The 64,593-nt window shown below is 41.4% G+C and overlaps 1 long non-coding RNA gene across 1 annotated transcript; it reads right to left on the minus strand.

The window, feature by feature from the left end:
* Positions 1–51,830: 51,830 nt before the first annotated feature.
* On the minus strand, positions 51,831–54,079 carry LOC136863109 (uncharacterized). Its single transcript, XR_010859146.2, has 3 exons — positions 53,948–54,079; positions 53,761–53,849; positions 51,831–53,243 (listed from the first exon to the last, which is right to left on the minus strand). It is a non-coding gene; the product is annotated as an uncharacterized lncRNA (long non-coding RNA).
* Positions 54,080–64,593: the final 10,514 nt, after the last annotated feature.

Genomic DNA, 64,593 nt, shown 5'->3' on the forward strand with positions numbered 1-64,593 from the left:
AAGAACAGGGAGATGGTCTCTGCCAATGCTGGAAAGGAGTGTTATATTGACGAAATGTCAGAGAGTTAAGGGTGGTGACTGCATCAGGTGTGGTCTGGGAGGAGGGGCATGTTGGGCCAGAGAGTGGGATAACGGAGGAATCGATGTCGCTGAGGAGAGAGTGCAGGCTGTGTTTTCTCGACCGGATCTGTCTGTGAGATTTTGGTCGGCAAGAAGAATGTAGTGCGGAAATGATCTGCTGTGGTGGGTGAGGTAATCTAGTGGGATGGGTCAGTTGTAACGCGTGTAATTTGCAGGGAGATGTAGGATACGGGCGCGAAAGTAGATTGTGGCTACCATGGATCCTGGAAAGTTAACTGGTTGGGGGGAGGTGGAGATGAGTGGTAAGGGAACCTAATATAGCTATTGCTGATCTCCGTCTTCCATATGATCGATGGAGGATGTATCCAGGAGTATGAGCTGGTGTTCTGGGGCGGAAGATAGTTTCGTTGAGTAGGATGGTCTGGAATAGGTGCTGTTGGATGAAAGTCAGGAGGTGGAGACGCTTGGTGGAAAAGGACTGGATATTAAGGAATAGAATGGAGATGGGAGAGGAGCAATTCACACGTTCGGGTCGACAATGCATCAAGTGTCTCCAAACGGGTAAATTGAAAATGGGTGTTTAGGACTGAGTGGATGTTGACAGCAGTCTGATTGGCCACTGCTTGAAGGCGAGAGAGGAATAAGGGTCGGTGATATGGGAATCAGTTGAAGAGGGTAAGGGTGGTAAAGCGAATAGTATTCTTCGAGGGCAGGAGAAAACTGTGAGCTTGTGAGATGGTAGGTAGGTCCACGGTTCCGTCGGGAGCGATTAGTTCGGGTCGGTTGTCAGGGGGAGGACGGGTCTTATAGATACGGGAGTATGTGGTATGTGATTCGCCACACGTGTTGCAGTGACGGGTTTGTGTGGTGATGGGGCAATTTGGGATAGAATGTTGCTGCGAACAGTGTCGACAGATACGTGTTGGTGCTTTGCAGTGTGACGTTGTACTGTAGACGCCGTGCACAGCGTAGGGGTTGTGGAGGGGGCCATTGAGGGCTGTCGAAATATTGAAACACTTCTGGACAGAATTCTATCAAGATCTTCGGTGGTGGGGACCAGCACCCGCGCCATGAAGGTCGGCCTGGTCGCTTTCTTAATTCGGAAAACTCTCCTGACGGGAACGCCCATGGCGTTCATTTCCGCCAGGAACTTCTAGTCTGGGAAATCCGGGTCGACCCCCGTGATGACACAGCTGAAGAGACTGTGCCAGGGCGGAGGTGGAGGAGTGTTTTGTTTGGACTGTGAAAGAATTTTAAATGGTGAAGTGGAGCCCAGTTGATGGCACCAACTGAGATTGAAGGACGGCTGGCGACTTTGATGACGTATTCATGGTTGGTAGGCCTAATGTCTGCGATGTCTTCACGGCGAAAATTAAAGCGGAGAAGAGTTCGGAAGATCTTGCTGCGATGAACGGAAGTCAGGGGATGGCTTCCGAAGGAGAAAAGTAAAATGGTTAGCTTCGGCTGTTTTCTTTCAGGAAGCGGGGATTGGCGATAGGACGATGATTGCCGGAGAAGGGGGAAATTGGATGTTGGATGATGCATTTATTGTAGGAGTGTTGGTTGTTTCCTTGAGTAGGTGTTCTGTGAAGGCGGAGGCGTCGTTGAATCGATGGCGACGACTTTAGGTGGTATTGGTTCCTATGGTGCAGTGAGATGCCTTTTAACACTCCTAGATGGTTCTCGTTGCGACGTTGGCATTATTAATAACTGACGTCCATATGTACAGGTTGATGAAGTAGGATGCACTTCGGGGCACATGGAGCCCGTGGCAGGTCTTCTGAGAGTGTCTCAAGTGGAGATGTTGACAGTACGGCAGTGGTTGCTGTTGAGATGATAGCGATTGTGGTGGTGGCGATAGAGCTGTTGGCAATGGTATCCATTATGATAGATGTCTGTTCTAGAAGGCAGAAAAGTCTCTTGGGGTGAAAAACCCTGGTGCTTTAGGTGAAACCCAGAGATGGAGGAATCACCGAACCCACACTGATGTAACGGATACTGACGCCATGATGAATCCAGACCTCTTTAGGAAATAGTTCTAGTAATATAAATCCTCGACGTCGATGGAACGTCCTCAGGTGAAACCTCGAATTACTATGTCCACCTGGCGAGAGCACGTTTTGAAGCAGCCATGAACTCCCGTGACTGCTTTTGGTGTAGCGCAATCCGCTGGACGGTGAAAGACGTACGCAACTGTAAGCTATCCTGTGATAAGCACAATGCAGTGCTTACGTACTACAGGAGAATTGCATCTCTAATTGCTATATAATTATGCCCTCCGGAGCTAGCATGACCAAAATATGGCTTCCGATTGACATAGTTAAATAAAATTCAGGAAACTCAATCGTAAAATATTACGAGTATTTCGCCTCAATACGGCGTTGGCTAGTCAGTTGGATACCGCAACTCCCCAAGACACTGGCCAACTAGCACGGCGGTACCGACACCACCTAAGAGCTAGGAAAGTTCTTCATTCCCCTCGCCTTCGGGGAAGAGCGGGCCAACTAGAAGATGATGCCTTCTCTGTGGCCAGGAGATTCGGGGGTTTTGGAAATATGATGGAGTCGGGAGGTGGCACTGGGGTGGTCTGATTCGGCGAAGGAGATGGAGGGGTGTTTCCACCTCTTGGCTAAGTGCTTCATTGTTCTTAATATTTTTAGAGTTGCTTGCAATGGTGGTTAGTTTAGTGAGTTTTTACTGCCCTAATTACATAGACAGAGTTTTACAGTGTTATTTCGATTGACAGAGTTTAATTACAGTGCTAATTATATTGACCGAGAAATCTTTTTTTGCAGTTTACATATACAATGGTTAGGTTATTGGTAGTACAATTTTTTCCATTGTTCTCACATTCCCTCCCACTGCTGTAATGTCACAGCGTCAAATATATACATTGGGTGGTTTACATTTTCGTTATAGATAGTTACTGTATCAAATTAAAACTTTAATGATAGTATTTACAACATTATTACAGTGATAGGTTTGAGATAATCATTTATAATGCTCTTACAATGACACAGCTGAGGTGCAATATTCTTTACAATGATGGCGTTGAGATAATATATATATAGTGTTGTTATGGTGACAGTGTTTACATACTATTTACAATGATGGAGCTAAGAAACAATATTATTCTTACAATGATGGAGTTGAGTTATTGTATACACTGGAGCTATTGGGATAATTTACAAAACTCATTCCAAGTTGGTATGTTTTATGAACAGTGGCTATGACTGAGTTGTTACGTTTTGTTTACAGTTGTTGAGACCACTTAGTTACATAAAATCTTTCATTTCCCACCCTGAAAGGCAAGGCGGGGCACCTAGCATGTTACGCCTACTCTCTGGCCAGGAGAGTTGGGGGGTTGCAGAGAGGTGAGGGATATGGGAGAAGGGTGATGGATGTGTTGGAATATGTGGTTGGGATGATCAGGCTCCTGGCAAGCGTTTTAATATTTTTGGTAGTATATACATAATTAGTTATGTTGATAAGTAGGAACATAAATGTGTCCCTTGATAGCATTATAAGAGAAACTTGAAAAACAAAATTTTAAATCGCTCTCTTCATAATAGCTTGGTAAACGTGCCTTAGAATAACCATTTTTCACTTTTTAAGTTTTTTGTTCTGTCTTTTCTGTTTTTTAAAGAAACATATATTACAGAACAAAAGCAAACACTAAGTGATGGCTGAATGGTCTTACATTTGTGCTTCAATTAAAAAGATTAAAAATTCTGTTAATAAGTGTGATGAAAATTAAAACGTACAATATTTACTTATATACATTTTGTTAAAGTAACCAAATGGATCCATTATCTTCCAACATTGATGGTTAACTGATCCGTGAGATAACCAAAATTACCTGTTAGTGTCCAAAGTGATAGCATTGATTGGAATCAAGTTTTTTATATGATAACTGTGGCTTACTATGTCTAAATCTATGAATACAGACAAGGGTGACTACATACATATTTACAATAATCTTTGTTCTAATACTACCTGCTGTACATATATATGCTAGCATTTATAGATGTAGTTCGTCGATAGGGTGACAATGGTCACAAGTTTCAGATACATGAATATGTTGTTTCTCAATGCAGATTATATGGTAAAGTCTAATCGGGGGTTCAAATGTGATTGACATCTATTTCTAAGGTTATTGTTCTTAATGGTTGACTGAGGGCTGAATAATCATGATGAACGGCGAAGAACTAAATGGTGTTGTGATGCGACTTTCGGCAGCGTTTATATTAGGCTGCGGCTAGACTACCGGAGATGAGAGTAGGGGATGGGAATGGAGTAGGGTGTGGGGGAGGTTACCCAGATTTATTTCTTCCATAGTGGCGGAAGGTCGGCCTCTGGGTTGGATGAGGCTGTGGTAATATTGGAGCAGGGATAAGGAATGTCAAGGGGTCTTAAAGGGTAGTGACCAGAGTGGAGATGTGATGGGGATTTGGGGAGGCGTCAAGGCTTTTTCTAGGAACCTTTGGAACAGGAGGGAGACGTGGGTGTCCACTTAGGGGAATGGGAATATGTCATAAAGGTCTTTAGTATGATAGAGAGTTGGGAGACGGAGAGCAAAGCGAACCAGGCGAAGTTCCATGGATAGGGAAGGGTGGTAGAGGTTGGGACGGGAACGGGAAACACCTTCCTAGGCAGGGTGACCGTAAGTGACAGCGGGTCTAAGAAATGTTTTATAGGTAAGGAGGAGTAGTTTTGTGTTGAGACCCCAGCTGATGCCGGCCAGACGGCGGAGAAGATGGGATCTGCGGGGTAGTATTGCCCGCATCATGCCGGGCTCAGCTCGGCCGGTGAGCGAAATTCTCAATGGTAAACCGTTCGCTAATCGGCTGGGCAGAAAGTTTTAAAGGCAGGGATAGATTAAGGACTAGCGACAAATAAAGGGACGTTAAAATAGGTTTTATACATTTATTAAAACTACCACTCTTCCAATTAACAACAAAATTTTACAAAATCTAGGTAATGTTCACGTTAATTCTTCTCTTCGTGCTTTCATCTACAAGGAATCTTGGTCAAATTAAAGGTCAGCAGATATTAGTGTCTGCAACGATAATAATGAATATTAGTTTATTTTTAACTTGATTATAAAATAAAAATCATATTTGAGACTACTTCCACAGATAATGACGTTTAAATTATTTGAAACTCAAAAATATTCCTTCTGGATCTCGTCTAATTCTACTAGAAAATGATCATTTTTCTCTCTTATTAAAAATACTGAAAAATTTTTAATTCATGGACTTTCATTTTATCAATTAACTCCTTTTTATAATTATTTACAGACTAATATCTCCATAATTAATTTATATTTAACGTCATGTCAATCTGAACGTTACTCATTTTACACGATAAATGACTGTGCAATAATTAAAAATTTGTTCTCCTGACAGCGACCCACTGACATAGCTTTTACTTATGCATATTCTTTTAGTAGATAAGATCCTAATTCACCTTAAAATGCATTAAAATCTACTAAAGGTTCATATTCCGTCAAATAACGAACACGCAAATATGATATAATTCGGCCAAAAATTGACGCGCACAGTGGAGAACATCATCACAAAAACAGTCACGAAAATTCACAAAACACAGAATATGATCAAATTACACATCACACATTCACACACAGGTACACGACAATATTATAAAATATTTACACGAACACTAACCCTTTGATTATTAATTTTTAGATTTAATCTAAATCAGGGAAATTATTCTCAAGATGACGATATCATGAAAGGTTTCATGTGTCGACTTGGGATGTGATAGAGTTGAGGTTATCACTTTTATGCAGAAATTAACTATACAACGATGTTCAAGGGAATATTCTGAACAGAAATCATCCGAAATCATCAAGTAAAAATACCTATAGCACTGGTCAAAACATTAGAATACGCGCTTACGGTACATGAGTTGCGGCATTTATTTTCATTCTCCTACTATATCGTGGCTCTCAATTAATCTGCGCTCAAGCTTGAAGAAATTACGTCCAACAACATATTTTCTTCCCAAAATGACTCTAATGGATGCATAGATTATTACTCAAAATATAATGTCCATCTACAAGTCACATTCAATACAATAGCGCAGTAAAATATACACAATTTCATCAACTGCTCCGACAGGAGGCTGCCATGTTCCAGGCCTACTTTATACAAGTGAGCACACATTAATTCCATTCAAGAATAAACAGTATTAAACCCATGACCATATTCAAGTTTTAGCCCGTAATTAGATTTATTTATTTTTATTTATTATTATTATTAATATTATTGACAGCGCATGGTCTCGCTTGCAAAGGCTATCATGCGATAATATTTAAATGACTCTAATGAAATTCAAGTCCACAGAAACGTCGTAAAATCGTAGAATGAAATTTGACACAATGAAAATACTGAAATACTGTCCTAATTTGTTCCAATTAAATTATTAAATGTTTCAAAATCATTCAAGATTAACGTGGAGGTCATTTTAATTTTATTTCTCCTGCCGCACTGAATTTTAGGACAGTCGAGATCTCTCGATGACATTCATAGAGATATCTAACTAATGGAATTAAACACACATCCATTCATGAACACAAACTACCCCCCACCAAGGAAAGAAGAATGAAAAGTCAAACTACAGCAACACTAATAGAAGTAATCTAAATGAATAAGTAAACGCTATGTGCACAAAAATTATACAGAAAGACAGAAAGATATAAATTCTTAAGGGGTACTCATGTGGCTGACGACGGCTGGTTTCTGGTTGATGACCTAGTACGTGGTCTCCTCACCCTCCATCGAACTGAGTCTCGTCCATGTCCGATGCCTTACATAATTAGTGGTTCATTGAGGAGGTGAAAGTGCACAGGAAACAGCAGGACTCATCTTGGGAAACGATAAACATCTTGAAGCGAACTCGAACCAGCGACCTTCCTTCCTCTGAGTTCTCTTCGTGGAAAAGCTGAAACTAATAAAAAGTCTTAGCAAAAGTCCAGGACACACGCCCGATGTTTAATAAGGTGGAGTAAGACACTTATCTTTTGAAAGTCATGAATTAATCGTAGATAAATATTTATAATGTCTGAATTGCAGTATGCGAAGTTCTTTGTGCCTTATCTAGTATAAAATCTCCCAGTGAAGCAAAAGACGTCTAGTCTCGACCGTAGCTGCGTTCAGAGTAATGCTCAGATAAAGCGTTCAGAAGTAGAAACCCCAGAATAAAATTTCCTTTGGAATTACCAGTAATTCACTGTCTTAAGACGGGGGTGTGCCTCTTAATTACGCCTGATTGGTTGACCCATTGCATTCCTGTGAAGGTTGTTGTTTTTATTGGCCGCCATAATTTCACGTCAGACGACCTTGGTATTATTGATCGCCAACACTCACACTTCTCGTCTGGTCACGTGGTACACACAGCTGCTATGAAGGACACCTAACAGGAATTCCAGCCTGCTTCCTTGCTCCCTCGGCTCGGTGGAAAAACCGGTCCGCAAGTGGCTTGTTCATGCTGGCTCTGAAGTGTAGCAATTCACCCTCCTGGCTGTCGAAATAATGTTCCAACTCACTGTTGTAATAAATCATTCTCCCTTAATAAATATTACCACTTTTGAAGGGGACATCTTCTCCCTTGGTTAAATACTGGTTTTATCAGACGATGGAATCAATATTACAGGAAATCTCTAGTTAACATCTTCCCTGAAAAATTTAAGTAGTAATCATGTGTCACACTGTTCCAACCATGTTCTTGAATTCTATTCCGGCACGTAGCCTCCTGTTATAAGCTTCAAATGCAGCACCAAGCAGTCGAAGTTGGTCCATTATTCTGCTTTGCATATCACGGCATTCTTCACAGATCTCATCTTGTAAATCAACTTGGGTTGAGGCATGGTGGTATGTTGGATCTTCACTTACCTCCCGCGGTATTTCTCCTTCCATTACGACGTTAATTTGGCCTACTGTAGCACGAGTAGAATGGTACAGTATATTGTGTTAACGTAAATATGGAGCTACGTAATACAATTTTGTCTACCCATTGGTTAACTAATTATGTTATTTTCTATCTTCTGCGTGTGTTAAGATTATATACATAGGCCCACCGATAAGTCATGCATAAAGTGCATTCTATGTACAGTATAGTTTGATGATACTGCGTTGTATATTCTGGTATATAAAACCATGAAACCTGGAATATGGTAGTGTTATTTTTTAAATTTAAATGTGGGCTAACTTTACAATGAACACACACGTTATTCAAGACAATTACTATACTACTTTGTTACAGAGGTATCCGTGGAGCAGAAAGAGGTGAAAGAAGGTGCTGGGGTGAATGGGTCTATCTACAATACTCAAATTAATTTAAAATTTCAACTGAAGTTTGTATTTCTTTAAAACAACAAACTTAACAATTTTTCACTTAGTGAAAATAACAATGATATCTCAGGTACAATGCCAAGTAAGGGTGGAACACCCCAGAATATGGAATTTAACAATTTTGGGCTTCAAGCCCTCGATTTACAAGATCCGATCTACAAGATAAAGTTTACAAAATTTACAATTCAAAATGAGGAATAATTTAGTCAAAGGCAGAAATCCCCCTATTCAAGAGCACTTGATCCAAAATTTACAATTTTCAGCCTTCCACAGGCACCTAACACTATAACAAAACTTTGAAAAGAGCTTACATGCTCTCGATTCCTTACAGCCCACTCAAAGCAACATTACATCAAAATTTTACACTCTCTGGCCTCACAAGGCACGAATTAAGAATGGAAATAGTTCTACATAGGGGTATCTAGTACCCAACCTACCGGGCCTTTGCAGAAAAGAACAGGTTAAGTAAATGCCCCGAACACAAACTGAATGGAGGCGTACACTGCGCTCCCAGATAATGAAATATTAAAAACCTACAGGGCTCTCGGCCGATGAAACTGGGGCTAGTCCCAAGCTATTGAGGTGGCTCGCATGGAAATAACTTTAATATATTACAGGAAATAAAACAGTTACGAAATCGTAGTCACCTCAAACCAAGATGAAGGAGAAATCGAGAGGGTAACTCACTTAAAGGCTTTATGAAATTTTACATGAAAAAGAAGACGTTTACATTAAAACGGTTACATAGTTAAAAATTCGGAACTTCCCCTCGGATAGGTATGCGGAAACAGCAATAAAGATAGAATTTATGTGCCCATTACCTGGCTGATGTCCCGCCTCCTGCCTTAACACACACACACTCAAAAAGAAGACGATAAATAGACAAGGAAACTCGAAAAGCCGCAACTTATATACCCTCAGGGAAGGTTCGAGAGAATTCAGGACTAATCCGGACACACCCCCTTGTTTTTATTGGCTGAACCCAAAAGTTACACTCAAAACCGAACAAGAACCCTTTGATAGACTGAAAATTAATTGCAGAAAATTTTCATTGGCCAGATTCAAAACTGGCGGAATGAGACAGAAGTGTTGCAAACCTAGAATTACTTAAAAAAGCAAATGAAAGTTGAGAAAACATATAAACACAAAATTTCTTTCAATAACACTTCCTTTACCTTGCACCAGTGTGCATGACTAGTTTTTTGGTAGTGACATCTGTGGAAAAACGTCCAAACTTCTTGATGTAAACAAACACACAGCAAATAAAACCAGTCAGTTTTGGCAACTTCAGAATAACACAGTTACTTAATACTTCAGTGGTGACATCTCCTAATTCAAGTCTCAACTTTATGTAGTAGCAATTTCACATTTTGTTTGATAGACGAGTTTATTGAGGAACTCATTTTGAATATGAAGAGTTGAGGTGTACCTCCCGATAGAGACCTCCCGCCCCCAAATGTCCTTCCTTGGAGTGACGCAGAAGAAATTTGAAAAAACATTTCCAGTTGAAAAAAATGATCTAAATCTTTTTCCGAAAGTTAGTTTGCTGAAAATTTTGACCAACCCATACTGAAGCCTTCTTGTGATTGCAGAAGTTAATTACATGGTGATTACTTTTGACAGCAAGACCTGCCGCCGCTGCCGATACCCAGTTGAGGTCTCCCGGAACCCCCAAGTACCCTCAGATACACCTAACCCGCTACTATGAGGGGGGTAGTCGTGGTGATGGTCGCCGCAGATTAGATGTACATGTGCAGTCCCGAGATGTGTTGGGGGCAGGGTTACCGCACTTCAGCCTTTGCCGGAAAGATAGACTACAGCGCGCCGTTCAGAAGGAGGCCTCACTATAGTGGAGTGGGCCCAGTCCCCGCTCAGGTATCTCTCGCCAGATGTGGATATACGGCCGGCGACCAATGGGGGGATACTGAAACAATACTTTCTGGGCGACAGAATTTGTGTTGCTTGAGATTGGAGAGTACGATCTTTATTTGTGTGAGGCAGAGGGGTGGGCGGCGCGGATGGTGAGTGTGTCTCAACAATGCGTGGATGCAGGAGACAGGGGTAATCAGAGGGGAAGATCGTACACATCAGATAATACACTAATTTATATGCAAAACTGGGCAGAAAGCCGCGACTTTACAAAATAAAGGAACATAAACTTCGACTCCTGCCAAATTTTAATGGCTAAAGTAAGCACCAATAAAATTACACAGGTTTCACCTGAGAGAGGTTAATCCTAAAGATTCTCTCTGTGACTAGATTACTGACTAATGAAGTAACCGGCGTTAAGAAATCAAGAATTACGCACGACCTATGGAATCTGGGGGCAAGCTTGCCCGCAGGAACAAAATTGTTTACCATGACCTGATCTCTGACTTTTAAATTGGTGGGCCTCCGTCCACGATCATAACTTTCCATAACATTTTCATGGGAACCTTAAGATTATGCTTAAAGTAAATACAAAATTTTAATATTCCACCTTCTCAATACTAAAAAATCATTTGATGTTTTACAAAAACATTACAATGATATTAATAGGTACTAGTTTCGGTCCACTGTGGACCATCATCAGCCCAGCCAAATTACAACAGTAATAGACATAGTGATAAAATAAAGTAAAATAATGTGGAGAAATGAGAGAGGATCTAGAAGGATGGGATGGTAGTGGAATGACAGACAAAATTGAAAAACCGTATATGCGAATTATGATAAAAGTAACAGAAGTGTTCACATTGACAAGTAAAATTTTTGTGAAGTCACGTAAAAACTCTTGATGAGATAGTCTTTGGTTGACAGTTACTCCTGTGTTGCACAATTAAAATTTATAACTAAGTATATGCTTCTAGGAAGTTCTAGATGTGAGTTCCACTTTAGCGTAGAGGGAAGAGTTGTCCGATGAGACCAGCATAAGATTAAAAGTTGACAAAGTTGGACATGTTCTATGGTGGAATGAAAAGTTTGCTGTGTTAAACAGAAGTAGTCTCAGCTCAATCGGAACCCCAATGAACCTGGGGAAAGAAGTTAGTATTAACGCGAGTAATCAAATAGAGAACGAGCGAGGCACCGGAAAATATAAACGATGACTCACCTTGCGCTGCGTGGAACAAACTTGCTGTATTGAATGCAACTTACGGAGTGAGCTTAGCGCGGAGTAGATCAGCGGGAGAGGGGGTAGGTGAATGCGGAGGGGAGGAATGACGTAAGTGGTGGAGGGTGGGAGGGATGGGATAGCTTCAAGGCGGGGTGGACGGGAGAGGAAATGATGGTATTTGTATTGGCGGGGGACACATAATTGACTTGAAGAAAGACTTTTGAACGACCGATTTGTTTTTTCTGTAGTAAGTAATGAAAAGTTCAAATAAAATATTGGGTTTCTCAGTTATTTCGTTAAGGTTGTAGTTGGCATTAAAGTATTGATCCAAATGAATGTAAAAGTTTTCAGTTATATTGAGTAGAGGTCCTTTCTTAGCTATTTTGAGAATGTTCATGTCTGTTTCGATATTCGTGAATTTGTGGTTATAGTCGACCCTGTGTTGGCCGATAGCTGAGAATTTGTTATATCTGACTGCATTGAAATGTTCCAAATATCTAATGTTGAAGCTCCTGCCAGTTTTCCCCACATAAGAAATATTAGAACATGTATTACATTTAATCCTGTAGACGCCTGATTTTGTGTACCTATTTATTTTATTAATATGTGATGTGTTATGTAAGATTTGTGTGTTGTCGTTGTTGGTTTTAAAGGCTATTTTCATACCTTTTTTCTTTAAAACATTGGTGATCTTGTGAATTCCATTGACGTAAGTGAAAATGGAAAAAGAGTCATGTTTAGGTGGTTCTTTTTTAAGTGTGGTCTTGGGGCGAAATTTATGTTTGTTATATTTGGTGATATTTTCTATGAAATGGCTATTGAAGCCATTGAATCTGGCAATGTAGCGGATAGTATTCAATTCGGTATGAAGATCTTTTTTATTCATAGGAACGTTGAATGCTCTATGTACAAGACTGTTATAGGTTGCTTTTTTGTGGGGGAGGGGGTGAGCTGAATCTTGTCGGATTGTGACGGCCGATTGAGTGGGCTTTCTGTAGATCTTGTAGGTTAAAGATTCCTGTTGTATAGTGATGGTAAGATCCAGAAAATTGATTTTTTTATCTACTTCCGACTCCAATGTTAATTTAATATGAAGATCGATGTTATGAAGTGTTTGAAGTGTGGTGTGAGCATCTTCCAAATTCTCGTTAATAACTACTAGGACATCGTCGACATACCTAGCCCAAAGGAGGATATTGTCGAATTTATTGTTGATTTTAGTATTCTCGAGAAAGTCCAAATAGATTTCTGCGAGAATGCCTGATGCAGGTGAACCCATTGCCAGACCGTTTTGTTGATAGATGGTACCATTAAACGTAAAAAAGTTGTTGTTTACGACTAATTTGAACAATGTAATGAAATCTTGAATTTCCAATTTACTCAAATGACTGTTTTTGTGTAAGTTACTTTTGATGATGGGAATTAATTTAGAAATTGGAATTCTTGGATACATGTTTACGATATCAAAGAAGTGAAGTGAGTAGTGAGGTTGCATGTTAAATTTATTAAGTTTGTCTATTAATTCAAAGGCATTTCCAACCGACTTATTGGATGAAAAACGGTAATTTTTGCTTAGAAACTTTTGAATAAATTGTGCAGTTTTATACAAAGGGCTCGGTCTAGAATTGATGATTGGACGAATGGGAGCACCTGCCTTATGAATTTTTGGAAGAGCTCTAGCCGTAGGAAGCCCAGGGTTCATACTTATAAGCTTATACTTATATACTTACTCGCGTTAATACTAACTTCTTTCCCCAGGTTCATTGGGGTTCCGATTGAACTGAGACTACTTCTGTTTAAAACAGCAAGCTTTTCATTCCACCATAGAACATGTCCAACTTTGTCAACTTTTAATCTTATGCTGGTCTCATCGGACAACTCTTCCCTCTACGCTAAAGTGGAACTCACATCTAGAACTTTCTAGAAGCATATACTTAGTTATAAATTTTAATTGTGCAACACAGGAGTAACTGTCAACCAAAGACTATCTCATCAAGAGTTTTTACGTGACTTCACAAAGATTTTACTTGTCAATGTGAACACTTCTGTTACTTTTATCATAATTCGCGTATACGTTTTTTTTACTTTTGTCTATCATTCCACTACCATCCCATCCTTCTAGATCCTCTCTCATTTCTCCACATTATTTTACTTTATTTTATCACTATGTCTTTTACTGTTGTAATTTGGCTGGGCTGATGATGGTCCACAGTGGACTGAAACTAGTACCTATTAACATCATTGTAATGTTTTTGTAAAACATCAAATGATTTTTTAGTATTGAGAAGGTGGAATATTAAAATTTTGTATTTACTTTAAGCATAGTCTTAACTCAATACGGAACCTAACAATGAAGTTTATTACTTTGAAACCTTATGATCATGTTTAGTTTTGTCTATAGTAATACTGTATATCATTAAGTGACCACATGTTAGAGAGCGGATGTTGGGAACAAATTTAAACATAAGAGAAGCTGGAGTGAACTTATAGGACTCATGAACCGCCGAATTTAAAGCAAAGGCCAACCAATGCAGGGACGTATCCCACCTGGAATGATCTTCATGATGAAACGCAATTAGAGAAGATCTAAGATTACGATTGACCCCCTCAGCCAGAGATGGTTGTGGGTAATAAGCTGAGTAGTTACATGTGATATAGACAGGTCAAAACAGAATTTACGGAATAGGTGGGATGTGAATGCCTTAGCATTATCGGAAACTATATATTGACAGGGGCCAAAAGAAGCAAATATGGTGTTCAAACAATAAATAGTGGACTGAGCGGCTGCCAGCTTAGTCGGAAATAACCAAGAAAATGTAGTGAAACCATCTACACATACTAGAATGAATTTATTTGCGTTCCCCTTTGATTGTGGAAAAGGTCCGACGTAGTATATATATAGACGTTCCATGGGGCGAGACACTTGATGAGATGACAACAGACCTAGCTTAATGGACATGGTGGGCTAACTAAGCAAGCAAGATTTACAAGCTTTTACCAATTCTCAAATTTCTCCGTCCATCCCTTTCCATTTGAACAATTCTCGGATCTTTTCCCGAGTTTTGAAGATGCCTAAATGCCCCCTAATGGGGTCTCATGATAGTACTTGAAGATCATAGGCACAAGCACAGTTGGAACCACTAATTTAATTTTTGATCATGCCTCGACGGGCAACACAAAACTCCGTTTCTCAATACATAAGGGATGACATGTTCCCCAGAAGCAAGGGTTTCCACAATAGGAGCCAGCACTGGATCGTTACGTTGATATTTTTCAATATCCCGAAACAACATGGGGGCATCGGTTAGAATGGCATTAATGCCCGAAGAAATGGGCGTAGGAAGAGAAGAACTACCTTCCTGTTCGGGGATCTCCACATCGTGAGAAAACACACGGGTTAGTCAATCCGCAACTACATTTTCAGATCGTCGAATATGCCTCACATCATATTGGAAGGACGAAATCCTGATGGCCCAGCGGGCTATCCGACCAGTACGAGCGGCCTAGCTAATACCCAACTTAAGGCTTGGTTATCTGTTTCTAGGTCGAATTTGACATGTTCCAGATAGAGTCGGAACTTCTCTAGTGCAAACAAAACTGCCAAACCTTCAAGTTCATAGCTGGAATATTTGGCCTCTTGAGCCGGTACAGTCCTAGAAGCATAGGCGATGGGTCGCCTTCCGAGTTCCGTTTCCTGAAGCAGGACAGCAGCAACCGCTGATGACGAGGCGTCTGTTTCCACAATGAATTTCTTCGAAAAATCAGGTATTGATAGAACAGGGGCTTTACAAAGAGCTAATTTCAGATCTTCGAAAGCCCCTTGTTGACACGGCTCCACTCGAATTTGACACCTTTCCTACGCAGTAAGTTCAAGGGCGACGCTCTGTTAGCGAAGTTAGAAATACATTTCCTGAAGAAATTCACCATGCCTATAGACCTGGCAATACCTTTGATGTCCTTAGGCGGTTTGAAATCACGGATGGCCTGTGTTCTAGAATGATCAATGGAAACACCATCGGGCGATACAATGTGCCCTAGGAATAACATGGAAGGTTTAGCAAAGGCTATCTTGGATAATTTAACAGTCAACCCAGCTTTATGAAGGCGATTGAGTACCTCCTTTAGATAATCTAGGTGGTCTTCAAATGTCTCAGAAAATTCAATGACATCATCAAGATAGTGATACAAGTATTAAAATTTGATGTCGGAGAAGACCCTATCTAGCAGTCTGGTGAGAACAGCTGCCCCCGTGGGGAGCACGAAAGGTACGCGGTTGTACTCATACAAGATCCAATCCGTAGCAAAAGCAGTTAGATGTTTCGATTCCTCAGCTAGAAGGATCTGATTGTACGCCTGATTAAGGTCTAGGATTGTAAAGAACTTGGCTTTCCGAAACCATGGAAAACAAGAGTGAAGATCGGGAAGGGGCACTGATTGTAACACCACCTTACGATTCAAAGCCCTGTAGTCAATCACAGGCCTGAAGCCACCTTGACCGAGCTCGATAGCTGCAGTCCCTTAAGTGCGGCCACTATCCAGTATTCGGGAGATAGTGGGTTCGAACCCCACTGTCGGCAGCCCTGAAGATGATTTTCCGTGGTTTTCCATTTTCACACCAGGCAAATGCTGGGGCTGTACCTTAATTAAGGCCATGGCCGATTCCTTCCAACTCCTAGCCCTTCCCTGTCCCATCTTCGCCATAAGACCTATCTATGTCGGTGCGACGTAAAGCAAGTAGCAAAAAAAGAAGAAGCCACCTTGAGGTTTCGATACCACAAAAATGGGCGAAGAATACGCCGACTTGGTCGAATAATACCATATTTTAGCATTTGAACGATGATCTCCTTAAGAGCCTTCGTTTTAGGTGGGGACAGCCTATAAGGCGGAAATCTAACTGGAATCGAATCCGTAACCTCAATCTTGTATTCGATAAGGTCAGTAACGCCAAGAGCAGCAGAATATACACCAGAAAACGACTGACACAGTTTACGAATCCTTTCAGCCTGCTCTTCAGGTAGATGTCTAAGGTCTAACAACATCTCATCCTGGGTAGGCGAAACAGATGAACATGACACAGAGTTATATTTTAGCAAAGGAATTTTGCAATTACTAGTAAATTTGAAGGTGCACGTCTTGCTCTGAATGCCGAGCAGCAGACCAGTAGAAGACATGAAATCAGCCCCCAATATTACAGGGTAAGGCAAGTGTTCAGCCAAAAACAATTATATTTCCCAGGTGAATTTCGAAATACGAATTTGGCAATGATGAAACCCAAAATTTCTAATGGAAAAGAGTTATCCGAAACGCATTGGACTGAAGACGAACAATAATCAGAAAACTTACAAAAAGTCTTTAATTTAGAATACCATTCATCCGAAATTACAGAACACACGCTCCCTGAGTCTAATACAGCAGTGACAGGTTCACTATTCACTTCAATTTTGAGAAATGGTACGAGTGCGGGTGTCTCCGCCGCAATTCTGAGGCATTCTTTAGGGCCTTCAAACGATAAATTAGAAGAACCCTTACCGGAGCTTTCGCGGGGTCTACCAGGGGCTGAGCCTTGGGAAGATAAACATGCCGACCTAGCCGATGACACTAGTCACTTTCTATTATTAGAGTTCGCGGAGGTTGCACGAGAAGTTGAGCACGAGGGGGTGCTATTGGCATTAGGGAAGCTCTTGGTTAGGTGAGTAAACGGGCCACATTTGAAACAACCTCGTGATGACCCTGCTCCATTATTTGTCCCACTCGATTTTACCAATGGGCACTTGTTACGCAGATGTTTTTTTGACCCACAAGCATAGCATTTGCGGGTGGTGACAGTTCGGCAAGGTGGAGGCCGAAAACTACTAGAAGATGGAGGGGGCTCCTTTGTAACTCTTAAGGTGTCGGCATATCTCACTCCTTCAGCTGAGACAGCCATAGCCTCTAATTCTGCCAAGGTTTGGGGACGAGACGCGAAACATAAATAAGACCTATAAGGTGGAGAGATACCTTCCACAATAGTTTACACTATTTGGTCTTCCGAAAAGTGGAGTGCCAACACCCGGGTGTAGAATTTGATGTCTTGGATAAAATAAACAAGTTTCTCATCCAATCGCTGTACTCTAAAATAGAACTTCTGGATCAAAGATGACATTGCTCTAGCCGGAATGAAATATGCCAAAAGGTGAGCGTGGAAGTCTTCTATGGATGAGCGATCAGCAATGGCCTTAAATATTTTGTCCGAGAGGACTCCTACTGAATATGGATACATGACTTGAAGAATTTGAGAATGAGAGAGGGAAAAGACTAAAGCATGATCTTGAGAAATGAAATGACATCATTAGTGTTTACTGAAAATTTAGAAATTCCCCTAAGCAACATAGCCAACGGATGAGGCAAACTACTGAAACCGGGTGACATAATTGGTGACGGCATAGAGGGTTGAGAGGTCTCTAACAGAGCATTGTTCAAAAATAAAGGGGGGAATTTGTTTAGGGTGACCAGACTCAGTATCCAATGGGGCAGAAGTTTGTTGAGTTGCCACGGATTTTCTACTTTCTGCTACTTTGGAAGAATCCTCCTCACTTGCAATGTTTATCACAGAGGCTTGGTCGGTTTTGTGAGCAGCTGCCCCAGTCAACAATTATTGATTAACTCTATTAGACATTTCTGATAGATAGTCAACTAAATTACTAGACTCCTTAGCATGATCTCCTTTCAACATTAGAGACAATAGGTCCCTAGCCCTATTATAGAAATGGAACAATATAGCCTGTACACTTTTTAAGCTGGTTAGCAGATGGATCGCTTACTTCAAAAAAACTCACTACAGATGCGAATTCGGTGGTGTTGTCAGTGATGGTGGATACAGCCTCATCAATTTCCTTTTCCCCAAAAATTTGTATACAAATTGGCAAATCTAATGACTCATTAAGTTTGGGAGTATCTGCTACAACCGAGCCTCCAGATTAGAAATTTTTGATGAGTAACTCGTAAATCAATTCCTCCTTGCGTAAGTATCCGTGAGCGAAGACTTGAGACATGTAGACAGAAAGTTAATAATTTGGAAAAATTCACAGAAACCGAGAAAATTCTTAGAGTTCGGTGCGGATTCGATTTTAGCCGTCAAAAGGGGCTTAATTTAGACCCATTCAACCACGCTCTGCTACCACTTGTTACGGAGGTATCCGTGGAGCAGAAAGAGGTGAAAGAAGGTGCTGGGGTGAATGGGTCTATCTACAATACTAAAATTAATTTAAAATTTCAACTGAAGTTTGTATTTCTTTAAAACAACAAACTTAACAATTTTTCACTTAGTGAAAATAACAATGATATCTCAGGTACAATGCCAAGTAAGGGTGGAACACCCCAGAATATGGAATTTAACAATTTTGGGCTTCAAGCCCTCGATTTACAAGATCCGAGCTACAAGATCAAGTTTACAAAATTTACAATTCAAAATGAGGAATAATTTAGTCAAGGGCAGAAATCCCCCAATTCAAGAGCACTTGATCCAAAATTTACAATTTTTAGCCTTCCACAGGCACCTAACACTATAACAAAACTTTGAAAAGAGATTACATGCTCTCGATTTCTTACAGCCCACTTAAGGCAACATTACATCAAAATTTTACACTCTCTGGCCTCACAAGGCACGAATTACGAATGGAAATAGTTTTACAAAGGGGTATCTAGTACCCAACCTACCGGGCCTTTGCGGAAAAGAACAGGTTAGTAAATGCCACGAACACAAACTGAATGGAGGCGTAAACCGCGCTCCCAGGTAATGAAATGTTCAAAACCTACAGAGCTCTCGGCCGATGAAACTGGGGCTAGTCCCAATCTACTGAGGTGGCTCGCATGGAAATAAAATTTAATATATTACAGGAAAGAAAACAGTTACGAAATCGTAGTCACCTCACATCAAGATGAAGGGGAGCTCGAGAGAGTGACTCACTCTCTATCCCCTGTTTGCAGTTAAAGATATGAAATTTTACATGAAAAAGAAGACGTTTACATTAAAACGGTTACATAGTTAAAAATTCGGACCTTCCCCTCGGATAGGTATGCGTAAACAGCAAGAACATTGAATTTATGTGGCCATTACCTGACAGATGTCCCGCCTACTGCCCTAACACACACACTCAGAAAGACGACGATCAATAGACAAGGAAACTTGAAAAGCCGCAACTTATGTACCCTCAGAGAAGGTTCGAGAGAATTCAGGACTAATCCGAACACATCCTCTCGTTTTTATTGGAATTACTTATTACTTTAGTGGTGACATCTTCTAATTAAATTCTCAACTTTATGTAGTAGCAATTTCACATTTTCATCGATAGAGGAGTTCATTAAGGCGCTTATTTTTAATCTGCGGAGTTGAGGTGTACCTCCCGAAATCTTTGGAACAGGAGGGAGACGTGGGTCCACTTAGGGGAAGGGGAATATGTCATAAAGGTCATCAGTATGATAGAGAGTTGGGAAACGGAGAGCAATGCGAACCAGGCGAAGTTCCATGGAGAGTGGTATAGGATGGGACGGGAATGGGAAACGCCTGCCTAGGCAGGCTGACCGTAAGTGACAGCGGGTCTAAGAAAGGTTCTATAGATAAGGAGGAGTAGTTTTGTGTTGAGACCCCAGCTGGTGCCGGCCAGACGGCGGGGAAGCTGGGATCTGCGGGATAGTATGGAGTAGTAAGTTTTCGTTTTCATTTTATATATTAGCAGGCCTACTGTAGCACGAGTAGAATGGTACAGCATATTATGTTAACATAAATATGGAGCTACGTAATACAATTTTGTCTACCCATTGGTTAAAAACTAATTTTATTATTTTCTATCTTATGCGTGTGTTAAGATTATACACATGGGCTTACCGGTAAGTCATACATAAAGTGCATTCTATGTACAGTATAGTTTGATGATACTGCGTTGTATATTCTGGTATATAAAACCATGTAACCTGGAATATGGTAGTGTTACTTTTTAAATTTAAATGTAAGCTAACTTTACAATGAATACATACATTATTTAAGACAATTACTATACTATTTTATTGCACATCTAATATAAATGTTGTTACAGGCTTAGCTACCGACACAGAATTTCTAACCTCTTAAATAATCGTGTCTTGTATACCACGTATAAATCTAAATTATGAAATCTCAATGTCAGGTAGTCAGACTCTGAATATAACAAATACTGAGAGGCCTATATACACACAGTATAAGCATATTAAATAATATCTTAAAATATTGAAGTAGTTTATTCTTTATTGAAACAATAATAATAACTCTCCTTCATCAATATCAGTTGATTGAGTACTTGGCTAAATCATGGCGACTGGACTGGACCTGGCCACACTGTACATATAGGGTGGATTTCTAAAACGAGGTTCGGACCACGGCGATAGCTTTAAAGCACGTTCCTGTTGCTAAAACGAGGTTTCATTGATATATTTAAGGCATGGCTCGAAGCCATGGTCTCAGACGGCGGCCACGGCAGTGGTAGATTTAAAACCTCGGCTACTTAGTGTAAAATGGAGAGAGGAAGAGTTTGGGAGTCACAGCGAGTGGACGTACGTGCTTCCCGCTGAGTCACTCTCCTCGCCAGGCGATCTATACCTCCTAGTACCAGCCAGGCAACTGTACTTTGTAGTGCATCTTCCAAAAGAGCATTGCACACTGTTTGTACTTTTAAGTACGCAGTACGAGCATTGTCAGGGAGCACTTCTTAGTGCTAGCTCATTTCCAGGTTTTATTCCAGGAGGACAAGGATGGAGCAGCTATCCATACCAGCGAGACCGGCCGACTACGACTTCAGGGCAGCGACGGAGGACCTCCAAGTGAGGCTGTGCTCGGAGCTCGTCCCCTACGCTAGACTCCAGGCGCTGATGGTGTACAGCCGGTGACGGAAGAACACCTACAGGAAGACGATTGCCATAATCGATCTCCTTGTAGCGATTGCGGAGCATTTCTGAGAGGGGGCGATCACCCAGCTCATCCACGAGGTGATCCCTGGCTGAATGTTCATCATCCGCCCTAAGGACCCAAGCCGTCTCCGCGCCTACGAGAGACTGGTGTCTCAACACTTCCAGGTTGTCCGGCTACCAGGACTCAGGGAACAGCTGGACGACACAGGCAGTCAGGGGGCAGCCTCCCGAGCGCCGCGACCCAAGTTGATATGCTTTAATTCACGAAGTACATGCAGACCGACAAGGCCGCCAACCACGAACGTCCACCACCTGCCCGGGCCACCCAGGGAAGGCCCACAACCCGGGCGCAGACCAGGAAGGTGACCCGGATGGCGGAAGGCGACACGGAGACGAACGCCCCCGGGCGTTCAAAGGCTGCCACGCAGGCTCGACCTGCTAGCGCCTCGTTCACGATGCAGACATCGATGTGCGCCCCTCAGGACGGGGAATGCAACAAGATGCCAGCAACGAGACGCCGCTGCCGCCAATCAGGAGGAGGGAGAAACTGGCGTTGCAGCGGGACCACCCGATACCTAAGGGTCACCAGGCTGGTAGGAGGCCCACCAGGACGAGGCCTCCTCCACAGCCGAGCAGAGATCGCCACCAGGAAGCAGACGCCGCCCCGGACAAGAAGGAAGAATAAGCCGCCGGCCCACCAGAAGAAGCAGGACAGCAGCCGACCGAGGAGCCAATCAGGAGAAGACCTCAGCAGGTAGCAGCAATCAGGCAAGATTGAAACATCCCCCCTCCCACCAGCTCTTGCAGTGTTTCCGCTGTTTGTGGGGCCACCGGCAGGAGAGGTGTGGGCTCTTAATGAGGTGCAACCATTGTGGGGGTGATCATCACTACACGGCCTGCACAGCACTTAAAGAAGCGCCGGTGTGCGTCAACTCCGCGAGGGGCCACCCGGCCTCTCACCGCAGTTGTCCTGTTTACCGGGCCATGGCGCGGGCAGAGAGGAAGGAGTCCCGGCGTCATGACCCATCCCCATCCAGGAGGCTCCCGCCCAGATGGGATTGTCCTCATTCTCCGGGATCGGAGTATGGGTACGAGGGACCCAAAGGAGGTGGCGCTGTGCAGCAGGCCCTAGTGGTACTTGACGTATGGCTCCGCAACCGGCAAGGCCCGCGCTCGTCACGGCAGTGCCCAGACGCACTGATCCCCTGATGACTGGAATGGCGAGATTATGGTTCATGGCTGGTGCATGATACCTTTTTCTCAACTAACAAAAACACCTGGACCTATCCCGAGACCACATTCTTTTGCGTGTGCTATCAAAATTTGCAAGGTTTTACATGTAGGCTCTTTCTTTTTCTGCCTATGTGGTTTTCTCTTGATCCTTAATACCACGCCTAAATACTACCTTACAACACAAACTTTGCCTGTAGTGTTGGCTACTGAATGCATGATTCGAAGCAGTGTATCGATTCATTGAAGTGTCCGAGTGAATCGATTCACAGGAACGGCGAGCTCACGGCACACGATTCGGCTTACTCCCAGTGGTCAGTGCTGAGTGGCGCACTCACTGGACGTTGACGGGGAGCCGAGCTTCCGCTGCAGTGAGACAGTGAATCATGGCACATCGAAAGAATCGTGAACGAGCGCGGCTCAGTGAGACACATGATACACACGGCTCCTTATCGGCTCACTGGACACGCGGAGAGCCGAGCTTCCGCTGCAGCGAGACATACAGTGAGCCATGGCACACCGAAAGAATCGTGAACGAGCCGGCTCAGTGAGACACAAGATAGACACGGCTCCTTATCGGCTCACTGCAGCGAGACATACAGTGAGCCATGCTACACTTTGCTCTGACTTGTGCCAAGAGACGGATATAAAAATACTGTATCTATCAAGAAATGACAACAGGCGGGTTCGATGTCCTTATTCTGATCATAAACCGATCATGTTTAATCTTTCCTGGGTTCGTTTACAAGAGCCATCTTTTCCTTCGGAGAACGTTCTTAGATTACAGTAGATTCTCCTGGCATATAAATAAAAATTTAAACACATTTGAAATAAACGACAGGAATGAGATTGACCATCCAATTGTTCACCTCTATTATAAGGTCAATAATGCACGGAAGTACAGTATGCAATTCGTATCGCCAGAAATCCCGCACACTTGCCTACGTGCGACAATGGTGCTGGTTACCTTGTCAACAATGACAATGGCAGCAGATGTAATTTACCGGCAAGTAGCGGTCTGGCATCTTGCTGTGGGGTCCAGAACATCTATAATAATAATAATAATAATAATAATAATAATAATAATAATAATAATAATAATAATAATAATAATAATAATAATAATTGTACCGGGTGGTACACCTCCACGCCGCTAATTCAAACTTTGCGCCAGTTGAAACTCCTCTACTGGAGGAAGTCTGAACTTTATCTACTGTGTTAATTCTCAAGTTTCTCAGAAGATGTTCCTACTTGTAAATTTTGAAGTTTCTGAACTGGGTCGTTTTCGATGTATTTTTGTTTTGCCTGTAGTAAGTTCTCTTCCAGATGGCACTACTGAAGGACTACAATTATGCCCCCTAGTGCGAAGTGAAAAAACTGTGTTTTTGGAGAAATTTTGAATTCATAAGTTTGTTCTTTGTTAAATTTCTTTCCGTTATTGTTTAAGTTGGCAATATTAACCCTTTCTTTCCGCCAGTTTTGAATTCGACCAATAAGGAATTTCTGTAATTAATTTTCCACCAATAATGTGTTTCTTCTTCATCTAGTGTAAGGGGTTTTCGTTGTTAGCCAATAAAATGATTGTGGGCGGGTGTTCTCATTCCTGAAACGCCTCGAACTTTCCACGAGGGTATATAAACTGCTGATTTTTGGGTCTCCGCGAAACTTCAGTAACATCTATCAGTGTGTAAAGTACGTAGCAGGGGGCGGGAAGCGCCTCTTTCTTCGGGCAGCAGTTCAACCACCAGGTAATGACCGTTTAATAACTTCTTTTCTTGCTAGCTCAGCAGTTTAACTCTCGGGGCAGGGCCGAAGCCTTTTTACCATGTAACTTTCCTCTAAAATGTAAAGACACTTGGTATCAATTCTATCTTTTTAAACTACATATTGGGATAGAGAGTGCTTAACCCTCTCGAGCTCCCACTCATATTGCATTGAGGTGAACTTATTTTCACAACCGTTTCTTCCTTAACATAATGTAAATTGTCTCCTTCTATAAGTCACCTCTTTAGTATGGGATTAGCCCTTGCAGTAACGGCGTAGTGCCAAGTAGGTTTTATATAAAGTGTATTAGGAGTGCAAGAACGCCTCCTCTCAAGTTGGTATTTTAGAGGCCATGTAATTGACCTGTTTCTTTACCGAATAGGCCTCAGTAGGTTGGGTATTTTTACCCCTGTGTTATTTGTGTTTGGAGGTCAACTTGAATGTGGAGTTTGGTGTGGCCTTTGATAGGCTTGAACTTAAGAGCGAGTCGCTCTTTCTTAAATTTTGTTTTCTGCGCGCCTCGAGGAGGCTTTACTCTGTAATTGGGAGCAAGTGCTCCTGGGCATGATTGGGGTCTTCTGCCCCTTTGTTGAATTCTGTATATCGTAATGTTGGGCTTATGGCTCAAGAATTGTGTATCTGGCTCTCGGAGCCCAAATTCTGTAACTCTGTAATTGTACATTATCGATTTGTGTTTCGGCTACTGAGTACCTGTTCTATTTGTTATTTCTTAATCTTGAAAAGAAAATATAACCTTGTTAAATTTTATCACAACTTTAATTTCGTATTTTGAGACCTGTTCACCCCCGCACCTTCTTTCACCTCTGCACATCCACAATACTCCGTAACAAGTGGTAGCAGAGCGTGGTTGAATGGGTCTCAATTTAGCCCCTTTTGACGGCTAAACATTGCTTTGCTTTCGAACTCTAACAATTTTCTCAGTTGCTGGTATTTTTTGATTTTTCCATTTTCAAAATTGTTCTGTCATCATGTCCGGCCCTCGCGAGGTTCTCCATCCTTTCTATTTGCGTAAAGAGGAATTAATTTACGAATTATCTCTCAGAAACGTTCAGTCTGGAGGCACGGTTGCAGTCGACTCCAATAAGTTAAAAGATTCCCTTGATTTACCTATTACCATCCCGACTTTGGGAGAAAAAGAGATTGACGATGCTCTCTCCGCGATCAATGACAATACTACTGAGCTAGCATCTGTAGTTAGTATTTTTGAAGTAAGTGATCCATCTCCTAATCAACTCAAAAGAGTACAGGCTAGGTTGTACCACTTTTAAAATAGGGTATGTGATCTATTGTCTCTGAAGTTAAATGACGTTCAGGGTAAGGAAGCTAGCGCCCTTGCCGAAAACTTGTCCCAAATGTCTAGTAAAGTTAGTCAGTTGTTATCTGGACCTACCATCCCTAAAGTCGACCAACCTATGGTAGTAAATATTGTTAGTGGGGAGGATTCCTCTAAAGAGGAAGGAAAGGACACTGAGGCGACCACACAACGAACATCTGCCCCATCAGAATCAGTGGCAGATCGTTGCAAGTCCATTCCACCCTTTGTGCTAAATAATGCTCCTTCTGAATCTGCTTCTCCGCCACTTAGGCCCCATTCTACTACGTCTCCTGGTTTCAGCAGTTCACCCCATCCATTAGCTATGTTGCTTAGAGGTATTTCTAAGTTTTCGGTTAACTCTACAAGTGACGTAATTTCATTCTTAAGGTTTTTAGTTGAGTTTCAGGATCATGCCCTCGTTTTTTCTCTTTCTGCTTGTCAAATTTTGCAAATCATCTATCCCTATGCAATTGGTTTTCTCTCAGACAAAATAGTAAGAGCCATTGCCGAACAATCATCTATTGAAGACTTCCACGCCCACTTACTAGCTAACTTCATTCCGGCTAGGGCAAGGTCCTCACTTATTCAGAAGTACTATTATCGTGTACAGCGGTTGGATGAAAACTTGGCAGATTTCATACAAGACATTAAGTTCTATACCAGGGTGTTTGCTCTTCATTTTCCTGAAGATCAGATTGTACAGGCTATTGTACAAGGTATTTCACCACTTTACCGATCATACTTGTGTTTTGCGTCGTGTCCGCAAACTTTCGCTGAGCTAGAAGCTATGGCTGTATCGGCTGAAGGAGTTAGATACGCCGATTCCTTGCGTGTTGCGAAAGAACCCCCTCCTTCTTTTAGTAATCCTCGGCCTCCACCTCGCCGACCAGTCACACCCCGTAAATGTTATGCTTGCGGGTCGCCTGACCATCTTCGGAACAAGTGCCCATCAATCAAGTCTAGTGGGACAAGGAATGGAGCAGGGTCATCTCAAGGCTGTTTTAAATGCGGCGCGTTCTCCCATATTGCTAAGAACTGCCCTAATACCAACCGCACTCCCTCTTGCTCAACTTCGGGTGCAACTTCCAACAACAATCAAAAGTGACTAGTGGCTTCGGCTGAGTCGACTAATCCATCTTCCCGAGGCTCAGCCCCTGGTAAACAGGTCGAAAATTCAGGGAAAATTCAGTCTTCAAATTTATCTTTTGAATGCCCTAAAGAATGTCTTAGGATTGCGGCGGATACCCCCGCAACTGTGCCTTTTCTCAAAATTGAGTTAAATAATGAACCTGTAACAGCTCTTTTAGATTCAGGCAGTGTTTGTTCAATTATTTCGGCTCAATGGTATTCGAAATTGAAATCTATTTGTAAACTTCCTGACCATTGCTCATCTCCTGTTCAATATGTTTCGGCTAATTCTTCTCCATTAGAAATTTTAGGCTCCTTATATGTCAAAATTCGTATTTTTAAATTTACTTGGAAAGTTAAATTGTTTGTGGCCAAGCACTTGTCTTGCCCCATAATATTGGGAGCTGACTTCATTTCTCACACCGGTCTAGTGCTCGACCTTCAGAGTAAGTCGTGCGCATTCAAATTTGCTTCCAATTGTAAAATCTCCTTATTGAAATGTAATTCTGCATCATGTTCATCTATTTCGCCTACCCAGGATGAGATGTTGTTAGACCTTAGACATCTACCTGAGGAGCAGGCTGATAGTATTCGTAAGTTGTGTCAGTCGTTTCCAGAGGTGTTCTCTGGTACTCTTGGTGTTACTGACCTTATTGAATACAAAATTGAGGTCACGGTTCGATTCCTGTCCGTTTTCCACCATATAGGCTATCTCCACTTAAAATGAAGGCTCTGAAAGAAATCATTGATCAAATGTTAAAGGATGGTATTATTCGGCCCTCTAAGTCAGCGTATTCTTCACCTATTTTTCTAGTCCCGAAACCCCAAGGTGGCTTCAGGCCGGTCATTGACTATAGGGCTCTCAATCGGAAGGTGGTGTTACAATCTGTGCCCCTTCCTGACCTTCATTCTTGTTTTTCATGGTTTCGTAAAGCTAAATTCTTCACCATCTTGGATTTGAATCAGGCCTATAATCAAATTCCCCTAGCTGAAGAGTCTAAACACCTTACAGCGTTTGCCACGGATTGGAATTTGTATGAATACAACCGCGTGCCTTTCGGGCTCCCCACGGGAGCAGCTGTACTCACTAGACTGCTAGATAGGGTCTTCTCCGACATCAAATTCGAGTACTTGTATCACTATCTTGATGATGTCGTCGTATTTTCGGAGACTTTTGAAGGACATCTAGATCATCTGCGAGATGTTTTCAATCGCCTTCGTAAGGCTGGGTTAACTGTGAAGTTGTCCAAGGTCGCCTTCGCTAAACCTTCAATGTCATTCCTAGGGCATATTGTCTCGCCCGATGGTGTTGCGGTCGATCATTCTAGAACACAGGCCATCCGTGATTTTAAACCTCCCAAGGACATCAAAGGGATCGCCAGGTTCATTGGTATGGTGAATTTCTTCAGGAAGTTTATCCCTAACTTCGCTAATAGAGCGGCGCCCTTGAACCTTCTCCGTAGGAAAGGCATCAAATTTGAGTGGGGACCTTCTCAACAAGCCGCTTTTGAAGATCTTAAATTAGCTCTGTGTAATGCCCCTGTTCTGGCTATGCCCGATTTCTCCAAAAAATTAATCGTCCAAACCGACGCGTCGTCGTCGGCGGTAGCTGCAGTCCTTCTTCAAGAGACTGAACTAGGGAGGCGACCCATCGCCTATGCATCTAGGACTCTATCGGCTCAAGAAGCCAAGTACTCCATATATGAGCTCGAAGGTTTGGCAGTGTTATTTGCCTTAGAAAAGTTCCGTCTCTATCTGGAACATGTCAAATTCGACTTGGAGACGGATAATCAAGCCCTAAGCTGGGTTTTAGGTAGGCCGCGTCGTACTGGTCGTATAGCCCGTTGGGCCATCCGAATTTCTGCCTTCCAATTTGACGTTAGGCATATCAGAGGTACTGAAAATGTTGTTGCAGACGGACTCAGCCATATGTTTTCCAACGACGTCGAGACCCGTGAACCGGTCGATAGTTCTTCACCTTCCGAGTCCATACTATCTGAGGTTAATGCCATCTTAACAGATGCTCCCATGCTCTTTAGGGACATTGAGAAATACCAGCGTGAAGATCCGACGCTGGCTCCGATAATGGAAACCCTTTCTTCGGGGGAACACGTCGTCCCTTATGAACTGAGGAATGGAGTTTTATGTTGCCCTTCGAGGCATGATAAGATGATGAAAGTTGTCGTTCCAGCTGTTCTTGTACCTATGATCTTTAAGTACTATCATGAGACCCCATTAGGGGGGCATCTAGGCATCTTTAAAACTCGTGAAAAGATTCGTGAAAGGTTCATCTGGAAGGGTATGGACGCTGAAATTCGTGAACTAGTAAAGGCTTGTAAATCCTGCTTGCTTAGTAAACCCACCATGTCTACCAAGGTAGGCCTTTTGTCTTCTCATCAAGCGTCGCGCCCAATGGAACGCCTGTATATTGATTATGTAGGACGCTTCCCCCAGTCAAAGGGAAATGCCAACAAGTTCATCTTTGTATGTGTAGATGGTTTTACAAGATTTTCCTGGTTATTTCCGACTAAGCTGGCTACCGCTCAGTCCACCATTACTTGTTTAAATTCAATCTTTGCTTCTTTTGGTCCGTGTCAATATATTGTGTCTGACAATGCTAAGGCTTTCACATCTAATTTATTTCGTAAATTTTGTTTTGATCTGTCCATATCTCATGTGACAACTTCTGCCTATTATCCTCAACCATCTCTGGCTGAACGGGTTAATCGTAACCTGAGGTCCGCGCTTATTGCCTATCATCATGAAGATCATTCTAGGTTGGACACGTCCCTGCATTGGTTAGCTTTTGCTTTGAACTCGGCTGTTCATGAATCACATAAATTTACTCCAGCTTCTTTGATGTTCAAGTTTGTTCCAAACACGCCGCTCTCTAACCTCTGGTCTCCTAGTGACATTCTACCTGAGACAATAGATCCAGATAACTTTAAAGATCTTTGGAAGAAGGCTAAAGCCAATCTTAAAGTGTCTCATGAAAAGGTTAGGGATAGATATGATCGTGGACGGAGACCCACCAATTTGAAGGTAGGCGACCAGGTGATGGTCAAGAATTTTGTTCCCGCGGGCAAGCTTGCCCCCAGATTTCGTGGGGCGTGTACTATTCTCGATTTCCTTACACCCGTTACTTTATTGCTAAGCAATCCAGCCACAGAGAGGATATTTAGGGTTCACCTGTCACAGGTGAAACCGGTGTAATTTCTGTGCTAACTTGCTTCATATAATTTTGAAAGGAATATGAAGGTTATATTTTTGTTTGAGGGGTTTCACTTTTAAGGCCTTCTGCCCTTGGAATCTGTTTCCCTGTATATAATCATTTTTGTAAACCTTCCCCGACCAGTTAAACTGCCATCCTGTCCTTGCCATGGCCATTACCACGCTCCCGTCTCCTGCTCAACAACACACAGTGGCTTTTAAATGAAACAAATATTCTACGCCGCTGGCCCGTCAGTTCCACCACAATGAATGTACCCTAAAATCATTCTGGTCCAACAAAATTCTGCCGCCGAGCTTTAATGCTTCAGTGCTCCCGCAGCAGCGCGGCGCCGTACCGCCACTGAGGTGGGGTAAGGGCCCGCCCCTCTCCAGTGAGGCCAACCAGTGTACGGCGAGCCGGAGTCCCCCTCCCGGCCAAGGCTGATGTGCGGCGCACAACCTGCAACTCGCCCGCGACCTGTATGTTCGCCGCGGGCGCGGCGTGGGGTCCTCTCATAGTGCGGGCGAGCGGTATCTCAGGGTACTTGAGGGGTCTGAGCGGCCTCCTCTGGACACAAGCAGCAGCAGCCGATCTGGCCGTCTAACTTAATCAACCCTGAATATATATTTAATCAGCTACATGGACATTTAATAGCAACATTACTACTATTTTGAATTCAACGACAATATCTGGTGGACTTAGAAAATTTTTCTCGATTTTCAAGAATTAAAGGTTTTTCCTTCTGAATTCAACTTCTACAAGCACAAAGACATTGCATCAATAGTAACCAAAGAATTTTGAAACTGGATCCAATCATTTTAAGAAAACTTGTTGGTAAATACTTCCGCAATTAACTTCTATATCAACATCATAACTTGGACCTTATTTTGAAACAAAAGTTTATGTTCTTCTGTGTTACCCCTTTGAGGGACTTTTGGGGGGGGAGGTCTGTACCGGGTGGTACACCTCCACGCCGCTAATTCAAACTTTGCGCCAGTTGAAACTCCTCTACTGGAGGAAGTCTGAACTTTATCTACTGTGTTAATTCTCAAGTTTCTCAGAAGATGTCCCTACTTGTAAATTTTGAAGTTTCTGAACTGGGTCGTTTTCGATGTATTTTTGTTTTGCCTGTAGTAAGAAGTGTGGACATTCTCTTCCAGATGGCACTACTGAAGGACTACAATTATGCCCCCTAGTGCGAAGTGAAAGAACTGTGTTTTTGGAGAAATTTTGAATTCATAAGTTTGTTCTTTGTTAAATTTCTTTCAGTTATTGTTTAAGTTGGCAATATTAACCCTTTCTTTCCGCCAGTTTTGAATTCGACCAATAAGGAATTTCTGTAATTAATTTTCCACCAATAATGTGTTTCTTCTTCATCTAGTGTAAGGGGTTTTCGTTGTTAGCCAATAAAATGATTGTGGGCGGGTGTTCTCATTCCTGAAACGCCTCGAACTTTCCACGAGGGTATATAAACTGCTGATTTTCGAGTCTCCGCGCCACTTCAGTAACATCTATCAGTGTGTAAAGTACGTAGCAGGGGGCGGGAAGCGCCTCTTTCTTCGGGCAGCAGTTCAACCACCAGGTAATGGCCGTTTAATAACTTCTTTTCTTGCTAGCTCAGCAGTTTAACTCTCGGGGCAGGGCCGAAGCCTTTTTACCATGTAACTTTCCTCTAAAATGTAAAGACACTTGGTATCAATTCTATCTTTTTAAACTACATATTGGGATAGAGAGTGCTTAACCCTCTCGAGCTCCCACTCATATTGCATTGAGGTGAACTTATTTTCACAACCGTTTCTTCCTTAACATAATGTAAATTGTCTCCTTCTATAAGTCACCTCTTTAGTATGGGATTAGCCCTTGCAGTAACGGCGTAGTTCTAAGTAGGTTTTATATAAAGTGTATTAGGAGTGCAAGAACGCCTCCTCCCAAGTTGGTATTTTAGAGGCCATGTAATTGACCTGTTTCTTTACCGAATAGGCCTCAGTAGGTTGGGTATTTTTACCCCTGTGTTATTTGTGTTTGGAGGTCAACTTGAATGTGGAGTTTGGTGTGGCTTTTGATAGGCTTGAACTTAAGAGCGAGTCGCTCTTTCTTAAATTTTGTTTCCTGTGCGTCTCGAGGAGGCTTTACTGTGTAATTGGGAGCAAGTGCTCCTGGGGATGATTGGGGTCTTCTGCCCCTTTGTTCAATTCTGTATATCGTAATGTTGGGCTTATAGCTCAAGAATTGTGTGTCTGGCTCTCGGAGCCCAAATTCTGTAACTCTGTAATTGTACATTATCGATTTGTGTTTCGGCTACTGAGTACCTGTTCTATTTGTTATTTCTTAATCTTGAAAAGAAAATATAACCTTGTTAAATTTTATCATATTTTAATTTCGTATTTTGAGACCTGTTCACCCCCGCACCTTCTTTCACCTCTGCACATCCACAATACTCCGTAATAATAATAATAATAATAATAATAATAATAATAATAATAATAATAATAATAATAATAATAATAATAATAATAATAATAATAATAATAATAACCTCCTCTGCGAACCATGTGACTTTGCCGCGGTGGGGAGGCTTGCGTGTCCCAATGATGCAGATGGCCGAGCCGCAGGTGCAACCATATCGGATGGGTATCTGTTGAGAGACCAGACTAACGAATGGTTCATCCAAAGGGGGGTAGCAGCCTTTCGGTAGTTGCAAGGGCGGCAGTTTAGATGATTGACTGATACGGCCTTGTAATAATACTCAACATGGCTTAGCTGTGTTGATACTGCTACACGGCTGAAAGCAACGGGAAACTACAGCAGTAACCACCTCCCGAGGACATGCAGCTCTCTCTGTATGAATGATGTACTGATGATGGCTTCCTCCCGGGTAAAATATTCCGGAGGTAAACTAGTCACCCATTCGGATCTCCGGGTGGGGACTACACGAGAGGGGGCGATCATCAGGAAGATGGATAATGACATTCTGCGAGTCGGAGCGTGGAATGTTAGAAGTTTGAATCGTTGTGGTAGGTTAGAGAATCTGAAAAGGGAGATGGATTGGCTAAAGTTAGATGTAGTTGGTATAAGTGAAGTACGTTGGCAGGAAGAACAGGATTTTTGGTCAGGCGACTACCGAATTGTCAACACGAAATCAAACAGGGGTAATGCAGGAGTTGGTTTAATAATGAATAAGAAAATAGGGCAGCGGATAAGCTACTACGACCAGCATAGTGAAAGAATTATTGTCGCCAAGATAGACACCAAACCAATGCCCACCACAATAGTGCAGGTCTATATGCCTACTAGTTCAGCGGATGATGAAGAAATTGAAAGAATATATGAGGAGATAGAAGATTTAATACAATATGTCAAAGGTGACGAGAATCTAATTGTGATGGGAGACTGGAACGCAGTGGTAGGCCAAGGAAGAGAACGTAGCACAGTAGGAGAATTTGGATTGGGACAAAGGAACGAAAGAGGAAGTCGGCTGTTTGAATTCTGCACTGACCATAATTTAGTCCTCGCCAATACTTGGTTCAAACACCACAAACGACGGCTGTATACGTGGACGAGACCTGGAGACACTGGAAGGTATCAAATAGACTTATTTATGATTAGGCATAGATTCAGAAACCAGGTGTTGGATTGCAAAACTTTCCCAGGAGCAGACGTGGACTCTGACCACAACTTGTTGGTCATGAAATGCCATCTGAAGTTGAAGAAATTGAAGAAAGGAAAGAATGCAAAAAGATGGGATCTAGACAAGTTGAAAGAAAAGAGTGTGAGAGATTGTTTCAAGGAACATTTTGCACAAGGACTAAATGAAAAGGCCGAAGGAAACACAGTAGAGGAAGAGTGGAGAGTCATGAAAAATGAAGTCAGTAGGGCTGCTGAAGAAATGTTAGGAAGGAAGAAAAGATCAACTAAGAATCAGTGGATAACTCAGGAGATACCAGACCTGATTGATGAACGACGAAAATACAAGAATGCTAGAAATGAAGAGGGCAGAAAAGAATACAGGCGATTAAAGAATGAAGTGGATAGAAAGTGCAAGGTAGCTAAGGAAGAATGGCTGAAGGAGAAGTGCAAGGATGTCGAAGGCTGTATGGTCCTGGGAAAGGTAGATGCTGCATACAGGAAAATCAAGGAAACCTTTGGAGAAAGGAAATCTAGGTGCATGAATATTAAGAGCTCAGATGGAAAGCCACTTGTAGGGAAAGAAGACAAAGCAGAAAGATGGCAGGAGCATATCCAACAGTTGTATCAAGGTAACGATGTAGATAATTTCGTTCTGGAACATGAAGAGGCTGTTGATGCTGATGAAATGGGAGACCCAATTTTGAGGTCAGAGTTTGACAGAGCTGTGAGTGACCTAAATAGGAACAAGGCACCTGGAATTGATGATATTCCCTCTGAATTACTGACTGCCTTAGGAGAAACCAGCATGGTAAGGTTATTTCATTTAGTGTGCAAGATGTATGAGACAGGAGAAGTCCCATCCGATTTTCGGCAGAATGTTGTTATACCTATTCCCAAGAAAGCCGGTGCTGACAGGTGTGAAAACTACCGCACTACTAGTTTAGTATCTCATGCCTGCAAAATTTTAACACGTATTATTTACAGAAGAATGGAAAAACAAGTTGAAGCTGAGTTGGGGGAAGATCAATTTGGCTTCAGAAGAAATGTAGGAACACGTGAAGCAATCCTGACTTTACGCCTGATCTTAGAGGATCGAATCAAGAAGGACAAGCCCACGTACATGGCATTCGTAGATCTAGAAAAGGCATTCGATAATGTTGATTGGACCAGGCTATTTATGATTCTGAAGATGATAGGGATCAGATACCGAGAACGAAGAATTATCTACAACCTGTATAAAAATCAGTCTGCAGTGATAAGAATCGAGGGCTTTGAAAAAGAAGCAGCAATCCAGAAAGGAGTGAGGCAAGGCTGCAGTTTGTCCCCTCTCATTTTCAATGTTTACATAAAACAGGCAGTAAAGGAAATCAAAGAGAAATTTGGAAATGGAATCACAGTCCAAGGAGAGGAAATCAAAACCTTGAGATTTGCCGATGATAATGTTATTTTATCTGAGACTGCAGAAGATCTAGAGAAGTTGCTGAATGGTATGGATGAAGTCTTAGGTAAGGAGTACAAGATGAAAATAAATAAGTCCAAAACAAAAGTAATGGAGTGCAGTCGAACGAAGGCAGGTGATGTAGGAAATATTAGATTAGGAAGCGAAGTCTTAAAGGAAGTAGATGAATATTGTTACTTGGGTAGTAAAATAACCAACGATGGCAGAAGTAAGGAGAACATAAAATGCAGACTAGCACAAGCAAGGAAGAGCTTTCTTAAGAAAAGAAATTTGCTCACTTCAAACATTGATATCGGAATTAGAAAGATGTTTTCGAAGACTTTTGTGTGGAGCGTGGCATTGTATGGAAGTGAAACATGGACGATAACTAGCTCAGAAAGAAAGAGAATAGAAGCTTTTGAAATGTGGTGTTACAGAAGAATGCTGAAGGTGAGATGGATAGATCGAATCACGAATGAAGAGATACTGAATCGAATTGGTGAGAGGAGATCGATTTGGCTACATTTGACGAGAAGAAGAGATAGAATGATAGGACACATCTTAAGACACCCAGGACTTGTTCAGTTGGTTTTTGAAGGAAGTGTAGGTGGCAGCAACGGTAGGGGTAGACCAAGGTATGAATATGACAAACAGATTAGAGCAGATGTAGGATGCAATAGTTACGTAGAAATGAAAATGTTAGCACAGGATAGGGTGGCATGGAGGCTGCATCAAAACAGTCTATGGACTGATGACTAAAACAACACAATAATAATAATAATATTAATAACAATAATAATAATATTCTGGACCGTCGTCAAATGTGCGGACCGCGCTGGAAACGGGTCCTGGACGGGTAATGACTAAGAATGCAGTCCGGCCGCGGATTCAGTATCGCCAAGGCACCCAAGACGACACCACGCCGGATCTCCTCAAGGATTTGATCCATATTAAAAATGCTTATAGGAAAAGATGGCAAAGATTTTGGGGACCCAACTGACCTGATGGAATACCTGGACCTAGCCCGGGAAGTACGAAATCGATTGCTGGAAAGAAAGATTGAAAAATGGGATGAAACTTGCCGTAATCTATTATAAAACGAGTCAGATCGCGAATTTTGGCGGATTCTCTCAGAAAACGCGTTAGATCGCGAATTTCGTCGGATTTTATATAAAGCAATAAGCATTAAATTATACATTTCAGTATAATACCGTAGCGAAGCACGGGTATCTTGCTAGTTTTGAATAAAAATATTCAGCGGGCTATGCTATGTGCCATCTTTTCAAAATAACCGACATCCACGACTTACGTTGCATTTCGGACATAGTCTTCAAGTTGTCGCGTACAGCTAGACACAATTACATATTGCACTGTCATATTACGAAGTACCTAATTATTATTATCATTATTATTATTATTATTATTAATTATTATTATTATTATTGTGTTACCGTGGTTTGGTGGATCAGTAGAGGTGAAAGAAGGTGCCGGGATGAATGGGTCTAACTACAAAGCCGAGATATGACTTAAAATTTCATTAAAGTTTATATTTCCGAAAATTACACACTTAACAATTTTCACATAGAATTTCAAAATTTAACAAATAACAACAAGTCAAGAAATAACCGACAATCAGGTAAAGGACCAGGAAAAGCCAAGATTCAGAACAATTCTGGGCCTTACGCCCCTCGCTTTACAATTCCCTTGAGCTCCTAGCTCGAATATACCAAGCACAATACTTTCAAGGGCAGAAAACCCCTTCATACATGGAGCACTAGCTTCGTGAATTACAAAGTCAAGCCTTTTAGAGGCACTTTTACAATACAAGAAAAGCGTTTTTTTGCTAGTTGCTTTACGTCGCACCGACACAGATAGGTCTTATGGCGACGATGGGACAGGCAAGGGCTAGGAGTGGGAAGGAAGCGGCTGTGGCCTTAATTAAGGTACAGCCCCAGCATTTGCCTGGTGTGAAAATGGGAAATCACGGAAAACCATTTTCAGGGCTGCCCACAGTGGGGTTCGAACCTACTATCTCCCGAATACTGGATACTGGCCGCACTTAAGCGACTGCAGCTATCGAGCTCGGTATACAAGAAAAGAGTAGACCCGCTCTCAGTTTTCCAAGGCTAGTCAAGGCAACATAAAAAATGTCTTACACTTTATGGCCTTCCATGGCTCAGCTTACAAATAGAAACAGGGGTATCTCGTACCCGACCTACAGGGCCTTCGAGTAATAGAAATGACCGTTAAATAAATGGCCCAAACAAAAGGAAGGAGGCGGATACTTGCACTACTCTATGCAGCTTCTTAAAACCTAACAGGCACAAGGCCGATGAAACAGGGGCGAATCCCAGCCTATGGAGGTGACTCGTATAAGAATTATTTAATACATTAAAGAAGAGAAGAAAATCAGTTACCAAAACGTAGTCACCTCAAACCAAAATGAAGGGGAGCTCGAGAGGGTAAAGCACTCTCTATTCCCGATTTACAATTCAAGATATTTACATAAACCGCCAGAAATTTACATTACAGAAAGGTAGGTTACATATTAAAGTTTCGGACCTTTCCTTCGGGTTAGAGTGCTGAGCTAGCGAGAAATAAGATGTTAAGAGGCCATTACCTTACTGAAGAACTGCTGCCTGATGAAAGAGGCACCTCCCGCCTCCTGCTACTCGTCCATACACTCGGTTAGATGTTAATCAAGTGGCAACGAGACGAGAAAATCAGTAGTTTATAAACCATCGGGGAAAGTTCTAGACCTTTCATGAATAATCAAGCCACACCCTCTTACTTTATTGGTCAATCTTGAAGGTACACTCGAAGTCGAAGAAGAAATACATGATTGGTGGGAAATTAATTAAAGAAATTCGGAATTGGCTAAATTCAAAACAGGCGGAAAGAAAAGATGAATATTGCCAACCCACAAACGCATGAACGAAATTTATTAAAGAAAACTTATGAGTACACAATTTCTTCAAATAAAGTTCCTTCACTTCGCACCAGGGTGTATGATCATAGTTTTTTTTAGCAGAGACAACTGTGAGAGAATGTTCACACTTCTTGCTAAACGGGAAACAAAACAAATAGAAATGTACACAGTTCAGGAAACTTCACCAGAACAAAATTTTTTAGTGGCGCCATCTTCAGAGAAAATGTAAAAGTTAGTCCAGTTTTAAGTTCAGAGTTTCTCCTGTAGAGGAAGTTTTTATTGGCGCAAGATTTAATCGTGCGGCGTAGAGGCGTACCTCCTGGTACAATTATTATTAACAAATACATCGCAAATGGGGTAAATCCCGGTGGCAATGGTCATTAAGAGTAGTGTAATAATAACCAGCATACTGATGTGAGCAAGGTTTCCTTCGTAAACAGGACCATAGGCCTAAGGTATTGGAATAAATTACCTGCAGCAGTCTTTGATAGATACTCTTCCGGTATCAAATCCTTTAAGATGATGATTAATGCTGGTGTAAAGTAAAAAAAATTAAAAGCTGTAAATGACGGACACTGAATTTTTGATTTTCTTCTGGATTTAGGCCAACGGCCGTAGCCGTGTTGAAACACCGGATCCCGTGAGATCTCCGAAGTTAAGCAACATTGGGCGTGGTCAGGAGTTGGATGGGTTGGCACGCGCTGTTGGTGGGGGGTAAGGAAATGGAGGAGCGGAAAGGAACTGGCCACCCTACCGCACGTAAACTCCGGCTCAGGAAGACCTCTGCGGTGGTTCGGACATGCCTTCGGGCAGAATAACCCTTACCTTACCTTCTGGATTTAGAATGTTAAACTAGTACTATTTCTTCTAATATTTTCTCTTCATGGAATTGCTTGTTGTACTCTTGTTGTTGTAGTTGTTGGGTAGTTTTGTTTTAACTTTAGTATCACTTGTAGTGTTAAGCTAGTAGTACGTTCAACCTATAGTATTGTAAGCCATAGTGTATAATGATGCTGGAATTACAAAGTTAAACTCGTAGTATTTCTTGTCATAATTTCTTTCGTTGTTGTTGTCGTTATAGTTGTAACGTAATGATGGTTTAACTTCACTTTATTATAACTTGTAATGTTAAGCTAGTAGAAAGCTCATCCTATTGTATTGTAAGCGGTAATGTTAAGCACTGGAAATACTGAATTTGTGTATGATGCTGGTTTTAGAATGTTAAATTAGTAGTACTGCTTGTAATATTTCCTTACCATGGAATTGCTTGTTGTACTCTTGTTGTTGTTGGGTAATTATGCTAACTTTACATATGACGCGAATACTCTATAACACTGTAAGGAATTATTTCCTTCGGCACCAAAATATCGGTAAACACAAGCAGTGGTCATAACATGATATTGAATGTGGGGTCTGATAACAATGTACACCTATCTGTCAAAAGAATTCGAGCAAACTCAAGCATTTTAGATTACACATTCCACCCATGCGTAATGGTGGTTCCATATGCAGCAAGGTGCATCTTGCCTGGTTTCGAGTTCGAATATTGCACGCCTCTAGTATCCAGGTACGTGTACCTACAGTAGCCGTCAGGTTATGTACTTAAACCACTCATTCGTGTACCTATCAGTGCATACAATGCCAGAATGTGTATCCTTTGTAATTGTTATACTGCGTCAAAATAGACCTCGGTAGAAATGAACGCCCTAATCGCTTGTTGATACGTATTTACGAAATGGAGAATGCCCGTGGTTGGCTATTCGCATACTCAGCACAAACAACGTTCAACTCCGACACCTGTAGGCCTAACGACACGCTGCTAGCCGCACAATGCGGGGTCAACGCTCTCGAGGTCTCTCAAAATTTCTCACGAGAAATTGTGCCTGCGCTAGTCTCGAGATATCCCGAGAAATCTCGAGACCTAGTCTCAGACTGCCCATCACTACTTCGTTCCTCTCCCTTGCTGTTACACTCACTACATTTTAGATCAGGGCTTCACAAACGCCCAACATCTCACGAGTGCAGACAGCAGCGCAGAATTCCTGTGCACAGTGCATCGGTTCCACTCGGCTCGGACCAACGCTTCGTCTCTGGGCTACTCGGCTAAGCTCGGCTCGGATTTGGAGCGCTATGGAGCAAGTGAGGAAGAGGGAGACAGGGGAAGCGAGCGAGACAGGCGTGGGGAAAAAGAGAGACAGCGCTATTGCTCCAAATCGAGGAGTGGGAGATCTGCACTCTGGTCAACCAAGCGAAGTCGCCTTTTGCACCGTGCACAGTGCATGCACCCTGAGAGGCCCTGTTTTAGATTGTTCATCGAAGGTAATGAAATGTTACAGTGGACAAGGAGCAAGATGTGTGTGTATGTTTAGAATAACCTCCACAATGGTATTTGAATTTGAATTTTAAAAACCCACTAGGGTCACCACTCAAACGGAATTGAAAAACAACAACTTTGTTTTGCTTTTCATGCAAGATATTTGTAGTAATAACTCAAAAATCTTTTCAGGTCGTCTGTGATGCTGATATGCACATAAATATAATTCAAGATGGCCTGGGTCAACTCACGACAGAGGAATTTTCAGGAAATCTGTGATTCATAATGAATGAGAGCAAGGCAGATATGATGGTCACCTGATTGGAGATAGTGAATATGCTTGTAAAAATATCTTTTAACCCATGTACTCCGAGAGAGAAATGCTGCTGAAAGAAGGTATAACAACTCTCATCGTCAAGCAAGGAACAAAGTAGAAAGGGTGTTTGGTATCTGGAAGAGATGATTTCCTTGTTTCCAGTATACCATTAGGACCAAAATCCCTACGACACAATTGGTCATCATTGCTAAAGGCATACTATACAACTATGCAATCCGTAGGGGAGAACCTGGATTTGAAGATGAAGAGATTCCTGATGAAAACGAAAATCATTTAGGCCTGTCAGATTAAAGAGACAACATGACTGAAGCGAACTGGAGGAATCAAATAATCAACATGCACTTTGCATGATTTCCTTAATGTGCATTAAAGTAATTAAGTCAATGGGTTAAGCAGAAAGCAACATCCAGTTTTCTATATTATTATTTACTTGTCTTTAATTGTGAGAAATAATGAATCTTTACCATTAGGAAGTATAAGAAAGCAGAACTGGAAGCGATTACTGTTTTAAGAGGAAGTACAACTAAGCAACTGTGGGTGTTACCTCCGCCTCTAGGAAATGCCCTAGTGCCAGTCTCATGCCTGGATAAAGGAGAAGAGATGCCTAAAAAGTAGTATGCTTTAACATACTGGTTTTCTGTCATAAGTGTATCCAGTAGCGTAGCCTGGATCGGTCGATGGGGGAGCGGGGTTCATAGTTAAAAAATGATGATAGAACACAATGAAGGTGCTTGTTCGTGTGTGATGCGCGCATGCATGGCTTGTCATTATAAGGACACTGACATGTGAATTATGTTCGTATTTCAGTACACTACAAAATTTTTACATAACATACAGAATAAGAACAATATGATTAAGGTCAAAAGTTTTACAGCATATGGTAGCTTATGTTCAGTTTACGACCTAAATTCCAACTTCCAAAGCTTCTTAGAAAATAAATTCAACAAATGTATTGGTTCGACAATTATGTTACTGAAAGTTTGTCACTTGTTTATTTCCTTTATGGAAAATTTCCATTAGGTGTTCAAACCCCCACCCCCCTTGGCTATGCCCCAGAGTGTATCATTTACTGACAGTACACGCTTCGTGACCTATGTGTGTCTTGCACTTATCTGCTTTAAACTTAACTTTACGAAGGGAGAGTACATCTCTTGTTGGTATTTCGATAATTAAAGTTTACATATAGCATTTTAGTTAAGTTGTCTGGGATAAATTCTTACCTTCATCTCCAGGCACATCTCCCGCACAGTTCAGGACCACCAACTCACCCTTCCTGACATCAAACCAGTGATGACATAGTGCACCGGGAGATAGTTATGGGGCCAGAGCATGGGAAGGATCTCAGGTAGTGTGCGGTTGCGATTGGAGTAGGTACAGAGAAGGATGATTTCGCAGGGCGAGTAATAGATGGTAATTAAAATTTTTGACAATATTTATTGATTATCTCGAGCAAATCACCCTGCTTTTCTCCATCAAAATTACAGTAAATTTCCAATTGATCTCTTCAGAATGCAGTTAAGTAAACGAAATATATATGCTGTTATAATACAATACATCCATTCGATCTTAATAATGTTCAGAATAAATGTCAGTTTCCTAATATCTTAATACAGCCTAAAGTTCATCTAGGATCTCTCATATAAATTCAAATTCAAAATAACACTCTGATCATAGAAATTCATTCAAGCACTTGTTGATTTACCAAGATTTTTAAATTGTAAATTAAGTCCATCACTTGTGGTAAAAACCTAGAATCTTTCTAAAATTATTAGACATAATATTAACTGACACTTGCTTTAGCAATCCTATAGTTCAAATTAAATATTTTCAATCACTTGCTGAATAAATCCTACAGTTCATCTAAGCAAATTATGCAAGATTGTTAAATAGTGCACTTGTTATATGACAAGCCCTACAGTTCATCTAGTTATTGTGAAATGATTTCAGTTTACAGAACATCGAAGAGAAACTTAAAGTTCATTGAAATATGACTTGAAGTCTCCTACAATTTCTACAAGCAGAATTCACATGATTAAAAATTACGAAGCACTTCATTTGATCAACGTGGCACTGTTGCATGATTGAGAGCATTATTAAAAAGTCAGTTGTGGTCTAAGTGTAATTACTCACTTAAGAAAAGGTAAAATACACTTATATCACTTGTGTTCAGCTCATAAGAATGGATGAAGTACAGCTCTGCAGCTTGGTGACAGGAACCTCTGCAGCAAACAGCCTGAACTCGAACTCAGCACCAGCAGCGTACCACGTTCCATCTCACGACGACACCACGTTTAATCCCTCGTAGATACCACGATCAATCCCTTGCTGGACACCACGAATAATCCCACTCTGGATATGACGTTCTACGTAGTGTGATATTACGACACTTCGCCAAGATTTCCGGTGTTTTTAAAGAAATGTTGAAACAAGGGAAAGTTCAATTGGCACTATACAGCGAGTTGTAGGACTCTTAATTACCATTAATGAGTTGCATTTCACACTGAAATAAGTCCGAATGCACAGTTTATACTCGCACTTTTGTACTACGGCATTAAATACGTGACTTGGAATAACATAGTCTATGTCGCAGTTCGAGCTATAAGTCAAGTTACTGTAGTAATAATATAATATCGCTTTTGCAGTCGAAAGCACAGTCTTTCACCACACAATTTATAAGACATGAAATGAGACACTAGCACAGTTCATAATAATCACAGATTCTGTCGAAATTCAGTATAACTATCACAGTCCATTAAACACTCGAAAAAATGCAATTAAGGTCACTTCTAGAACAGTCTCTTGAATCCTAATATTCACTGCTTGAGTGGCTTTCATGAACGAGTTCTCGTAATAAGGGTTCGTATGACCTAATATCACCATAAAATATCCTCAATATTCAGTTCTTTTCTTATGGCACTAATCGAATGTTCAAGGAAAAAACGTGAAATTTAGCCACACTCAGTCCTATTCATTACTGAATATTTGAGTGGAATAGTACTTCAAATAGTTCACAACCGTAATTGTATACGAGAAATGCGTCTCAAGACTGATAAAATTATCATTAATTGAAGGTTTAAGTTATCACGCACAATTTCCTATTATGCTTGTCACTGTAACTGATCACGACAGAGTTCAAATATGTGAGGTATTAACAAAGTCCATAATACTGTAGAATGGTAAATTAAACACTGGTAATCTCAGTTCTCCCTAAATGCACAGTCTCTATAGCAAGATCACTTGTTCAAGAAATTCGTAACTCTTATAAAGTTCTATCAAACCGAGTTTCGTCGTATAGCATCTCAAACGTCCACGACGCGGTTGAAACTTTACTTACTACGATCTCACACAAATTGCAACGTTTTAGAATATGACTTACACATCTCTCGCGAAGCACGACGGAGCAGTATGACTTCTAGCCATGATCGAGTTGTAGATTTCAACTGACTATACCCTTGAGTCGTTGACCTATTTATATTATGCTGGAAGCAGGCACACTGGGTCAGGTGACAGAGGGGTGCATTCCAAACTTCTACTCGTCATATTTTCTAAACTACTAGGGGGATTGACCTCAAATTTTCAACATTGTACATTTGAAATGTGGGCTACATGTTGGTGTTTGTCTCTTTTTTATCTGCCGAGCCGTTTAGATGTTATAAAAATCATTTCTAGACGTTTCCACGGGGAGGTGAGATACATGTAGCGCTGACATCAATTGACCTTGCCCACCTCTCTTGCTGTCTCCCTCACACTTACACGGAGCAGTAGAGACGAGAACATTCCCTCGGACAGCTGTTCCTTATGTCACAACTCAGTCATTCTTTCATGATTAAAGATTTTATAACCTGATGTGCAAGGGCCTATGCCTTCCTGGTACAATAGGTTATTGCATACATAAGATTCATACAGTTTTTATCACTGATCTTACATGCTACAGTGATGAAAGACTGATTTACGTCTGCCACATCGACCTTAACTGTGCATTCCATGACATTGCTTCTGATGTCAGCACTGATCCTAGCATATGCTCCAACTCAAGACACGTCTCACGCACAGGACTGATGAATAAAGTACCCTCCAAGACTGAGGCAACAACAATCTCGATACACAGGGATACTGGCCATGGTTTTCTCCAAGGCAATGGGAATTCTTTCCTCTCAATAATAATGTTTTATTGGTTGTATGTCCTGCTAAGTAAATTTTCTTTTTGTTTTGTTTTTGGGGATGCCTATCAATATTAAGGGCTTTCTACATGAAATTAGTATCATCAACTTCGAGCTTGAGTTTAACACCACTTTCTCAACTAAGCTCGTGAGCTGGTCACGAAGTGAAAGCACATCAACAAGCATGTTGAAGCAAGGGTACTTACAACACACTGCTATGTAATACCGGAGAGCGTTTTATTTACGAGCCTCCTAGTTTATGCACAGAGATTCAATTATATTTCTTTTTGCTGGGAAGATTACGGCATCAATCAACTCATTTTATCTAGTACGTAATGACAAATACAAGAAGTCATCACTTAAGTTATGGGAATAGCTCCTAATTAAGAAGGCCTGGGTGTAAATGGGATGCACTCAGTAGCATGGCCAGGAACGACTGATTGCGGGGGGGGGGAGGGGTTGTACTTACAAAATAATGACAATGAAGGTGCTTGTACATATGTGGTACGCAAATGCGCGAGTGTCTTCATGAGGACACTGATACAAATGAATTATGTTGATATTCAGATTTTTTGCTAGTGGCTTTACGTCGCACCGACAAAGATAGGTGTTATGACGACGATGGGATAGGAAAGGCCTAGGAGTTGGAAGTGGCCATGGCCTTAATTAAGGTACATTTGCCTGGTGTGAAAATGAGAAACCACTGAAAACTATCTTCAGGGCTGCCGACAGTGGGATTCGAACCCACTATCTCCCGGATGCAAGCTCACAGCCGCGCGCCCCTAACCGCACGGCCAACCTGCCCGGTGATTGCAGTATCAGTACACTGCAAATTCTTACATGAAAATACAGAACAAGAACAATATGAATAAGTATGAATATGAATATTTATTGAACTGAACTTAAAGGCCTTCGCCCATTACAATGTTCAAATTCATACAACCAAGCAAGAACTGAATATTAATCACGATGATAGTACTAATTAAAATTGATTTGTAAGCAAAATGACTCACGGTCAACTCACTACTGGAGAGCCGCTTAGCCCTAAGGAACTATGAACTATAATTACCAGGAGATGTGAGGCTTCTCACGAGACAGTATGGATTTTGAACTAGTGGAGCAATTACCGGCTGCTCACGGGCCTAAATATGCACTATTACGGATGATGGTAAAATGAAAACCGCTCCTACTCGAAGTGCTCACTTCTGGGTAAGGTCTTGTGCTAACCAGACGACTGGGGAATGTTATGTAGTCTGCTAAGGCTACGTAACATACCCGAATAAATCTTAAAGTAAACGATACAATGCTAAGACAAAATATAATGAAAGAGGAAATATGGAGCAACCATGTAAAGACCTACTTCTGCATCCTGCCCTGTCAGCATGTCTGGTAGAATTACGACTACACGCCGACGTTATCGTAACTTTTTAATTGCTGAGTGTCAATCGACTAGTAACCTACTAATGCTGGCAACTACTCTGCTTACATTCCAGGTTATTACATCATATACTAACTCTTACTTTCCTTAGGCATAGCTTTCTAACTGCACATAGGAACTTATTCAGGCCACTATCGTTTCTCCATTAGTTCGCTATCCATACTGTAATTTTTTGCTCATATTTTTGCCTACACCTTTCTCGTTGCTTCACATTTACAAACTTTGCCCTTAGCTTCTCTGCCCTGTACAAGCACAAAGTAAATGCAGATCATCAGACTATTTCTCACAAAGGATGCATTGCGAGCTTTCTTTGCCCACAATCCATCCCTTATTTCTGTGCAGTCCCATCAGCCACCATAATATCCCACACTTTAATCTTCCTTTCCCGAATCTTATACTTAGAGATCTGGTAGACCTTATAGAATAGGCTGAGCGAAGGCCTTTCCCTACTTTCTTCCAACCATTTCTGCGTCTGTATGTCCTTTATTTCTCATTGTCAGGGCCCTTTGCATTCTGCTATTTTCCCCCTTCCATCCCTCACGCCAAATTATCCCATACCGAAATTCAAAACATAAATTTTAATTTTTGCTAGCCAACAGTCATCATACATTCCTTCCAGTTCTTGTTTATATGCTCCCTGCAGCAAAATACCGCCTCCGCCCGATCTCAGTCTAGACCAATAATTTAATACTCTTAACGCAATCTACCTCGATAACATCTCCACATATGATTAATGCCCCCACATTGGCTGTACATTGTGGTAATCTCGTAACAGCCTTGCTGAACTTATGTATTATTTGGTTCAGGCTAAACCATTTCTTTTCTAATCCCCATACTTCAACCCCAATGTTTTAGTACTAGCCTCAGTATTTTATAGCTTACCCCTGGGTATTTAGCAACTAGAATTTTTATTGCAGTGAGAACTGCAACCCCTCTCAGTTTGCATCTCATGATGTGATTATCCAATCCTCCTTTGCTATTCAGTAGCACTCCTACGTATTCTATCTACTTCATCTATTCTTGCCCCCCCTTGGATCCTCCATTCCCTTACTACTTTTGCCCTCCTCCTCTTACTTATAATTATCACCTTCGATTTGTTACAGTTAATTTTCAACGACCACATATTTGCGTAATCCGCTAATTTAACCGAACTTTTCTGCAATCCCCTCCTAGTCAGCGTCATTGACAGAATATCGGGGATCTCTATATTGCTCATCGCCGGGACAGCCCAGCTAGCCCCTCCGTGACCGTCCAGTATATCATTTATAAATAATACGAATAATATGGGCGATAATATGCAGCCTTGTTTAAGACCCAGCTTGCACTCTATCGGTTTGCTTATTACATTATCCTCTAATTTGACGCTACTATATATTCTCTGATACAGATTCTCTATCGCACACATTTTCCTAGAAACTCCCAGCCTCCCTAATTTTTCTATCAACGCTCTTCTACTCACGGTGTCAAACGCTTTCTCAAAATCGACTGTTGCCAAAAATAAGCTGCCTCTTTCCTGAACCGTGCATTTTCCTGCTATCAACTTCACAATCATGTTATTATCTATTGTTTGCCTCCCTTTCCTGAATCCTCCTTGGTATTTGGAGATTATACCATTATTTTCAGACCAATTCCTTAGTCTATTAGCTAAGACTCCTGTATAAATTTTGCTCAATGAATCTGAAAGAGTTATTCCTCAGTAGTTGTTAGGTAAATTTCTATTCTCTTTCTTTTTATATATTGGGCATATAATCCCATATTCCCATTTCTTTGGTACCTTCACCCCATTAAAAATCCTGTTGAATAGTTTTACAATTCCTTCTCCCATCTGACTGTATTTACTTATTTGTTTCCAAAGTACATTGCTAATACCACTCCTCCCCCCCTCGATTTTATCTTCAGTTTCCCAGTCACCCCCTGGACTACTACTAGCATGAGGTCCCTGTCTAGTTCGTGTATACTTGCTTCCATATTAGACCACAGGACCTGCCTCCTTTCCTTATATTCCCATTCGTCTCTTCCTCCTAATAACTTGCTAAAATACGTCACCCACTGTACATAATATTCATTTTCTTCAGTCCCTTCCCCCTTTATTAATCATATTTATTCTCTCTCATATTCTTTCAATTCAATTCGTTCTACATTCCCTGTTTATTAGCTCTGATTGGTCCTTCAACCACTGCTTCTTCCTCTCCACGATTTTGCTTTTGTACTCTTTCCTCAACCTGCAGAATACTTCCCATTCTTTGCTCCTTCCTTTTGCTCTATACTCTTAATGCTCTTAACGCTGCCCTTCTGCGGATCTCACATTCCTTGTCATACCAACCATGACCTACTTTTTTCCTTCTGCTGCGTTTGACTGCCTGTGCCACTCTCCTTATAGGATATTCTAATAACTCCAACACTATCTATATTATTTTCTTCCAGCGCCCTTTCCCAGTCAATTCTAATTAATTGTATCTCTTTATCCATAAGTGCGTCTAGCTCTTTTTTGAGTTCTCTGTCCATATATATTTAGTATAACCACTACCCCATTCTAGAGGACTTTCTCCCTTCCTCTCTTCTTCTCACCAATCTAACCCATACCGGAGCGTGGTGCTATTCGGTCCAGTCCTCCACCCCAATGTTTTTGATGTTCTCTAGCAAGACTTCTGAACTCATTACTATGCCAATAATGCTTCCCCTTTTATCAGTAATATAGGTCATTTTGCCTCCTCTGTCCCCCTCCCAGTAACCGTTCAGGATGAAGAAATTTCCGACTTCACAGAATTCTAAAAATTTCCTACCGTAGCTATTAATTACCTTATCATTGCTACTTCTTCCTAAACTTACTGTCAACTCAACTTCTTTACTAAACCCCGGACTTCGCTAGCCTATTCTGGCATTCCTCTCCCCAAGCAATATTCCGTCCTCCTCATACCTCTCTCTAATGATACTAATTTCTACCAATAGTTCCTCAAATAACTTATTTGCATATGGAGATCCCTTGGGGTGACAGTAGGCAAAAGCCAAGCACACGTTTCTCTCTCCACATGTTAAATCTTACCCGCATAACCCCTTCAATGTCGCTCTCAATAACCTCTATAAATTCATTCAACTCTTCTTTAACTAGCACCGCTATTCTTCTGGGCGAACAGCCCATTTCACTTAATTTTTTTCTTGACTTGTGCCTCACTGTGAATCCCCCCCCCCCGAGTTATCTCCCTGCCTCCTCCTAGCCATGTTTCCAAAAGTACTACAATGTTAAAATGTCCTATTAAATTTTTCCACTTCTGTATCACCTATTTTACCCAATACACCTTCAATATTAACGAAGCCTATCTTCCAGTCTAGTTACAGCCTTTTTTCCCTACCTTCCCAACTGCCATCTTTATTTTTGCTTCTCGTCACTCTCTCGCTCTCAACTTCTGCACCCCCTTCCATCATTCTTTGATGCTTTATTGTCATCCTTCCTCCCCTTATCTTCTAAGCCCTTATTTCTTTTTTCCCCCACAGGTCCTTCAGGTTCTTGCTTCTCCCCTTGATCATAGAGTCTCTGTCTTTCTTATCTCCCCTCAGGTCGACAATCACTGTATCCGCTTTTTCCTTAGGAACACTATCTGCTAGCACATCCTGAGCCTGCAAACTTGATTTTTCACTTACACTATATTGCACTGCACTGATTTCTTGCCTCGATGCTTCAGCCATCATTACCGCGTTTCCTCCCTCCTCTTGGGCGTTCTCCTGCCTGTCTCTTGGCTGCTTCGACCGTTCCTCTTCCTATTTTAGCTCTTCCTCCATGCCTTTTAGTTTCGACACAGACCAGACACCATTTGATACCATCAGCCTTTGATCCTTAATAATGCTTTTAGACTTTGACGTCCAGCTCTGCCTAGATTTAAAAAAAAGGATTTTCATATTCTCAATCCCTTCTCTTCCCAAGTCTTTGTTTACTCAAATCCTTTCCCCTTGTAAGTTCCTTGCGTTTTTCAACACTATTTCTGCTGTTATGTTTGACATTAACCTCACTGTAACTGGCCTCCTACCTTTCACTTTTCCTACTCTTTCAACATTGTCTATATCAACTTCAGTGAAGTTAATTTTCAGTATATTTTGGACGAGGTCCACAACTTTATATATGATTCACTTTATTTTCACTCCATTCTACCTGTAGTCCATAGTATATATATATATATATATATATATATATATATATATATATATATATATACATTTCTTCATCCTTTCTTGGTTGACGTTACCTAGCTCATTCTTTAGAGAAGCCACCTCCTTTTCCATATTTTTCACCTGCTCCCTTAGCACTTCAGCTGCGCTCTCATTATCTTTCTTTTCTGTGACTCCCCACTGTTCCTTGCACCATGCCTTCAGATCTTCAAATCCCTTGGCTTGTTCCTTTCTTACTTCCTTTACCAGTCCATCTCCAGCATGTGCTTTCACAGTGTCCCCTATCAGCTACTTAATTCTCTCCCAGTCCTTCCAGATCATGTCAAGGCCCGGATTCATCTCCACGCCTCCTATAATTAGTAGTATGGTTATCACCGTTGCTACCACGATAGTCTCGCCCGTCTTCCCCAACTCTCCCTTGTTCACCGCGTGCCCTGCCGTCTTCTTCTGCCTTCACTGCCAGCTCCCGATCGCCGCCCGATATTGCTCAATACCAATCGTTACACCGCATTCAGCTTTCAACACGTCTACTCTGGTTGCTTGCTCAAGTTTTACTGACAAGAACAGTATGATGGTACTGTATGTTCAGGTTACAGTCTAAAATCCAACTTTCAAAGCTTCTTGGAAAATAGATTAAAGAGATCAGTCGGTTTTACAATTATGCCTCTTTAAACGTTCAAAAGAGCCAACCCATTGACTCTACTTTTAACTTTGTTATTGCGAGTTTATTTTCTTTCGTAAAAAGTCTTTGCAGTGGGGTGTTGTGAACCCCACTTGGCTATGCCCCTGGATTCACTCAATCTCATGAGAATGACTGAAAAGGGAAGGGGAGAATGGTAAACTTTCATAGCTCAAATTATCTGATTATCCGTAGGCTCCTTAGACATTAAAAAAGGTAGAGAAATGTCTCAGATAAATCCCTCAACATAACTAATCCAGTTCATATGGTCCCTGTGTGTAAAAGGTCTTTAACTGTAAAGGGACTTATCTGCCTCAATCACGTTGCTCTACCTCTTAGGCATGGGCATGTCCTGTACTGGCACCTGCAATTACATCATGACTACAAGGCACTACTGAACCTAGTGCCACAGTGGGGTACAATGCTGATGCTGGTAATTTCACAACTGATAAAACCTAAAAAGCTTGAATACTTCAGTAGGTAGAGTACTAAATTTATTACTATTTATAAAAATAAAACATGTTTTATGGTAGTATATTCTTTATTTTACATTCACTCTCCAATAACAAAGATTTTAACTTGTGTTTCCTTTGCTTCATTTCCTGGTTTTTGTTTTATTTCTAAGAAGGTAATCCCAAAAATAAGGTGTCCTACTTTTTTAATTTTATAAATACATAGACCTGTTTATTTCTACAACAGTTTACATCATTTTACAACTTGAACATTTGGCTACTTTTCTACATAATCACCATTTCGGTTGATACACTTCTGTAGACACTGTGACAGTTGTTGTAGGCCCATGTCATACAAGCTCACCGCCATGCTGTTCAGGAAGTTGTGAACCTCATATTTCACCTCGTGTTCAGTGCTGAATCACTTTTCAGCCAAATGTTCTTTCTACTTAGGGAACAAGTGATAGTCACTGGGCGCCAAGTCGGGACTATAGGGTGGGTGGGTGATGATGTTCCAATGAAACTGTTGCAGGAGAGCAACTGTTTGTTGGGCGACATGCGGGCGAGCGTTGTCATGAAGAATGTTTACGTCCTTGCTGAACATTCCTCTTTTCCGGTTCTGAATTGCCCGTCTGAGATTTTTCGGGGTCTCACAGTAACTGTCAGCCAGTGGGCATAAAGTCGAACAACAATACTCCTTCTTGATACCAAAACACAGTTATCATGACTTTACCAGCAGACTGTGTTTGCTTAAATTTCCGCGGCTTTGGCAAGAGGAATGCCGCCACTGGCGTTGTTGTTGCTTGGTCTCAGGTGTAAAGTGGAATGCCCAGGTTTTGCCACCCACAACAATTGAGTCCAAAATGTTGTCCTGTTCGGCTGCAAAGCATTGAAGAAATGCACGGGAAGAATGGACTCGTTGCCACATGTGGTCTTCAGTCAGCATGCGTGGCACCCATCTTGCACACACCTTCCGGTATTTCAACTTTTCTGCTAAAATTCTGTGAGCGGCACTTCGGAAAAGCTCAGGAACCAAAGTACAGAGATCATCCAGAGTGATCCGCTGGTCTTCACGCATGATTTGCTCAACCTTCATGACTGTTTTGACAGAAACTGACGGTTTCCCGCTCCTTTGTTCGTCATGAATTTCAGTCAGACCGGCTGCAAACTCTCTACACCACTTACGAACATTTTTCACATCCATGCACGACTCACCATACACTTCCGTCAATTGGCGATGGATTTCAATCAGTTCAATACCTTTTGCGTTCAAAACCTGAATGACTGTGCACACTTCGCACTTGGCGGTAACATCCAACGGGAGCTCCATTCTCAACGGCTGCCAAGCCAAGACTGAGTGCCTCAGCGCGGCGTGCGCACGTTTATATGCGAGCGCGGGGAACACTCTTCACAATATTGTGACCAACAGCCATACGAACAGAGTTCTGTAATTATAAAAAATAGGAGACCTTATTTTTGGGATTACCGTCGTAAAATCTTAATCTTTTTTTGTGTGTTCAAGTCTGGCCACCTCTAAGAGCTCTGCCTGGAGCATCTGGTCACTACACTTTCTCCTAAAAAAAGAGATGCATTGAAAGTTTTAATCAAATTCTGTGCATGTAATGTGTCATATTTCTACAGGGACATTCTTTTACGCATGCAGGGGATTGTCGCTTGCCCGGTCGCCTGTACTGCGAGGCCTGCCTCCCGCCTAGCACTTTGCTGTAATATGAGTGCTCGCCCGGCACTGAGTCAGTGTTTTCGCACAGGGTTTCCTGTACTTTATGAAGGTATTATGTACATATACACACTTACATAATGAAAATTACATTGGAACAACACACTTAGCACTAAACACATGAAGACTTGACTGAACTGAATCTTATGCTGATAAAGCAAGCTCTCAGCAGACCGCAAGGGAGGGGAACTAGTAGTGCCGAGAAGTGCATTACGACAAAAGTGCTTGGCAGGGGACAAGCTTGCAACGCTAGTGACCACGCGAGTGGCAATGCCGTACAGAACTTTAGAAATAATGTCATTTCTAAAATAAAAATGAACACTTTAAATTTACACATAATGACTTCTACATACTTTGATGACCTGTTTGGAATTTCACAGGATGGAGTTTCCTGCTGCATCCTTTCTTCTGCCCGCAAACTCTTTTCTTCTCCAGGTCCTCCCTAAAATGAAAGGAAAAGAAGAAAATTAGAATACATTATCCACAACTGTAATGTTGCTGTGCCAAAAGCAAAGTTGTCTGGGTCTATTGATCATGTACCTGAAATGCACCACAACATCGTCATCTATGGTGTCAGGCAAAGGATCAAACTGACCACCAAACATCTCCAAAGGGATCTGTTCAGGTCTTCCCAGAGGTGGATTCGATGAACCTCCTCAAGTTTGTCTGGCATCCCTTATCTGAGAGTCGATGTTACCCTTCGCCTTAAGTTTCATTCCTTTCCATAAACCTGTGCACATGATGAAAATAAATATTGGATATTTTCGTTTACTGTTCAGTAAGCTAATTAGTAATTCCATAATTAAGTCAATGAAACGGGGTCCTGATAATAAAAAAACAGAATTTTCCTACTGATGAGGTTATAGATACAAAGACCAGGTTTTGCAATCCTTCCTGTTCCCTTGCTTATAGACAGGTGCAATTACTGTTTTTGTCCAATCTGAAGGTACCTTACCAACACTCCATGCTAATCTTACTAATCCACGAAGCCATTTCATCCCTGCCTTCCCACTATACTTCACCATTTCAGGTCTAATTTCATCTATTCCTGCTGTTTTATGACAATGGTGTTTATTTACCTACCTATCTACCATCCTTTCCACTTCCTCAAGCGTAATTTCACCAACATTATTTTCCTCCTCTCCATGAGCTTGGCTGTTTGCAACACCACCAGGAAGATTTCCTTTTACGCTGAGAAGATGTTCAAAATATTCCCTCCACCTCTCCAGTGATTCCCTGGGATCTATTATGAGTTCACCTGAATTACTCAAAACACTGTTCATTTCCTTTTTCCCTCCCTTCCTAAGATTCTTTATTACTGTCCAGAAAGGTTTCCCTGCTGCTTGACCTAGTCTTTTCAGGTTATTACCAAAATCTTCCCACTACTTCTTTTTGGATTTAACAACTATTTGTTTCGCTCTGTTTCTTTTATCTACGTACAAATCCCTGTCTGCCTCGGCCCGTGTTTGAAGCCATTTCTGATAAGCCTTCTTTTTACGTTTACAAGCTGCTCTCACTTCATCATTCCACCAAGATGTTCGCCTTTTCCCATCTTTACACACAGTTGTTCCTAGTCATTCCCTTGCTGTTTCTACTACAGCATCCCTGTATGCCATCCATTCACTTTCTATATCCTGAACCTGCTTACTGTCTACTGTTCGAAACTTCTCACTCATCATATCCATGTACTTCTAATTTGCTCGTCCTGGAGATTTTCTACCCTTATTCGTTTGCAGACAGATTTCACATTCTCTACCCTAGGGCTAGACATACTTAGTTCACTACAGATCAGATAGTGGTCTGTATCATTGAAAAATCCCCGGAAAACTCGTACATTCCTAACAGATTTCCTGAATTCGAAGTTGGTTAAGATAGAGTCTATTATGGATCTGGTACCAGTAGCCTCCCATGTGTAGCGGTGAATAGCCTTATGCTTGAAGAATGTATTCGTAACTACTAAACCCATACTAGCACAGAAGTCCAGCAAACGCTCCCCATTACCGTTCGCTTCCATATCTTCCCCACATTTACCAATCACCCTTTCGTATCCTTGAGTTCTATTTCCGACTCTCGCAATGAAATCACCCATTAGCACCATTGTATCCTTGCTGTTGACCCTGACCACAATGTCACTCAATGCTTCATAAAACTTGTCAACTTCATCCTCATCTGCACCCTCACATGGTGAATACACTGAGACAATTCTCGTCCTAATTCCTCCAAATGACAAATCTACCCATATCATTCGCTCATTTACGTGCCTAACAGAAACTATGTTGCGTGCAATGGTATTCCTGATAAACAGCCCTACCCCAGACTCTGCCTTTCCCTTTCTAACACTTGTCAAGTACAGCACACTTTATAATCTCCTGTGTCTTCCTCGTTATCACCCCTTACCAGTATATACTTACTCCTAGCACATCCAGATGCATCCTCTTAGCTGACTCAGCCAGTTCTACTTTCTTTCTTCCATAAGCCCCATTAATATTGATAGCTCCCCATAAAATTCCATTTCGTTCGCTAAGTTGTTTCCAAAGAGTCCCTCGCTTGTCAAATGGGAGTCGGAGTCCGTTACTCCCATCGGTACGAGGTTGCTTAAAATGTTCTGAGCTCAGTAAATTCATGAAGCAGGATGCTACCCTACTTACACATAGTCCAAGTGAGGATCTCTCCTGTACCGGGTTATGGACTACCGGTGGATTGTATAGTCCTAGCCGCCTGAGCACAAGGAGGGCCACGACTCAGAATATGTCCGAGATGCTCACTCCCATTCCATAGCAACTGGTATCTCGACTCTCATGACCACTTACTAGGCCACTCAGCCGTTGCCCATGGTTCACAAACTAGAACGTGACTTACAGTAACCCACACCATGAACCTAGAATTTCATAATAGACTTAAATGGTACTTCAAGATACCCGTTTTGACAGCATATGGTCACTACACTTTCTCCTAAAAAAGGGACTCGTCGAAAGTTTTAATTTACAAATGGAAGTACCTTTGGGTAACAATTTTACACTATATTTTGTGTGTCACAAGTATGGTTCTGAACTTCTTACAAGTTTTTAATTTCAACAATGTCTCTGTCTATATTAAGCAATAATTACCTTCTTACGGTGATAGTACAAATAATTTCAGTTCCCTGAACTGGAAGATAAAAGTTGATTCAACTTGTAATAAATTTGAGGGTTTTTTCATCATGTCAGTCACTAATTTTATAGGCCTACACAAATCCATAACAGAGACTAATACATGCCTCAGACAAAAATAAGGGGGTGTTCATGCTCCTAGAAGATAATTGTGATTTAGTTTGTCATTACTATAACTATTATATCAATCACAACATTTAGGCAGCCCTGTAATATTTCTACAGAGTGCTTTCCAATTCAGAAGTTTCATTTCAAATGTCCTCAGTCTGCTAAAATATATAATACCCGAGATACATACTTGTGGATGAATCACTTCAGTTTTAAGCATGAAATTCTCATACACTAAATAGTCTGTGTAATATAGGAAGTGGTTTAGCCTCGAGAGGCTAATCAGAATTGTCTGACTAAGAAGATGCTAGGTTGTCGAGTTGTGACATTGTTCATTTGTAAGAGACCTACAAATGTAAGGTTATGTACTGAATTCTTTTGGTGAATAACCTTCTTGTGGTTAAATTCGGGCCATGGTTAACCCGTAGAGTGGGGCTCGCTTCAGGTGACGCGGCTGGAGCGAGCCCGATGGTGGGCGCGCGTCATGTGAAGCGCGGAAAGTTTTTATTTTTTATCTCCGTTACGAAACAAGCGGTAGGTTTGAAACTTTCTCCATATGTTCCGAGAGGTGCTGCCATCTGACAGAATTTTTTTCACCTTCGTGTATCTAAGCAGTTCTCGTCTAGGAATCCCCTTATTATCTGCTACATAGCTGCGTAGCGCAAGAACAACCTATGTGGCGCTTGGCGAGAAGCTCAGTCAGTGTGCCGCAAGGAGCGTAGTATTTCGTGTCTCGGTGTGAATGTTTTCAGCTCTCATAAGCTGTTTTGTTGGTATACACATTTATCTTGTGATTTATTGTTTTAATTCTACATGTAGCGTTTCATATTTGTAATCAACATGTCCAAAAGAATTGTAGATCTTCCGAGTGATGATATACGGGATATTCTCGAGCTCAGTGAGGAAGATAGTTGCAGTGATTCTAGTTTAGATAGTAATGGTGAAACTATCCCGCTATTAGATGCTCCAAGCACGAGTGCTTCCGTCGGAGTAGGCCTGTTGCCTAGATGCCGTGGACAGGTGTCGAGTTCGAGCTCCGATGAGAGTAGCGAGTCAGAAAGTGAGAGCGATTTGCCTCCTATTCCGCCTAATGACTGGGATGTAAGGGGATGTAGGAGAGCCCGATTTCCAGCTACATATCAAAGTGGAATTCAGGGCGAACTTTTAAATAAAAAAGAACCGGACGAAACATATGAGCATTTCATTGACGATGAACTGTGCGAACTTATTGCAGAGCAAACTAATCTGTACGCTCAGCAGTCAATACAAGCTAGTATAGGAACAGCTAAGATGAAAAGGAGAAGTAGGGAGAGGGATTGGGTTCCTACTAACAAGGAAGAAATAAAACTTTTATTTGGGATCTTTCTTCTTCAGGGTATAATTCAAAAGCCGAAGCTATCTCATTATTTTTCACGTAATAGATTGTTTGCTACTCCCATCTTTTATGAGACCATGTCCGAGAAACGTTTTTTCCTTCTACTGAAATTTTTACATTTCTCAGATAATGAGGCTTACGATCGGCAAGTATCCCCAAAACTCTACAAAGTGAAGCCAGTTCTAGACATTCTTGTATCAAAATTTAAAATGTCCTATTTACCAGATGATCGTCTATCAATTGACGAAAGTTTACTCCTTTGGAAAGGTCGCTTGGGGTGGAAAATGTACATTCCGAAGAAGAAAGCTCGTTTCGGGATGGAATCTTTTAAATTGTGTGAGGCTAAAACAGGATATGTGTGGAATATCCTGTGGTACACAGGCAAGGAAACTGAGCTAGTAAATGAGGTTTGTGGGGTAAATATTTCCCAGTATACTAAGCCCTCGAAAGTAGTGTTTGCTCTAGCCGAACCTCTTCTAAATAAGGGATATCTCATAGCTCTAGACAATTATTACAGTAGCCCGGAACTCTTCGATCAGCTCAATGAGTTTCAGACAGACGCTGTCGGGACTGTAAAATCTAACAGAAAAAATCTTCCGAAGGACGTCATGGGGAAAAAGCTGAAAAAAGGGGAGGTGGCTTTTGCCTATAAAAACAAACTCATGGCCTTGAAGTGGAAAGACAAGAGAGACGTCTGCATGCTGAGTAGTATTCATGACGCGGAAATGCGCACTGTTCTAAACAAGAAAGGAGAAACCAAAGAGAAGCCGGTCGTATGTATTGAGTACAATGACTCAATGGGAGGGGTGGACTTATCGGACCAATGTATCGTGCCATACAGTATGGCGAGAAAAAGAATGAAGAAATATTACCACAAGATTTTTAGACACCTACTGGATATAACAGTGTTCAATGCTTTTGTGATATACAAGAAACACGGCGGTAAATTCACTCAGCTGGAGTTTCGCATTCAAATTGTGCAGAAACTATTTCAAAAGTATGCGAACGCTACCCCTAACGCAGCCTTGCCAATTCGATCAGTGAGACCCGCACCCGTTGACTTTTCAACTCGATTCTCGGGAAGACATTTTCCAGATTTCAATCCAGCCTCGAAGTCAAGACTGCACGCAAATAAGAGATGCGTTGTTTGCGTGGCGAAAGGCCAGCGGCGGGACACTCAGTATTGTTGTGCAGTATGCAATGTCGCTTTGTGCCCCTCTCCTTGCTTCAGGCTATACCATACAGTTGAAGTATGAGCATTGCAAATATGCCAGCGAGTCTCAGGTTCCATACTCGGGGAATCTGAGAAGATCGTAGTCTACACTCGGTGACCGCTGTACATTCTGCGTGCCGGCAACTATCAGTGACCATCCTGAAATAGTTCTTTTCAATTTTCTCTCCAGTCATTTGTTATAGCTATTGAGTGTAAATAGTGTTGAACAGTGTAGTGTAATTTTGTGTAATGTGGGGACAAAATTGTCATGAATGAACTCGTGGATTACTCGCTGCCCTCTTCAATGGCAAGTTATAGGCCTATGTGGTGAGTACATTTTTCTAATTTATTTCAGGAAAATGTGATATTTGAGTGAATGTGTCTGTATTATTTGGAGTATTTGATACTTTTTTATTTGTGTGTTACGTATTTCAACGTTGAATTAATGTAAGCAACACAAATAATACTCCGAATCGAAGTAAATATGAAATGGCACATATGCAATTTTTGCACTGACACTGGACGGATTGAAAAATCGTTTCAATTGTAAATAATAGCGCAATTTACACCGCAACGTATAACTTTATGCTAATTTTAACATAATATAATATTTAAGCGGGTGTAGGTTGGCAAAAACTATTTCTTTTTTAAAGAAAAAATTTACTGAAAATGATTCCCCACTATGCAGGAAGTCCTCGTTTATGACCTCCCCACTTAACGGGTTAATGCTCTCGAATACCAATCCATATTTATTTGATGTAGCCTATTATTATTGTATGATTAAAATGTGGCAAACCTTTTGGCTGAGGCACATCTTTTGGAGGCTTCCCTACATTCATGGAATCGAATTCACCTTGAATTTTCATCCAAGCTTCCTTCCTTTTGTTCACTGTATTGAAGTGGTAGCTCATATCAGCAAGAATGAGATAATTCAGGGACTCCCGGCAGTTGAACATGGCCATCTTCCTGAAAATGAAAACCGTTTTATATATAGGCCTATCCTGTAAAATAACTGGGATAGGTGCAGAGTAAGAATCCTGATCAACAGTCAAACAAAATTTGTAACATTTAGAAAATTCTTTCTGGTGAATAAAAAAGAAAAATGTAACAAAACTCGAATACTGAAAATATAACAGCATGAGATGTTCCAGCTACCAGAGAAAAATACTTTTCTGTATACTGATTCCCACACTCAGAAGAAAGATCTGAATTTTATTACCGTTGAGTCATCAAGCAGTATACAGTCATTTGATTAATATTAATTTCCAAAAAGCTACATATTTTAACAAGCACCAACACAGTCATACATGGTGATAACCACGATGAAAATACCTGTATAACACAAATTCACCTCACGACTCCTAACCTCATTCTTTCACTTCGCAATATCACTTAATACGGTATATTATTATAATAATATATAGAGAGCAACATAAGGGAAACCAACATTACAAAGTGTTAGGAAGAAGCTATCTAAATAGAGGACTTTCAGAAGACTATGTTAAATCATAAATAGTGTAATATATACTTACGATAACTGTGTGCGACAATTTCCTCTTTGCGAAGCTGCTCTTCGATTGTCACTGTTTCATGGGATATTGCACTACAAAAAGTCAATGGTCATACCACTCACGGACCGTCGAAATATGAAAAGTCGATTCCACTAAAGTGTTGCCGGCAGCAATACTTGAAAACATGGTTCAGAACCTCGGCCACGGTCAGACTTAAGTTTTAGAAATCGGACAGGGACTCTGACCACGGCCGCGGTTTAAAAGCCATGGTTTGCAACCACGGCCTGAAGCTCGTTTTAGAATTCCACCCCTAGTTTTTGACAAATACAGGATGAACTGAATGATTATTAACATCCATAAAATGTATGCAGCAGAGACTGACAACCACATGTATACAAGGTGAATCACGTAACATTTGCACTACAAATATTTCTGAAATAGAAGGTGCCTTTGATGTGCTGTTTTCATAGAAATGATAGCGATGCTTGTTGTTTAAAGGGGCCTAAACACCTAGGTCATCGGCCCCCAATGGTACGAAATGAGACAAAATGCATCCACTGACCAGAATTCAAAATGTGACTATACAGAATGAATGGGTTACAATTATTATTATTATTATTATTATTATTATTATTATTATTATTATTATTATTATTATTATTATTATTATTATTATTATTATTATTTATTTTTCCACTAATTGTAGTTACAATTTAGGGATGGTGAATGGAGAAAGGGCATAGCCCCACATACACCAAAGTGCCTCCATCACCACTTAAAATTATAATATACAAATATACAGTTATATTCTACATAGTGTTCTTATATACAGTTACCGTATTTACATAGGCATATTTACATAATACTCACAAGACCTGTTCAACATTCAAGTAATTCGACACACCCACACACAGAGAGTGTGTGTGTGTGTGTGTCTCTCTCTCTCTCTCTCTCTCTCTCTCTCTCTCTCGAAACCCCACATATATTTTAGCTAGGCCGGCTCACTCATACCCATTTACCGTCTCAATCACTGGGGATCCCGTAACTTTCATCCATCCTCCCACTCATACTGAACATTTACACAGTAGATAAATTATGTTTTGTACAGAGGGTTTCGTTATATATACATCCTTTTTACGTCTTTACAAAATTTTTCTGCAGGTAGTTCTTTTATCTGCGGTGGGAGTTCATTCCACAACCGAGCAGAACGACTAAAGAAGCCACTTTGATACGATGCTGTTCTTGCAAATGGAGGGAAAAGGGACACACCTTGACATCTTTGAGCGGAACGATAGTTCAGCTGTAAGCGGTTGAAAGGGTTTATATGAATGTTACCTGCGAGGGATTTTCTCGGGAAAGCAATATCTATTTGTTTACAGAAGGTTGTTATGGAGGGCAGTGACCCGGCTGTATTTAAGTGACTGTGTTGAGTAATTAGTCGTTCTGCTCGGCGTTGAACTCCCTCTAGTTTCATCATGTTCTCCACTGTAGTAGGGTGCCAGGAAGGAAGCCCGTACAACAGTATTGGCCGTGCTAATGACAAATAGGCTGTCTGAACGGCTTTCTTCCTGGCTCCCATTAGAGATCTGCGGCTGAATCCCAGGACTCTGTATGCTTTGCACCTTATTTCCTCAACATGCTTATTCCATTTTAAATTGCTGCAGATGTGAATGCCAAGCAATTTTATTGAGGTACAAGGCATCAGGTTTTTACCACACAGTGATATTTCGTGTTGTAACTGTGATCTTGCTCTAGTTAAGCGGATATATTTACATTTCTGTATATTTATACACATTCTATTTATTTTGCACCACAGAACCATACTATCGAGATCTGACTGTAACTTATTTACGTCGTTCTCATTGTGAATGGCTCTGTAAATGATGGTGTCATCAGCGTACTGTGCCACAGAAGACGATACACGACCTGGCAGATCCAGCGTAAATATTGTGTACAGCAGCGGCCTTATCACACTACCTTGAATCACACCCACGGTGACTGAGGTTTGTTTTGACCTGGCCCCACTGAACACAACGCTCTGCGTCCGACCTACCAGGAATGATCGAAACCATGCCAGCAGTTTGCCTTGAATGCCATAGTTGTTAAGTTTTAACAACAGTCGTTGATGAGGTACCTGATCAAAGGCCTTACTCCAGTCGAGAGTTACGCAATCCATTTGGGATATACTAGACTGATCCAGGGAATGTTGCCACTCATCAATTACTGTTGTTAAAAGTGTAGTACAGGATTTTCCAGGGAGGAATCCATGTTGGTTGTTATTCAACAGGTTTCTCTCATTCAGAAAATCCAGCACATGTTTAACAATTAGGCGTTCCATGCATTTACATAAGCCAGATGTAATAGAGACTGGGCGATAGTTGTCTACATTTCCCCTGTCACCGTCTTTGAATACGGGAACGACATTTGCTTTCTTCCATTCTTCTGGAACAGTCCCACTGTTCATTGAAATGTTAAATATTACACAGAGAGAAGGTGCTAATGCTTCTGCACAGCGATGGAGAATTCTGGCCGGCACGTTGTCTGGGCCATTCGCAGCATGAGGTCTAGTTTTCCGAAGACTTGTTACGACCTCGTTAGCAGTGAAGTACAAGCTAGTTAGGGGCAGGAAGGGAGGGGTTGACCTTGGAGTGAACATGTCTTCATCCTTGAATATGAATTTAAAACACTCAGTGGATATGACTTGCAATGCCTCACCTTCCCAGAAACAATATTACTGACCTAGGGACTGCTTCCAAAGCATAATCCAGAATCTATGATGCTTGTTGTCTAAAGGGGTTCAATATCCAGGTCAATGGTCCCTCATAATGGCACTTATTGCTAGTAAAGAAGAACCATGATATTTGACAAGTTGCGGTACTAATCAAAGGTAGCGAAAACTCACGGTGTTCCAAACATTATGGTACGTCGTACAGGTAACGAAGACCTATGGTGTCACTCACATAATGGCACCACTCGCATGCAACGCAAACCCATGGTGCACCTTACATAGGTGTACTAATCACAGGGACTTGTACTTAGTGATGGGCAACGCTCTCGCTCGAGACTCTCGAGACTGACGTCGCATATCTCGAGACTCTCGCGAGAATCTCGAGACCGATCCTCCTGTAGTGCAAGCTGTGCGACGTACCAGTAACTACGACTGTAAACTTGATAGTGTATCATTGGCAGTTATTGCGTGAAATAACGTTCTCATATGAAAACGTGCGAGCTAATACATTTTGTCAAAAGCCTGGAAAAGTACTGCATGTTCAACTATGAACCCCTTAATACCATTAACGAAAGTGAAAACAGAATATCAGTATCTTAAACTGTTCACGAGTTATGTCAGGTGGACTTCTTAGCTGAATAACCCGTATAATTTCTTAATAACTGTTATTAGGATGTAAACCTACCTGGATGCCTCACAATCGTTGTCGGCAGGGTAGCTTCTTGTGATTCAGACCGGGCCGGAGGTGTTATGTGACGATTCCTCCTCATTGATATTATGCGTTTGTAAGTGTCCGATCATCCCGGAAGTATTTCTGCAGACGTATTTTACTTCTTTTGAATAAGCAACACAGCGGGCTGTGCTATGTGACATCTCTTCAAAATAACCGACATCCACGACTTACGTTGCGTTTCAGACATCGTCTTCAAGTTGTCGCGTACAACTAGTCACAATTTCACATTGCACCGTCATAATATCGAAGTACCTAATTATGACGCAAATACTCTATAACATTGTAAGGAATTGTTTCCTTCGGCACCAAAATATCGGTAAACACAAGCAGTGGTCATATGTTATTGAATGTGGGGTCTGATAACGATGT

This window comes from Anabrus simplex, chromosome 2 (assembly GCF_040414725.1).
Source record: "Anabrus simplex isolate iqAnaSimp1 chromosome 2, ASM4041472v1, whole genome shotgun sequence".
Taxonomy (NCBI): Eukaryota; Metazoa; Arthropoda; class Insecta; order Orthoptera; family Tettigoniidae; genus Anabrus; species Anabrus simplex.